Source organism: Thunnus albacares, chromosome 14 (genome assembly GCF_914725855.1).
Source record: "Thunnus albacares chromosome 14, fThuAlb1.1, whole genome shotgun sequence".
NCBI lineage: Eukaryota > Metazoa > Chordata > Actinopteri > Scombriformes > Scombridae > Thunnus > Thunnus albacares.
The window spans coordinates 30099596-30160543 of NC_058119.1; the positions used below are offsets into that span (position 1 = coordinate 30099596).

At 38.6% G+C, this 60948-nt stretch overlaps 2 protein-coding genes across 2 annotated transcripts; one reads left to right on the top strand and one right to left on the bottom strand.

Moving 5' to 3' along the window:
- Positions 1-10081: 10081 nt before the first annotated feature.
- LOC122997402 (C-type lectin domain family 12 member B-like) lies at positions 10082-12349 on the top strand. Its single transcript, XM_044373500.1, has 3 exons — positions 10082-10328; positions 10527-10675; positions 12182-12349. Exons 1-3 carry the CDS (start codon positions 10082-10084, stop codon positions 12347-12349), a joined length of 564 nt encoding a protein of 187 aa, XP_044229435.1.
- A 16819-nt stretch (positions 12350-29168) lies between these two features.
- Positions 29169-55618, bottom strand: LOC122996600 (NLR family CARD domain-containing protein 3-like). Its single transcript, XM_044372156.1, has 8 exons — positions 55605-55618; positions 51909-52144; positions 49942-51772; positions 48298-48471; positions 47323-47499; positions 44212-44385; positions 43269-43271; positions 29169-29355 (listed from the first exon to the last, which is right to left on the bottom strand). Exons 2-8 carry the CDS (start codon positions 52132-52134, stop codon positions 29169-29171), a joined length of 2772 nt encoding a protein of 923 aa, XP_044228091.1. The 5' UTR covers positions 52135-52144; positions 55605-55618.
- Positions 55619-60948: the final 5330 nt, after the last annotated feature.

A 60948-nucleotide genomic window follows, 5' to 3' on the forward strand; every position in this document is an offset into this window, starting at 1 on the left:
AGTATGTGTGGAAGTGTTTAAGTGTATGTCTGTACATGAATGTGTGTTAAAGCTGCTACACACCCACACAGGTGTTTTCACTTATTCTGCCTGATTGAACACTGTGTGGGGCGGGGACAGACTGTGATTGACAGTTCTGTGACTCCTGCATTAGTTGTGTTGCACTTGTCTGAATGAAACAACTATAAACCTTTATTATTTTTATCTGACGTGTCCACTGGTTGCACCATCGTGTCTCCATCATGGTTCAAATGTCCAGTGCAAGAGTTTCAGAAGAGGAACATGTTTAAGAAGTCTCTTTTTTCACATATTTCCAATATTGTTTAGATTTGTTTGTCTGCATTTTTGTGTGTTTTTACTATTGGATTTATTCTATTTTGAATATATGCCAAGCACACATAAAGATGATCAAAAAAAGAGAATTAAAAAAAAAAAGAAAAAACAAGCAAATAAATAAAATAAGACCCCCCAGGCCCCCACCCCCAAAGACACACACACACACAAAACAGGGTTTACACACACAGAGAGAGGTGTATAGTACACATTTATTAAGAAAAAAAAAGGAGAGGCTAAAGCAAATCAAATAGCTAAATGGAGAAGCAGCAGGGAAATAATGCAAATGGAAAAAGGAAGTTGCCATTTGAAATGACAATGATTAAAACACTATATTTTACAGGTTTCTTCATTTTATTCTAACTTTCTGAGTAATTTGCATGTATTTAACAGTTTTTAATTTTTAGGATATTTTACAGAGATGGTGGTGGAATTTGGTACAAATTATAAGAAAAAAGAAACAGATAAAAGGGTTAAGTTGGTTTAATTGGTAAATACTCCTCTTCATATTTGAGTTCATATGTAGTTGTTAATTTGCATATTAGTTTTATTCAATAAAATTAGTTTCTGTGTAACTGTTCATTCTCAGGATATTTCTTTAAAGCCACCGGCTATGGCTACAGAACCGGTGCAATAATTTACCAACTATTGACATGGAACAAGATCCCGAACCAGTAGACCACAGGCTATTGGTCCGGACTAGTTTTCTGTGCCAGTAGCAGTTTGTTCTATTGGTTCACGGTCATGTCAGGCATTTTAGTGACGTTAAATTGGGCATTTTTGTGCATTTAACTGTTTTAACCCAAACCATGGGAAGGATTGACATATCACCTGCAAACAAAGACATTCCTGAGACAATTGATTTTGAAACAATTTAAATTTGATCACATGATCTTGCGCAATCAATACCAATGCACATGCGTATTAATTCCGTACCAATGGAGTAACAGTAAACTGACTATTGACACGGAGGAATCCGTACTAATGACCACTTCTTTCTTTGAAAGGCTTATGTAATTTGGTAGTATACAGGAAATGTGCTCATTATGGAGTTTTTAACTAATAAGCTAATATGCTAATATGTACTTTGATACACAAAACTATACTATTTTCTGTAAGTTAAATAATTGTTAAGAGTTTAATTTATTAAATTTACAAATTTTTCTTGCAAATTAACAACTACATATGAACCCAAATATAATGAACTGGCACTGAACAACTAAACTAACTTTTTTTCAGGTTTTTTTTTTCATAATTTGTACTAAATTGCACCACCCTCTCTGTAAAATGTCCTAAAAATTAACCGTTCAATACCTGCAAATTACTCTGAAAATTTCCAGGAAATTGGTATAAAATGAACGGACTTGTAAAATTAAGCGTTACCAAAACCTCTATTCTTATTTGTAAGTTAATTTATTCCTGTTTTTATTGTACAATTAGATATTAATTAATGAAATTACTATTTCCATGACACCTGTGATCCTCCAGAGGCAACTACAGTGAAACAGTTGGTTATGCTTCAGGTTAAACTCTGTTACAAAAACAGCAAACATTCATTGTTGGTCTGTTATGTGTGACAAACTGTTATATTTAAAGGGTTCACTGTTTCCAGCTTCCTCCCTGTTCCTGGAACTGAAGAGGCGTTGGATATAAACTGACCACTGTGGAATAATCTAGTCAAAATCCAAACAACTTTATTGTCCACCTTTGTTGCACAAAAGTAGAAATTCGTCTTCAGCTTGCATGACAATCAACAGCAATATCACATCATTCACATCATATGCTACAAAAACAGTAAGTAAAAAACATTTTACATGATATTAGATGCAGCTTTGTAAAAAAGGAAGGAATACATCGCTGGAAATCATTTAAAATAATTTAAGACCAATATAAGAAGTGCCAGGTACATGGGATTCAAAACAATATTGACATGTCCATTAATTACCAGTTTAACTGATTGGGGCGGCTGTGGCATCATACGATCAGGGGTTCGATTCCTGGCTCCTCCACTCCACATGTCAAAGTGTCCTTGGGCAAGATACTGAACCCCAACTTGCTCCTGATGTGCAATCAGTGTGTGTGAGGATGTGTGTGTGAATGATTATCATCCCTCTGATGAGCAGGTTGGCACCTTGCATGGCAGCCATTAGTGTGTGAATGGGTGAATGTGGCTTATAGTGTAAAAGTGCTTTGAGTGTTCGTAAGACTAGAGAGGTGATATATAAATGAAGTCCATTTACCATGTGTGGGAAGAATGATTGTTTGTAGATGTTTTTCTTTGCACAGGCAGGAGCTGAAAGTGATGATTCAGGGGAAGACATGAATCCTCCAAGATTTTGTCTGTCATTTGTTCATCTGCTTTGTCATAGTGATAATGAATGTAATTTATAGGGCTGTCTAAGTCTATCTATTTAGTTTTCTATCTGTGTTCACTTAATTTCAGCCTCACTAACAGTTACACATGCTGTGAACTTCAGGAAGCCCCAGTAATTAGGGAAGTATCACGTGGTGTTTTTTTACAGAGGAAATTCATATTTATTTTGGTTTATATATCTTTATGAGAGATACAGTGATAAAATTCTGCACAGCATTTATGGGAAGCAGCATATGCAGCGTGATGATAAGAGTTTCCAATACTGACCAGGAGCACACAAGCCTTAGATTACAATGCACAAAGCCAAATGTTGGCTGGAGTGGCGTAAAGCATACTCAAGATAAATTTGCCTTGAGTGATGAATCCAGCTTCACATACAGGCATTCTGATTGATGATTTTGGTGGACGCCAAGAGTACCCGACCTGCCTGTACAGTATAGTTTGTTGCAGGAGGAAGAACGGTCTGGATTTGGTTTTTGTGGTTTGGGCTCATTAGTTCCAAAGAAGGGAAACTTCAAGGGGACATATCATGCTTTTTGTGTTTTTCTGTTATTTATATCCTGTTCTAATGTTGGATGTTAAACATCAATGTTCCAAAACCTGAGGTGAACGTATATAAAAAATGCTGCCTGCAAGTCAAAAGTAGTTTGACGCAAGTCAGTCAGGTCTACTCACATTGTCCGCTCTCATATTTCAGATGTGATTCAGCTCCAACATGTACGGATGGATTTGAGAAGTTGACATTTGGAGTAAAGAAGGAGAAAAAGAAATGAAATCCTGCTTCTATAGTTTGTTTACGTAGCCTCCGGAGCCGGAGGAAGCTTCCTGAAGCTGACCAATCAGAACAGAGTTGGGAGGGGGGCCTTATAGAGACAGGAGCTAAGACGGCCTGTTTCAGACAGAGGCTGAACTGCATAAAGGACCAGTAGAAGATAAATAAGGAGTTTTTAACTGTAAATCATGCAAAGATATTCCAGTAGAGCACCAGAACATAAATACACACCTAGAAATGTGCAGAATATGTGTTATTTAAAGCTTACAATGATACAATATTTTAGTTTAGACAAAAGTGTGCTTCCAACTTTGTGGCCACAGTTTGTGTTTGAACCCCTCCTGTTTCAGTATGACAATTTTTACGATTTTTTATCTCTTTTGTGCATTCTGTGTTTGTTGTTGTCTTTGAATATCGAATCTTGACCTCACTAATACTGCTGAATGTGAGCAAATCCCTGCAGCCAGATTCCAAAATGTCTTCACTATTTATTGATCTGTCCAGAGAGAACAGAAAAAAATGAAATATATATGATTATAACACAGCACAGGGTGGTTTGAAGACTTCCCCTTCACACTAATACGCATTATCTGATAAAAAATAAATAAAAAAGTGAGAAAAAAACTGCCACTATCTCAAAGCAGAACTAAAGTCCAATGCAGCCAATGAGCTATGAGCTGTATATAATGATAAACCACTGTTGATGGAAAGTGGCTGGCAGCAGTGTGATAACATGCTGAGAAACACAGTTTGAAGGTAACAACTTATGAGAAAACTTATCATCACATTAATACTGCATTACTGGAAATAGCCTCAAAAGCGTCAAAAGCAGAAGTACAATATAAAGACCAAACACAGAGCAGCACCTGTCTGAGGAATAAAACAGGAACACACAAGTAACAGCTCTAAATTAGGACTTCTGGTTAGTTTGTGCAAGATGAAGAAAGAATCACAGGAGACGACATTTACTTTTGAAAATCCTAACGTTAATCAGTCTGCAGGTAAGATTTTATTCCACCTGATCACATTTGCAAGGTTCTCATTCTTTTAACAAACCATGTCTAAGAAAAATCCAGTTTATAAATCATTCTCTTGTGTCATACTGAAGTTGTAGGGAGATGGTAGAAGTGGGTGATGAGTGAATAAAAGTGGCATCCTACAGTTTGTCTATGTGCATGGTTACGTTTAGGCGACCAAGACACTTTAAGATTGGGAAAGATAATTGCTAAATACTGAAAAACTCCATGTCATGTTTTATGCTTCCAGTCAAGTCTAGTTTCTATATTAAACCACAACTTTTCATATATATTTATATATAAATATATATATATGTATATATATATATATGATTATAACACAGCACAGAGTGATTTGAAGACTTTCCCTTCACACCAATATGCATTAGCTGATAAAAATAAATAATAAGGTGAGAAAAAACTGCCACAACCTCAAAGCGGAACTAAAGTCCAATGCAGCCAATGAGCAGTCGTCTTTAAAGAGAGCACTGTTACTCAAACCGAACGCATTCACATTTATTATATATTTAAATGATTGAAAGCTGAACACCATACATCCATCTATCCATCCACCTAATTTTGTTCATATGCAAATAACAATTTATCACTTTTGTTCATAATTCATTAATATGTTACAAAATCATGTTATTGATTGAGTTCTGATTTACTAATAAGTAATAATAGTAAACTGTGTATTGCAAAAAAAAAAATCTTAACTTGATGGGAAATATATACTCACTGAGCACTTAATTAGGAACACCTGTGCAATCGAATACAACAGTTCTGCCATAAATTCTTCTTTATGAAGCTTATACATTGAAAAGTGTTCTTAATATTTGGTCCCTATCATGTATGTAAATGAGGTGGACAAAATATTAGGAACACTTTTCATTACAGTGCACCCCAGTACACCACCACCATCCACTACGACCTCAATAATAAACATAAAGTAGAATTATCACCTTTCTGACAACAACAAAAACTGAGACTATAAGCTTCATAAAAGTAGAATTTATTGCAGAGCTGTTGTACTGGATTGCATTAGATTACACAGGTGTTCCTAATAAAGTGCTTGGTGAGTGTATAAGATACTGTATATAATGATAAACCACTGTTGATGGAAACTGGCCTGCAGCAGTGTGATAACATGCTAAGAAACATGGTTTGGAGTTAACAACTTGTGAGAAAACTTATCATCACATTAAGACTGCATTACTAGAAATAGCCTCAAATGCGTCAAAAGCAGAAGTACAATATATACCCCCAAACACAGAGCAGCACCTGTCTGAGGAATAAAACAGGAACACACAAGTAACAGCTCTCATTTAGGACTTCTGGTTAGTTTGTGCAAGATGAAGAAAGAATCACAGGAGACGACATTTACTTTTAAAAATCCTCGGTCTACAGGTAAGATTTAATTCCATCTGATCACATTTGCAAGGTTCTCATTCTTTTAACAAACCATGTCTAAGAAAAATCCAGTTTATAAATCATTCTCTTGTGTCATACTGAAGTTGTAGGGAGCTGGTAGAAGTGGGTAATGAGTGAATAAAAGTGGCATCCTACAGTTTGTCTATGTGCATGGTTACATTTAGGTAACCAAGACACTTTAAGATTGGGAAAGATAATTGCTAAATATTGAAAAACTATACATGTCATGTCTCATGCTTCAAGTCAAGTCTAGTTTCTATATTTAACCACAACCTTTCCCAGGCTTGATCAAGTAAACTCTGGAATAGGGTAAACTCTATTTACCTGAGATACACTTGAACACAAGAAAAATTTCCCCCTGGGGAAAATAAAGCTTATTAAGTGCTTTGAGTTGCCTAAACAGATCCATAAAAACCTTAAGTCATGCTTTAGTTGCTATGAGAGGATATTGTCGGGATAACAAACTAAACACACTGTCAGCAAATGTTTTGCAGATATGTTCAGCGTGAACTTTGTGCTACTTTACCAATGTGTTCATGATTATGATGACAGAAAAATGTAATCTGGGTGGCACTGTGTGTCTTGTAAAACATGTATTTGCTATTGCAAATTAGTAGCTCAAGTTCAACTTTATTCATCATTTGTGCCAAATAGCATGTCATCTGTCACAGTAACAATACGAAAATGATAAAGGTATAAGATAGACAAACAAATAAACAATAGATAAAGAAAACCGTGTATAAATAAATAAAGGGTAGGCTTTAGAGTCCAAATATTAGATGCTATAAGTATGGCGTATATACGGATGCAGTATAGCACAAACAGAGCAAAACTGATCTGACTGTTTAGTATTTTCCTGTTTTGTTGTGTTTTGGTTGAAATTTGGTCCTAGACGTTGCCCTGAAGACAGACTTTGTCTGTTTCTGGTGTAACATCAATCTGCTGGTGATTTTATCAACAAGAGCAAACTAGATATTTGCTGCAAACATGCTGCAACAATGGATTAATGTTTGAAATATAAATACTGTAAGTTATTTCAGTTGAACACTCTACAAACAAAATCAGCATAGAAAATAACATTTAATGTGGTTAAAGCAGGAAAGTCAGTAAATGCATTGATATATAAATGAACATGGCTGATTTTTACAGTATCTGTTGTCCACAACTGCTTTATACTGTATGAGAAGCTTCTCCTTCAGTTCATTAAATCCCTGCAGCATCTGAGGGCAGCAGGACTGATATGTTGATGAATCCGCAGTGCTGCTACAGAGCACAGTGCCGTTACGCACGACCGTTCACTGTGTTTACCTTCATTAAATCACCTGAAAACGACACCAGGCTGCTACAGAATAACCACACACATCTCTACACACATCAGACTGGTCGGTTATAACTCAATATCCTGCTTTTTTATGAAGGAGACGTCCACCTTTCTTTTTTAGCAAAAGTAGCATTTCATGTTTTATTCTTCTTCAATCTTTGTAATATACTTCGAGCTGCTGCACATGCATGAACCAAAATAGCAGGAGCGCCGTTAGAATAGGGCCCTCCATATTCTTCCTAAATTGCATGATGCTTCTGGCATCAAACAGTTTTCAAAAGTCTAGATTCAATCTACAACTTCATATTTTGCATTTTGATTTATTTGTTCTGCTCAGTAAATTTAAAGTGATTCTGCAAACTTAATTCAGTGTAGATATTTCAGTTCATTATTTGTATTTGATTTGTTCTGTTTCAGAGGAACTTGAGGAAGAGACCACCTATATTAATTTAGCAGATTACACTGTGGATAAAACACCAGCCACTTCAGGTACATTATGAACACAATATACTCATTTTATTGATTATGCATAACAGAACAGTTTGTGTTGCATGTAACTATCAGTCATAAAAAATATGTGACTGAATGTCTTTTAATCATGGAATCATAATCACAAAAAGCTGCGTTCATTTAGTTTTGCACTAAAAATCTACTGTTTATTAAATCACATTGTTGCAGTGATTAAAATTAATTCTTATTTTTTGACAGACAAAAAGTTTCTCTCCATCATTCGGCCTTTTTTACCAGTGGCAGTGTGTTGGGGGATACTGCTGGTAATCATGGCTCTCCGTATCCACTGTGAGTATAAACCCAACAGTCACTCTGTTTGATTAAAGCAAAGCATCAAAAGACATTTACTTGATATTTTTGACAACTGCTGTCACAGTTGAGTGTTGGGTGCTCATTTACAAGCTCTGAAATATTAAAAAACTGGAGATGGAAGTAACGTTATGAGCTCAAGGCTCATGATATTACTGTCCATACAATCATTTAAATTTATTGTGGGCTATTTTTTAAAATTGCCTGAGTTTTGTGCACTTTTCTGATACTGCAAAGTGCAGCATGCAGGAAAGAGCCTGGTGGTGTGTTGTGATCTTGTACTGCTTGTGCATTTGACATTAAATGTAAAAAAAAATGTAAAAATACTCCATTACAAGTAAAAGCCCTGCATGAAAAATCCTACTACAGTAAAAGTACATAAGTATTATGAGCTTGATGTAGTTAAAGTATTGCAGTAAAAGTACATCAGTATTATGAGCTTGACGTAGTTAAAGTATTGCAGTAAAAGTACATAAGTATTATGAGCTTGACGTAGTTAAAATATTGCAGTAAAAGTACATAAGTATTATGAGCTTGATGTAGTTAAAATATTGCAGTAAAAGTACATAAGTATTATGAGCTTGATGTAGTTAAAGTATTGCAGTAAAAGTACATAAGTATTATGAGCTTGATGTAGTTAAAATATTGCAGTAAAAGTACATAAGTATTATGAGCTTGATGTAGTTAAAGTATTGCAGTAAAAGTAGTGGTTTGGTCCCTCTGACTGATATATTATTATATATGACATCATTAGATTATTAATAGTGAAGCATCAGTGTTAGAGCAGCATGTTACTGTTGTAGCTGCTGGAGGTGGAGCTAGTTTACACTACTTTATATACAGTTAGCTAGTTTAGTCCAGTGGTTCCCAACCTAGGGGTCGGGCCCCTCCAAAGGGTCAGCAGATAAATCTGAGGGGTGGTGAGATGATTAATGGGAGAGGAAAGAAGAAAAAACAAAGTTCTGATACACAAATCTGTTTTCAGTTTTTGGACTTTTTCTCTAATCTTTGATTTTTGCTAAAATATTGGATCATTTGAACATTTATTGAAATGAAAGCATGTGAGAAGTTTAGAGGGAAAAATCACTATTTGGTGAAGCTGTTAACAACTCATAGACATGTGAAATGTGACCCCGACTACACACTGCTTTTCGTAAGACGTCAAAAGCCAAAAAGGTTGGAAACCACTGATTTCATCTTTAACAATGTGTTGTATTTTAAAAGCTTGTTATATTATCCATTGTGTCAAATCTTCATCTGAAAAGTAACTAAAGCTGTCAAATAAATGTAGTGGAGTAGAAAGTACAATATTTCCCTCTAAAATGTAGAAAGTAGCATCACATGGAAATACTCAAGTAAAGTACAAGAACCTCAAAACTGTACTTAAGTACAGTACTTGAATAAATGTACTTAGCTACTTTTCACCACCGCACTTAGGCTTTATTCAGACCACATCAGGTGGCATACAGCTGCAGGGTTGAGTGGAGGTGTGTGGGGTGTTTATGCTCTAGAATGTAACTGCTGTGAAACAATAAGAAAATAAAGTTTTATTGATCTGATTCACTGGCTTTCTCACAACTAGCACTCCCTCACTTCATTGACTCTGTAGCTCGCTTGACCACAGCTGCTCTCTATCTTTTTCTCTCATCTTTTTTAAAATGAGTCGGGAAACTTACAGAAAACTAACTAACTTTACTTTTAATGTTATCAAATGAAGAGAAATGTCCTCCCCTTCTCCTCTGATCAGTCTGATCTCCGGCTGTGATTGGCCAATGCAGCCTTCAGCCACAGTGACGTCAGCCAAAAGTTGACTCTGGCTCAACTTTCCGGCCACAGGATACTGTGTAAATTTAGTTAAATTTATTTTTTCTTGTTAGCTGTCTTTCATTAATTGTGTAAAGCATTTGGAATTGCTTGTCTTTCTAAAACGTGTTATTAAAACAAACTCACAGACCAACACTCATCCTGTTTTTATACTAGTTACCTCTGTCATCTCTACCAAGCTGAGTGATGAGATGGAAGGTTCAAACCACACCTATCAGTACCTTTTGGAGGTCATCATAGACAATGAAAACTTGAAGAGGCACAACAGCAGTCTGACAGTACAGATGAACAATCTGACTGAAGCCTACACTGTATTATCAAGCAACATCACAAATGTGAGCAGAGAAAACCAGCAGCTGAAGGCAGAAAACCAGTGGCTGAAGGCAGAAAACCAGCGGCTGAAGGCAGAAAACCAGCGGCTGAAGGCAGAAAACCAAAGTACTATTATTCCTACACCAATCTTGACTGTGACACCACAAAACTGGACAACACTTACAACAGGACAGTGGAATCAATTTCAGTGGACTTTAAATGGCTCCTACACCAGAAAAAGTTAGTCAACATCTCTTCATTCTGTCCCAAAAGTTACCAATAATCAATACAGTAATCCATTGTTTTTTCTCTTATTTCTCTCAGAGAGAAATTTTGAACCTTGTCAGACGGGCTGGTTTCACTTCCAGGCCAGCTGCTATGCGATTGGTAACCAGAGCACCTGGGAAGAAGCTCGAGATGACTGCAGAAGCAAGAAGGCAGATTTGGTTGTTATAGAAAGTCCAGATGAACAGGTAACATTGGGGGACTTTTGATGACCACTCATATGCAATTGGAAAGTATCTGAGCCAGTATTTTTGGCAGCAATGCATTTCAAAAATCAGGGAGTATCATTTTACAACAAAATGCATTTCGGGATGCATAAAATGTTGAAGAGAAAACTAAATCCTGTCCTAAATATGATATATACTACAAATATGTAAGAGCAGCTACTTTTTCCATGTACGTCTTTTACCAACATAATAAGAAAACTTCCATTTTAATCTCATGGAAACTAATGCAGTGGTTACCAACTAGCCTACTTAACACCCACTCAGTATATTTCCATCCATCCATCCCATCTGTTGGTTTCATTGGAACTGGTTTGAAGCCTCTTTCTTTCCAACTTTTCTGTTTGGAGCCAGGACCTTCCAAATAACGAGTGCAAGGTGTTGCCTTTCATGCTTTGGAAATATAGAGGTACTTTTGCATCTTTATTATGCAATCAAACAGAATAGGTTTGCAATCAAAAAATACATTTGAGAGCAAAACTATCAACACCGCAATCAAAAAATGTTTTATGGCAAAAAAAAAAAAAATTGTGATTAAATGTGGATTTTTAAATCTATTCTGTTTAATTGCATAATAAAGACACAAAAGCACCTCCATATGGAAACATGCCACATGCTACCTTGGACTGAAACATAATCAAGAAACATTAAACTTAGTGAAATATTGCGACAACAATCCAACTCAGTGTGAGTCCTGGAGCTGGAGAGAGTAGCAGGTGAGCCAGCTGTCAATCACAGCTGTCAATCAACGCCCACACGGCAGACATCAAAGCTACTATAAGTCTTCAAATCTTATTAACAAGCAATAATTTCCAAAATGACCACCAGCACACTTATTAGAGGGTGTGAATTTAGAGACTGAGGCCATAATGACTTGTTGAAAACATGACTGACTCAGTATTTCTAGAGAGAAGTTGAGGCTTTTTGAATGGGAGTCAGTTGGAGCATCTAGTGGCACTTTAAGGTACTTCAGCCTCAAGGCATGGAGGTTACTGATTGGCAAAAACCAAGCTGATATAGTCCCTTACTTTTGTTAAGGCTGTTGTGGAGCAAACTTCCTCTGAGAAGAGGCTACAGTCAACGGACGTGCATAACGAGGGTCCCATGACCCACAAAGCTACCATTGATAGGTTGCCTATCAAGCTGTATGTGGTAGTGCTGCTGCTACCTAGGAAGTGGGAAATGGTACTTAAAAATAACAGCGTTGTTCTGGAAACTCACCAGTTGGGATCCACTGAACTAAAGCATGAGGAACATTTTTATGGTTCTGTTTAAGAAATTCAAAGCACTGGGCTTCAAGATTAGTGAATGGTCTTTGTTACAGTTAATAATGAAAATACTATCTGAAGAACAGATTGCTTTAGACACGTCGCTTTTACATTTTTACATTTTAACTGCAACAGAGACGTGATGGAGGTGACCAGAACGCAGCACACTGGATTTGCATTTTTGAGAAAAGAAAACTAATATTTTATTTTCATGTCAGTGCTGTGTTCGAACATTTCTTTCTGTGATCATCAGGAATTCATCAGTAACATTACTCGGGCAGGTCTGGGGACCAGTGGCTACTGGATTGGCCTCAGAGCTGAAGCTGGCAGCTGGCAGTGGGTTAATGGAAGTGATCTGACTGAAGAGTAAGACACTCTCCGAAGCACCGTGAATCATAACATGTGTCAGTCATTATCTAACCATCATTTTCTTCCTTCAGTTTCTGGATGCAACAACCTGCTGATGGCCATCAATGTGTGATTTCTGTCCAAGAGAGCAATGGTTGGAAAGCTGTGAGCTGTGATGTCAAGAATGGATGGATCTGTGAGAAGAAAGCTTTGTCTAAGTTCTGAATTGTTACTGGGTAGTCTGTATTGATTTTTATTACATGTATGGTAGTGTCAGCTGGCTTTACAGATATCAAAGATTAGATACAAAGATATTGGGCATCTTGCAACAGCTCGTATGAACAGATTTGTCGCAAGTGATTTGAAAGAATTTGTGGCATTCACCAATTTTCTTGAACTTCACTCTGAGGTTTGAACTGAATTCACGAGTGGTCCACTTATGATTTAGGATAAGGATATGAAAATGTCCTAACATGAGGCCCATTGACTTTGGAATTTGCAGTTTTCTTTTCACCCAATTTACAATGCAACCAGATTATGTGCATTTCAGGGGGAAAGGGTGTTTAAAAAGAAAAGACAGAAAAAAATGAATCATGGTCTTTTCTCAATCTTTGATTTGAGCAAGCTCAAGCTCCTGTTTCACAGAGCAAAACTTTTTGACTTTTCTGTTAAGAAACTTCTTGTGTCATTAGATTATGCCAGTTCTGCTTGGTACAATGGCTTGACAGCTAAATTTAGGAACAAACTGCAGGTGATGCAAAATAGCATAATTATTAACATTTACACATTAACATTTGGTATTAAATGCATCCCCTAATACTCATGTTGGCAGTGATGAATTCAGAAGGGAAGGACTGCTGCCAACAAAGACTATAGAGGCTGCATCGCTTTCACCATTTTCTTGTTATTATTGCTGCCAAAAATGCTTGATTTGGCAGCGGCCAAAAAATGTGGTAGATTTTGCAATGTTTTATGCACTCTTTTTGCTGTTTTTTTTTAACATGAGAACCATGGGCTCAAAGTATTGTAAAAAAAAATGTACATGATTTCTATTTATAAGCCTTTATTAAGTAAACTTTTACCTCAACATTAGCACCAAATAACATCAGTCAATAGTAACATTAAAATAAATCCATAAACACAAAAATATCGTTTCATTTCTGTTTTATGTTTGAGGTAGATTGTGTCCATCTCTGCTGTCTGAACAACATCAACTTGTGTTTTTCTGACTAACTGAATCAAACCTCATTTAGGAATATTTGCTCGGTTAATGGCATCATTTTTGTCGGTAGTTAGCTAATATTAGCACAAGTCTGCACCTCTTGGTGTTCCCAGTAAGTTAGCGTTAGCTTCGGTCCAAGGTATTGGGGCATGTTTCCAGAGTGTGAAAGACAACACCCCGCACTCCTTATTTGGAACGTCCTGGCTCCAAACGGAAAAGATGGAGCTGACCGTAAACTGCAAGTGTGGGCTTCAAACTGGCTCCAATGTAAACCAATAGGTGACATCAACCTTTGCAAATATACAGGAAACTTAAGCAAGAGGCTGCTGCCACCGCTCAGCACTCCCTCCAGATGATGGAAGGCTGTAAAGACCGTTACACCCATAGTATAAAACTGTAGTAGTACAAATTTGTATTTTCTTGTACAAAACCATGTGCATATTCAAATTCATTCAAAAGATACACAAGTTATTAACAATCAATAACAAACTGTGATATGCACATCTAAAAAGGTAGATCACAACAAGTTTGGGTAAATAACCCAACAGTAAAACAAAAAGTGACACTAAAATTGGCCAAAACAACATTAACCCAGTATTGTATCTGTGCTATATTGACCCAAACTGGGTAAACTTTTAAGCCAGTGCTTTTAAGTGTGCAGTATAGAAACAATCATTAAATGTTCTGTACAAACATGATCATAAAACTCATATAAAACATGAAAAAAATGTCACAATCCACAAACTCAAAGACTGAAACTGTGTGTTTGCAGTTCTGTCAGTGTGTACTGGAGGTAGCTGACCTGTGTGTTGTATGTCAGAAACAGAAGCAGAGTAATAACGAGTGAACATTTACTCCCAAACACACACACACACACACACACACACACACACACCGGGTCATGATGGGGTCTGTGGCCGAGTCAAACGGGCCGCGGCTGCATTCCTGCGTGGAGGTTTGTGTTGATACGTGCGTCGCGGCTCTGTGCGGCTGTCTGGGCTCCCGGCCTGCGAATCCAAACACGGAGGGGTCGGGACCTCGCTGTATTTGTTTAATGCCGAGATAGGTGTCACCGCTGTGGGGTTACAGCGAAGCAACGCCAGGCATAACTGGCTCCGGAATGACAACAAACACAGGCGAAGTGTTGTTCCAGCTAATTTGCTGGTGTATTCCCAAAGCCGGGGCTCAACTGACAACACAGGACGTTTAACTCGATCAGTGTTCCGTTTTTTATCTGTTTTATTTTTCACGTAACGTGTTGTTGTTGCCTTCACTGTTCCTCCCGCTCAGAACTTAACCCAGTCCAGCCGAGTCCAGCCGGGCCCTCAGTTCTGTTTTAATAGCTTCCTTTCATCGGCTTTAAATTGTTATGATTGGCCAACATAATTCAGCAGCCGCTTCAGATAACAAAGGACCAGCATGAAAACAAAAAAGGACATGAACTGACAACCACCCAACCAATGAACTTCCCGACTTTTAATGGAAATTTTATTTATATACATATACACACATACATATATATACCTTGTTTTTTTGTCCTGTTTTCTGTTATGTTTCCTTATCTGACACAATATGTGTAAAAAAACAAATTTGTTATATGAAGTTATTTCACTTCCTCCAGAGCCGATACAGTTAGTTACTGTGGTCAGACAGATTTAGATCCTCAAGCACAGGCCAGCAAAAACATATCTGATGTGTTCAAATTAATTTTATATAATTAGACAGCTGATATTGAGCCTAGAGTGCAGAAAATGTTCAAGTCAAGATTTCTAAATCCTCCTTCTGACCTACAAGCCCTTAAATGGATTGACTCACCCCTACAGCTCCATTTTTATTACTCCATATATGCCATCACATCCTTTACACTCTCTTGATGATGGTTATTTAACTGTTCCTACTCTTAACAAAAGATATTTTGGGGGTACAACCGTTGCGCATTGAAATAAACTTCCCCTGCATATTCAGAGACGAATCCAGGCTGAGAACACATATTTTCTCTGATTTCAGCACAACTTGTGTTCTGACTAACTGAATCAAGAACTGATGTTCTTTGAAAAGTCGTCTCCCTTATTCTGTTCTGTTGCTGTATAAATTTCCTTTTTAAGTTCCAGTTCAGCCCTATTATTCTATGAACATTATTGCTTGAGTATGAATGTTTGTATTTTTATGTGTGAAGTCTTATTTCTTATGTCATTTATCTACTAAAGCAAAGAATCTCTGTCTGTATGTCTGTGTGTCCTTTGCAGATCTCTTGAACTGTTCACTGGATTGATTCCACACTTGGCGGGTGAATTGCTGGGGAAAAAAGGGAGTGCCGTGTCAAATTTGGTACAATTTGGACATGTGGCACGATAAATATTAATACATTTAAACTCTGTAGAAACAAGCCATCAGCTGCTCTGCAGCAGCAGGGCAGGACTTCTGGGCTCTGCTACTGCATGTCACGATCAGAGCTGTACAACCCTGCCATAAGAAAGATGAGGGAACGGCTATTCACTTCATTTAATACATTAAAAGTTAGGCTTTGTTGTGGGTTTCCTGACTCATTTTTAAAAAGACAAGCAAAAGAGAGCGAGGTAGAGCGTGCTGAGAGCATGAGCAAGCAACAGAGAGCCAGGCTGGAAGCCTGTGAATGATGGAAATACAACGTTATTTTCTGATTGTTTCACAGCGGTTTTGTTCTAAAGCACAAATAAACAATGTGAAGCACTCAACAAGTGATTTACTGAGGAGACAGACCTTCTTTGGGTGCTATTTGGACACGCAACATGTTTTATATTAATAAACTTTGAATAAACAAGCAAACAGTCAGCAGCTCAGCTCCGTGTCTGAGTGCAGCAGGGGCTGTTTGATACAAACACCATCACATCACAGCGGGGTGGGACTTCTGGTTTGCTGAGCGGGACAAAGGTATCCTTATCGTTTTAATTGATACATTTGTCAGTTGATACATATATATATATGGTTCATTTGCCCGTTCCGAACGGGCATGTTTTGAACGGGCACTACACTAATGTTTTTAACTTGTAAAGTATGCAGAGTGATGTGCTCTCTAAATAAACTGAAGTTAAAGTTGATCTCTCTAATAAGTCAATTATTTAGTGAAATGACTTAGTAGTTATTAGTCAATATTTTAAAAAGTAATTATTTAAAATCTTGGTCACCCTGATGGCTTAGGGGTTCAAGGGGCCGACCATGATTTGCAATATTCCTTATTTGAGTCCAGCCAGGGACCTTCATTTCTTGTCATCTCCCAACTAATGACTATACTATACTATACTATATCTTTGACAGCTGATGGAAATTACCTGCTGTGACATTACTGATTGGTTGAATGGGTGAGCATGCAACATGCTTAACCTACATCACCTGCTGCCTGTCTGAACAGAGCTCACGACTTGATCAGACTGACATTTTTTACAGTGCATGTGTCTGTCCCTGCTGTAAAAGCAGAACAGGCTGTCTGTGTGTCTTTGTGTCAGTGTTGTTGCTGAGTGCAGTGACCTGAGGATACACTCTCTCTCTGTTCCCGTTTGGGTAAATATCCCTCTATTAGCAACAAGTGGTCTGAAAGCTCTGATCCTCTCAGAGCTGCTGGAAGCTTTTAGACAGAGAGAGCAGCTCCATCTGTTTAACCCTTTCAGTCTTTCTGATATATTGCAGTTTGGTTGCCAAGTGCTCCAACTGTCAGTCATTTAAAGAGGACATATTCTGCACATTTCCAGGTGTATATTTATATTCTGGGGCTCTACTGGAATATCTTTGCATGAGTTACAGAACTCCTTATTTATCTTATTCTGGCCCTTTATGCAGCCCCTCAGTTCAGCCTCTGTCTGAAAAAGGCTGTTTTGGCTCCTGTCTCTTTAAGGCCCCCCTCCTGATGAGCCAACTCTGTTCTGATTGGTCAGCTTCAGGTAGCTGCATCACAGCTGAGTTCCAACAGCTACATCAACAAACCATAGTAGCAGGATTCAGCTACTTTTACTTGTTCTTTACTCAAAATGCCAACTTCTCAAATACATCCGTATATTTTCGATCCAAAATCCAACGGCCTTTTATGGGCATGCACAACAAGCTGACGTCAGCTCATCAGTGAGGTTGAAAAAACCGCCACAAACGAAGCATTCATCAGCAGGTTGAAGCCCTGGCTTTTAACTTGCAGGCAGCATTTTTACATACCTTCACCTCAAGTTTTGGAACTACAAACAGTAGAATACATCTCCTTTAACATCATCTGGAACCCTGGACACCCAAAATAAATCTTTCGAGTTTTCAACTCTATTCAATTTGTTTACACATATTTTATTAGTATTTATAAATTATTTTAATCTGTATACCCTTGAAAGATTTGCAACCACTACAGCAAATGCCAACTCAAATAAACTAAAATAAATGTTGAAAAAAACATAAATCACAGACGCACAGAACTTTAGATTTTTATTTTCATCTGTGTGATGACTGTATATTAAGTCAATGCGAAGACACAATTGGGCATGAAGAAGAAATCTTAAACTGAGGGCAAAAGACATGAGTGAAAAATTCTGGTTTATTGTGAGGTTTAAGACTTAAATGCATGAATGTGCAGAGACAAGAGGAGAAATGAAATAATAAGAATTGGACTTTTTAAAGGACAGGTTCACAATTTTTCAAGTGTGTCTTAAGACAGCAGTCAGGTGTCCATATGAACAGTGAAAGAGGTTTTCCTCGCTGTAATCATTCCTCCTGTTCATACTGGATATTGAAAGATCCTTCAAATGTGCTTTCTATGTAAGTGATGGAGCCCAAAATCCACAGTGTGTCCACACAGTCATTTAAAAGTAGGTGTAAGGCTTATATGAGGCTTCAGCAGTCTGAGTTAGTCATATCAAGTGGATATCCGACACATTTACAGTCTTTTTAGCATCAAATTCCCTCTTTGTGTTTCCTCGGATAGTGTTTCCCTGTTGAGCTGCAGGTGGAAGTATAGTAACAAAAAGAGGAACTTTGGCACTAAAAAGACTGTAACGTTGAAAGATATCTACTTGATTTGACTCATTTGGACGCTGAAGCTTCATATTATTACATTTTTGCACAGAAGGAGGACTGTGGATTTTGTCCCCCATCACCTCCATTGTAAGTGCATTATGAAGGGATCTTCTAATGGTGAGTATGAACAGGAGGAATGATTACAGCAAGAAAAACATGTTTAATGTTAATTTGGGCTCCTGACTGTTAAGACAGATTTGAAAAATTGTGAACCCATCCTAGTAAACTAGGTCTGCACAAACACTCCAGTCTATTCTTTGTAGGAATAAAGTGAAGTCAAAATTATGGATGATGCAGGGGGTCCAGATAAACTCGTTTAGAAAACAGAACTAAAAAAAAATGCAAATATAAATGGATTTGATGGACCTGTTGCTCACTTTCTGAGTGCACAGTCACTGGCTGACTGGGAACAGACTCAAATGTCACACACCGAATGACACCGCTGCTCTCTCTTTGACCCTCTACTCTTTCCTTTTTTAAATCTGTGTGACAAAAACACAAAGATCCAAAATGGCTCCTGTCTGTTCTTACTATAAATATTTATGATTGAGGTTTCCTCATCTTCCTGCTGCTCAGACGTTCCCTCAGCGTCACCGTCCAAACTAAAAGCTCTTCTCTCAGACTCCTGTCTGACACTTTACTCAGACAACTCATTTTATCTTTCTCTGTCCCAATCAATCTCTCTCAGGTTTCTGTCTCTCTCCATCTTCTCTTTGCTCAAACTTTCAGATTGGCAGAGCTGTATATGTTGTTTAGGATGTTTAATGACAGAAATCCAGATTTAAATGAAAATAAATATTGACTGTAACTGATCCTAACTGAGGAATTAAACGTCTGTTGTCGCTCATAAAGGACAAACAACAGGAGAGAATGGTAATACTGTTAATAAATAAAATAAATAGCCATCAGTGCTCACACAACATATTTTAAATCAATTGAATCATCAAATAAAATAATGCAGAAAATATAGAAAATCGTCAGCCAAATCTTTTAAGCTGAAACTTTCTGCTAATGAACTCTCTGCCTAAAGATGGCGAACACACACACACACACACACACACACACACACACACACACACACACAGTCTGTAGCCTCGGGCTGCTGAAAGAGAAAGCGGTGTGTGTGTTTTTCTTAGTGACCCTGCCGTGTGTTTGCTGTCAAACAGCAGGATTTATGACCTCTCTCTCTCTCTCTGGGACTCACACAGTTTCCAAATCAAAGTATACAAATACTTTACTTCAAGTTAAAGTGTTTTCAATCAAAAGTAAAAGTACTCACTGTAAAGAATGGCTCCTTATTTATATCATCTTTGTGTGGTATTGTTCATGTTTGCTGAAATCTCCACATTTGAGGATTTTCATGCTTGAGATGAAGAGAAATCTAAAGACTAGTTTATTGGATGATGATAAGATATGTGTATGCCTGGTTCAATCACTTCAGGTTTTGACATATGGATCAGCTTATTTGAAGAATAAATTGCCCTTTTCTGTTTCTCATTGTCTCCTCAAATGTTTACATGGTGAGCATCATGAGAAAGCAGCACAATAAAAAATTATAGAATCAGTTTTAGGAACTGTCTTCACCTTTACCACATGGATTTTCAATGTTTAACATCTATTCAACATCAAAATGTGAATACATTTGTCTGCTGAACTGAATACATTTATATTCTGGAGGGAAACTCCCCAAATAAAATCCCCCAGAATCTAAAAATATCCTGATGGTGAACGAGCCGGTGTGTTTTTAGAGCTGATAAAAACTATTAACGCCAAAACACATGAACCCTGAAAACTGGGATAAGATCTAAAACAAGCATGGCCGCCCCGATAACATGTTCAACACTCTCACACACTTGTTTTCCAGGGTCGCTTTTCTTCCCAGGTTCAGCAGCAGGTCAGTAGTGACTTTCTGCCCTCTTTGCACTTGCTTCTGCTCTCTGACTTCCTTTCTTCCACTAATGTAATACTTGTATAGATGAGTCCATGTGGAACAACTTTTTCTAAAATATAAATTTCACACAGATTTTTATTTCTCCTGTAACTAACTAAAAGCTAAAATAACTACAACTCAAAGATATCTAATCATCTTTTGTTGGCTGAGAAAGTAGAAACAGACATTCACACAGACTCCAAATACTAAAGGTCCTGATTCACAACTATGAAGCTGATCAGATTCACATGTTGATCTGATATGAATCAAAGTTAAACTGACTTGAGGAGATCAGCTGTTCATTTCTGTAACAAAGAGTCTCCACTCTGTCAAACTACAGAAACACACAGTCCACAAGTGGTCATACAGTGGTGTAAAATAGTGATGCGTCTTTACTCACAAACAATCTTTGTGTGAATGCAGACAGCAGCTGCAGAGAAAACACACTAGCATTTTATTTTAGCCATTACAGAATTAAAGGGGCCATATTATGCTTTTTGTGGTTTTCTGTCATTTATATTGTGTTATGATGTCGGATTTTAAACACAGTGAAAGTCCCAAAATTTGAGGTGAACATATGTAGAAATACTGCCTGCAAGTCAAAAGTCAGGGTTTCAACCTACGATGTCGCTTCATTTTGGTCGTTTTTTCTTGACGCTCATGCCAATAAACAGACATCTATTCAGTAGCCTACTAGCATGATTTGTGACATCACAACTAGTTTAGAGCCAACTGTTGTCCAGTGTGCAGCTTAAACAAGTGTGATGTGGAAACTTGAAGCCTCCAGTGCACAAACACTGAGAATGGACTTTACAGTGAAGAAGGAGACATCTGGTGTCCAGCAGGAGAACTACTGTGGAAACCGCTATAGTGATCACGGTTACAGTGATCAACCTCTTATATTGGATCAAAAAGCTCGAGACAGAATCATTCCTATACAAATACTGTTTAAATAATTTTCTTATAGTATTCAATTGATCTGCGTGCAGTGCTCATTTTGGGTCTTTTCATACATGAAAACATATGAAAAAACATTTTAACTACCCTGATTCTATTTTCTTTTCACCTTACTCCCATAGTACATGTATGATGTGTATTTAGCGGCTGTGGCACCATTATCAGGTGTTGCGGCACACCTCTGCAGGGTTGTGTGGAGGTGCAGGGTGTGGGTGTTTATTTGTAACCACCAGGAAACAATCAGAAGATAATGTTTTATTCCCCTCATTCACCGGCTTTCTCGCTATCACTGCTTGCTCTCCTCATCCACTCTCTTGCTTGCTCAACGACTGCCTCTCTCTCTCTCTCTCTCTCGTCTTTTTTAAAATGAGTCAGGAAGCAGTCAGCAAAGCCTAACTTTTCTTCAAACAAACAAAGAGAAATGTCTTCTCCTCTTCCTAGTAATGTTTTTGTTTTCCCTCATGGCAGGGTTGTACAGCGTTACAGGTTGCATTTCTCCAAAAGTTGATTCTGGTTCAACTTTCTCACTGTGGCACTCGTGCAGCCCCCACCCTCGCAGCCTAAACACACAACCCGTCAGCCTGCTGGCTGGTTACCTGAGGATGCTGCTGCGTGCAAATTGAAATCATGATGGGGAAAGGAAAAGGAAAAAGTCATTTTCTCTCAATGAAAAACAGAGTCTCCTTGAAGCTTATGACAAGCTGCCAAAAAATGGCCAACCAGATGTGGCAGCGAAACAACAAGCCTTTAAACAGCTGTTCTGTGTTTCGACAACAGTCAATAAAATTCAGTAAATAGCAAAGCTGCCTGTTTCATTACTTTATATTCATGTAATAAATATACAAATATCAAATAGATGGTAATCTGCATGAGAAATTAAGAAAAAGAAAAAAAAATCGGTTATAATAATTATCCACTGACAGTGATCAATTTGACCCAGACCGACGTGATCACTATAAGCGGTTTCCACTGTATTTACATATTCAGAGATTCTGGATTTTTTTAATGAGGGAGAAGGAGGAGATGTTATTTTAATTGTTTTTAACAAGACAAAGGAACTTTTTGGGGGACAAATTATTTGTCATATTAAACATGTCTGTACAAGCATGTCTGTCAGCAGCTGTACAAGAACTTTGACAACATAAAGTACACTATTTTGACAAAAAATATGTTTAAATCAAGAACTATCCAATAAAAGAATAAGTTAACTTTCAGTACTTAGCGATTGATACTCCGCTAGGGACATGTTTGGATGTTGAATACTCGGCTCTGTTCTCTTCACACTGTGATATATTACCCCCAAGCTCTGCATAGTGTACACAGACATTAAATCGAGTTTCTATTTTGCTTCTTTTTAATTATCAGGACGAGCTCGCAGGTGAGCCGCGCCCTGCTCAACACAAACGCTCTGTTTATGTTAGTGATATGCCTCCGACAGGCAGAAACGCTCACCTTTAGATGAAGCCGCACCAGCGAGTTCATTGCACGACTTGCGGGTTTATGCAAGTTCAACTTCACCACCTACACGCACACACACAGCACAGACATGCACACACACATACAGGCCTTTTATTTAACAGCAGGTACAAGCTGGTTTGTAGGAGGAACTAGGAACATTTTTACAGCTGATTTATTCAAATTAGCACAGTAAAGAGGAAAATTGGTTGTTTGTTCATTGATATCACTCATAGCTATGTATATGCATGCATACACACACTCAGAAGTGCACACATTTAGGTAGTAACTAACACAGACATGCAAATAGCAAAGACAAAAACTGCACAAAGACAAGCTTAACAAAGACAAGTGCACACACACACACACACACACACACACACACACACACACACACACACACACACTTACACAAACATCCCACACACACGTTTGTCCCGCCCCTCCACAGTGGAAGCAAAACAGCGATTAGAGTTTCAACTCTTCACCTCTGCATCGAACCGTCAGCCGCCGCCAGATCTGCCACCGAGCTTAATTACAGGCGAGGAGGAGACGGGCGGCGGTCCAGCCCGATCAGCCTGCCTGCGTCAGAGATGACTGTGCCTTCACCTCACGGCACAAGTGCACATCAACATACACACACACACACACAAACACACGCACAGGTAACATAAAAATGAGTGCATGTGAAAACAAAGTGTACAGTAGCAACCACAAAGAATTAGTGATATAAAAAAAGAGTAGCAGAGAGTTCAGGTAGGTGCAGGTACACAGCCTGACACACACTGTTCAGACACACACTCATACACACATAACCTCAAAAACAAACTCACAGAGGAGCACAATGACAAATGCAAACAAACAGTTAAACCTGCATTAACTGATGTTTGTCCACTTGTTTTCTGCAGAAACAAGTAGTGAACACAACAATGACATATAATCATCTTTTAAGGTGATATGTTGAACTTGTTAGCAAACAGTCGCTTATTTCCACATCCAGCAGTTACGGAGCAACATTATCATTCATTTGGAGTTTTTTTTCACACTCACCAGCTAGTCTACAGCTAACTGTGTCTGTTGAAAACAGCTGCCTGCTGTGGCCCAAAACGACACAAGAGCGCTGAGAGTGAACCAAACAAGACTAGATCAAACCTAGTATATGTCTGGACCGTGTATGGTCAATGTGTGAAACTGTAGCCAGTTTGTTACAGGGATAGTCAGTGTTCACTTCATTCTAATTATAACTATTCTAATCATCCATTAATTCTTCCTGCTCTTTCATCTGTTTCACTCTGCAGATGTCTCTCATTTTTCACTCTACATTGAGTGTTTTGTTGAGTGATGGTTATTTGGGCTGCTTTAACTGTGCACTCTCCTACATTCTCCCACAAATGTATTGCGAAAGCGCACGTGCCAATGCATAATTGCACAGGATATCTCAAAAAAAAAAAAAAAATAGTATTGATGCATGACTGACTCATTTTATCCCAATATTAGCTAAACAAGTTCATGTACTTGTAGATTCTGCACAATTCTATAACATTTTGCTTCAGAACACGAAAAAAACATGTTGACACACAGAAGTGCAACATCTAATTCCTGTAAGGTAAAGAAGCCTAACATCGCACATGCTGCATCTACTTAAACCCACTAGAGGGTGACATCACCCCACACACTAGCCACTCTCTTCAGTTTCAGGGTCAATTAACTGAACTGAGACCTGAGCAAAGAAAGAAGCTTACTTTGCTCATCTATCAGACCACCACTGACCTGGTCCAACCACATATTCCTTGGACTTCTGATATTTTAAGTGAATTTTGTTTCAGTTTTGATCCCATGTCCACAAAATACAAGCACCCCAACACCAAAAACAAACACATTTGTCTTCAGAGTATTCTTTAAATCATATTTTATTCATTCAATTAGCTATTCATTATATTTCCCAAAAATTAGAAACTGCATATTAAGTCAACACAACAAAGTAAAATCACTGTTTCAGAAGTTTTCAATTTTCTCTGCAATTTAGTTTTGCACAAAATTAGGCTGTGACTGATACATAAAAGAATAAGTACTTTTAATAGTTTTAGCTACATTTAAACCAACTTACTTTTACTGAAATAGGATTTTACATTGTAAGTGCATTATGAAGGGATTTTCTTTCTAATAGTCAATATAAACAAGAGGAATGATTAGAGCAAGAAAAGCATTTTTTAATGTTCATTTGAGCTCCTGACTGTTGTTTTAAGACACACTTAAAAATTGTGAACTCTTTTAACACAGCATGGGTTTTTGTGTCTTGTGTAAACTAAGCTAACGCAGTTAAAGATCATCTGACAAACACTTCTGGTGTTTTACAAAGAGACATTAACAAAGAGAAATGGAACAACATATTAAAGCTTCACATTGTGTGTCTGTGTGAATATTAAAATGTAAAAGGCTGATTTACTAAAACATAGTGAGACATACAGACTTAAAATAGAAAAGGTTATGAAGCAAAGTTAAACTCTTTTCTAAAGCATCATGTGAAGCAGTGAGTCATGATGTTGGATCTCTGCTATGTTCAAGATGTTACCAGCAGGTGGCGGCATGTTCACACATTCAGAACACATAACATGCCTATAACACACCTGTAAGCCAGTCCATTTTTGTTTTCTTATCAAAATATTGAGCCCACACATGCTTTTATACACTAAAACACTGTGAACATCAGTACTTGAAAAACCTCTACGATTTTCTATTGTTCAGTTTTCACTTTTTTGTATAACAGGTTCAAATTTAAGATGTATAGCATATAAAACAAAAATAATTGGTAAATCAGTGGATAAAAATGAGTTTGAAGAAGTGATTTAAAGGAAGATAATGCCTTATCAGACTGAGCTCCTCAAACAGGTTGATCCAGACCCCTGACAGCAAAGACCAGGATCCATATTTATCTGTGCTGATAATTCGCACTAATTCATTTCCCACCACTCAGTGTGAAGAAAAACAAAGCAAACAGGTAACCAGTGATGATAGAAATGGAGTAATATGATCTCTTTTCCTGGTTTTAGTTCAAAGTCTGACAGCAGCAGTGTTCTGTACTAGTTTTATATATATTATTTTAATATGTTTTAAAGGTGAAAACAGGACTGGACGTGCCACTGACATGATCATCAAAACTTAGACTGGAATCAAAAAAAAAGTTTTTCACCACAGGCTTGATGTTGTTAATAAGATATTATTTGACCTGCGTATGCAGGTTTTCTGGAAAAATGATAAATTCTTTCAGAATTTAACTGAAACTAAATAAATACAGAACGTCCTCACAATGTTACACTTTATCGTAACAGGGAAAATGCTTCTGTGCAACAGTGATGATTCTGTCAGAACTGACGATGATGGACGTCATGAGTCAAACTTTGATCTGGTTTAATGCATGTCGTAAAGATAACATGACGAAGGTCCTCAGTTACAACCCGCTAAAACTTTTGTTTGCACACAATCATGTCAGCTGCATAATGAAGGATATCTCAACTTCATTACAACAGGTCAAATATTTTATAGGCTTATTTTTCATTTAAGCTACTTCAAATAACAGCAGAGCTACAGCCTGATATTTGAGAGAGGAGGACACTATATGTTTCTATTGTTACGGTGTATTTACCTTCATGTAGAGAACACAAGTTAACTTGGGGTATAGTTGAAAGAGGAATTGGACAGTGGAAGAGAAGATGTTCTTCATGGAGAGGGTTTGCAACATGTGCCTGTGCAATATGTGCAAGATGCAGCACTATTACAGGCTGTGAAACCATGTGGCTGAACCAAGATCATTTCACACAGCTGAGTCAAATTACCTGTTATCTTAATTAACATATAGGCTACATTTATTTCTCAGGCTTTCTTTATAGTCTGTAAATATCATCTTACAATGAATTTTGGCATCATAGTTTTGTTACATAACTTTGGTAAATTACCTGCCTGGTTACCTGCCTATACACATAATTACCAAATTACCACTGTTTAATATTAGCTGAGACTGTGAGAAAACTACAACATGTCATCATTATTTCTACTTTGCTGCTCTGACTGTGGTAAAACAGCAATGTCTCACTCTCTCCCAGGAGTAATCCCTCTCCTGCTGACAGTCACAGTAAATTCTCTCCTGCTTCATAAATTAGTTTTAGTCCTTGTTAACTCTCAGTGTGATTCTGAGATGCTTGATAAATGTGGGCCCAGGGTCAGAGTCTGACTTATAACACCTGTTTTTAATCTTTTCTGCATCAAACAGCTCATGTATAACAAATCTGTAAAGTGCCGATTCAACAAAATCCAGAGATAACTGTTCAGTTTGTAGTCAGTTAAGAGACTTAAGTGAAGATGACAAAATCCAGATCCAGACTCCAGTCCAGATGGATCATCAGGATACAGCTGATCCTCTCTCAACACACACTCCTGGATGTTCACTCACGCTCTGACAGGCATCATCACCATCTGATGAGAGAAGAAGAAACAACAGAGGTCATAAATCAATGTTTAGTGAGACTCACTTCATCGACTGTTAGTCAGTGATGCAGTACATCCAGTATAAAGAGCAGCAGGGACTTCAGTCCTGTTCAGACCAGAAGTGGAACAGTTGTGCAGCGTAGCCAGCTACTATGAGCTCTCATGTTAACGTGTTGTACTGAACACACTGAGCTCTAAGCTCAGAAACCTGCAGGGACTTTTGTTGTCAAGTCTGTTTACTCTGCAGATTTAACTGAAGTACACAGAGGAAATAAACTGCTCAGAGTCATGAACACATCATTGGTGCAGAAACAGAAACATTCACTTATCAGTTTACTGATGGATTTACTGTTGATACATGTGAATTGTTAGAAAAGTTTAAAAGCAACACAGTCTCTGTGGGATTTGATGATCTTTCCTGCTGTTAAATCATCACATGAAAATCAGTCAGAACTCTCAGCTAAACACCTGCTGTGATTCCTGGACTTCAGCCGAGGTTCTGGTCTGTATAAAGACCACATGGTTACTTAACGTAATGATGGTTCTGAGAAATCATGGCCAGTGATTTGCAGGCTGCAGTCAGACTGATCTTAGAGCTCTGACAAAGATGAACTGATCAATTCTTTAGTGTTGAAATGAGAGAACAAACACTTTCAGATCAGATTTGATGGTATGACAATTTGATGATGAAGACCAATGTCTCTATACATTTTGTAAGGCTGTCAGCTGTAATCCAGCTTTATTTCTTGCAGACATGAATACAACAACAGTCGTCTTCACATCAACTAAAACACATGATCACAACAAGTTTCTGGCTGATCTGATTGGCTGACTGTACTCTCTCTGTGTCTGTCTTTCTGTCCAATCCTGAATCCTGTCACCATTCTCCTCTCACAGCTTCACAGAGGAAAGCAGCCACTGAGAAGGTTGAAGGTTCACCAGGAAATACTGGATCTTTGCTTTGATACTAACTGTGTTTAATACAAGACTGCTGGAACCAGCACAGACTGACTCCAACTCTCTACTGACCTCAGTTTCTTCAGTCTACAGTGTCGACTCTTCCTAAGATCAGACAGCAGATTCACATCTGAATCCTTCAGGTTGTTTCCTGTCAGATTCAGCTCTCTCAGATGGGAGGGGTTGGACTTCAGAGCTGAGGCCAGAGAAGCACAGCTGTTCTCTGACAAACTGCAGTAACTCAATCTGAATAAAGAATAAATGATGTAGATAAAAATCCATTTATAATTAAATCAGATTTGTTTTGGTTTTAAATGTGTAGTTCAACATTACTATGCCCTTGTGATATTGTGGATCACATCATGATGTCAGCCTTCTACAGACATCATCCAAATGTCACCACATGCATTCAGACACAAAAAAATACTTTAAACATCCGCATTGATCTCTCTCTCTCTCTCTCTCTCAGATCAATATCAATGATAAGAAATTATTAATTTAAACACATTAAAGAACATAAAGAAATATTCTCCTTCAACAAGTAAACTTGATCAGATATTAGTTGAGAGGATCTTCTGTATACAGGTGTGACTCTATCAAAAATTATAAACATTAATTTACTTTAACAACTGACAGTGGACATTTTCTACAGTTTCTTTAAGAAGCAGTCATCTTTTATAACTACAGATTAAACTTTGTACAGTAAAAATTAAAATACGGAAAAAAGAAAACTAACTTGATGGATGTAAGTTATGTATCTACATAAATTAGGTTCAGTTGTTAAAGATTAAGATCAACAATAGTAACAGACAGTCAGTGAACTGACCTCAGAGTCTCCAGTCCACAGTCTGGACTCTCCAGAAAATCACACAGCAGTTTCAAACCTGAATCCAGAAGCTTGTTTTCATCCAGAATCAGCTCTCTCAGATGAGAGGGGTTGGACTTCAGAGCTGAGGCCAGAGAAGCACAGCTGATCTCTGACAAACTGCAGGAACCCAATCTGAATAAAGAATAAATGATGTAGATAAAAATCCATTTATAATCCAATGAGATGTGTTCTGGTTTTAAATGTGTAGTTCAACATTACCATGTCCTCATCAATGAGCTTTTCTCTAAAATTAGTAGAGTGACTTTGTCATCGTGTTATTGTGGATCATCATGTCAGCCTTCTACAGACATCATCCAAATGTCACCACAACATTCAGACACATATTCATGTCAACACTGATTCATAAAAAATACCTTAAACACCTGCATTTATCTCTGTGTCCTTCTCTCTCTCTCTCTCTCTCTCTCTCTATCTGTGTGTGTGTGTGTGTTCATTCTAAGGGATCAATATTAATAATAAGAAATTATTCATTTAAACACATTAAAGAACATAATAAAGAAATATTTCTCCTTCAACAAGTAAACTTGATCAATTTAAAACAGATATTAGTTGAGAGGATCTTCTGTATACAGGTGTGACTATCAAAAATTATAAACATTAATTTACTTTAACAACTGACAGTGGACATTTTCTACAGTTTCTTTAAGAAGCAGTCATCTTTTATAACTACAGATTAAACTTTGTACAGTAAAAATTTAAATGTGGAAAAAAGAAAATTAACTTGATGGCTGTAAGTTATGTATGTACATAAATTAGGTTCAGTTGTTAAACATTAAGATCAACAATAGTAACAGACAGTCAGTGAGCTGACCTCAGTTTCTTCAGTCTACAGTGTGGACTCTCAAGAAAATCACACAGCAGCTTCAATCCTGAATCCTGAAACTTGTTTCCCACCAGATCCAGCACTGTCATATGGGAGGGGTTGGCCTTCAGGGCTGAGACCAGAGAAGCACAGCTGATCTCTGACAATCTGCAGTGACCCAACCTGAACAAAGAAAAATCCATTTATAATCCAGTCAGATGTGTTCAGGTTTTGAATGTGTAATTCAATATTACTATGTCCTCATCAAAGAGCGTTTTTCTAAAATGAGTGGAGTGACTTTGTCAGTGTGTTACTGTGGCTCATCATAATGTCAGCCTTTTACAGACATCATCCAAATGTCATCACAACATTCAGACACATATTCATGTCAACACTGAAAACACATTAAAGAATATAGTAAAGAAATATTTGTTCCTTCAGCAAGTAAACTTGATCAATTTAAAACAGATATAGTTGAGAGGATTCTGTATACAGATGTGACTCTTTACCAAAAATTATAAACAATGATTAAACACCTGCATTGATCTCTCTGTGTCCTTTTGTGTCTGTGTGTGTTCTGAGTGATCAATATCAATGATCATCAATTGGAGGAGTTTTCGCTGTGTTACTGTGTGTCTGTACTTTGTGTCCCCCGGCTTTTGACTGTTTCACATAAAACAACTCTTTTTTGGGATTTCAGATCTTGGATTACCTGATTGATATATCTTCGATTTGACCAACGCCTGGACTGAGACAACGATTTAAGACCATGGATTTGGAAGACCAAGGATGGTAAGCCAGTGAGTTAGCTTAGCATAGCTAGCTTAGCCTAGCCATACACTGGACCGAAGTGACCATACAAACACACTTCGCCCAACCTGCCTGTGTGTAACAGGACCTCTGACTGTCTGCATTGGGATATATTCCTTCCTCTCAGCTAGACTGATAGCTATACCTTGAACTTGGTCCTTTGACAGCAGAGGCTGGCGAGACCACTCACTAGCCTGGACTAGCTAGCCTTGCCTGGCTGTATACCGGCTCAACCATGTTGCTGCTGGTAACCTAGCAACTGTTGAAACCCTATTTTGGACTTGCTGCAGACACTCTCTGGTCTTCCACACGTCTTGCACTGGGCAAACAGGATGGGACCAAAGACGGTAAGCACAATTACAGAAGAGGAAGTTGAAGACATAAAGAAGTCTCTAAACTTTATGTCGGAAGAGATTGCAAATATCTCAAAACAACAGAAACTGATAATGGACTTGATGGGAGAAATAAAGGAACTGAAAAGACAAAATGTTGAAAAGAATAAAAAATAACCATGTTGGAGGGCCATGTGTCAGACCTGGAACAATACTCCAGGATGAATGACCTTTTTGTCAGCGGCTTGGAAGTTTGAAGAAACAAGATATATTGGCAATTTAGCAATTTATTCATTTAACAAACAGGAGACTCAGTAGCATGTGGAAGAACCATACACAGCCACAACATCCTGGCACCTCCTCCTCATGCTGGTCACCAGCCTGGTCACACACTGCTGTGGGATGGCATCCCATTCTTCAACCAGCATTTGTCGCAAGTCAGCCAATGTGGTTGTATTGCTCACTCTGGCATGAACAGCACGCCCAAGCTGATCCCACAAGTGTTCAATGGGGTTGAGGTCAGGACTGCTGGTAGGCCATTCCATTCTCTCCACTCTCAAATTCTGGAGGTAGTCTCTGATAAACCCCGCTCTGTGGGGGGTGAATGTTGTCATCTTGGAGGATAGAGTTCAGTCCCAGACTGTGGAGATATGGGATTGCCACTGGTTGCAGAATCTCATCTCGATATCACTGCATTGAGATTGCCTCCAATGATGACAAGCCTTGTTTTTTCAGTGAGGGAGATGCTGCCCCACACCATCACACTGCCTCCACCAATTGCTCTATCGGTGCAGCAATCAGCATAGCATTCTCCCTGTCTTCTCCACACTTTGACCCTATGATCCAACTGCCATAGGCAGAATCTGGACTCATTGCTGAACATAACATTCCTCCACATGTTCAGGTTCCAGTGCATGTGTTGCCTATACCAGCGCAAACGGGCCTGACGGTGAAGGGCAGTCATGACAGGCCTCCTGGCAGCCCTATGAGACCGGAGATTGGCTGCATGCAGTCTCAGAGAGCCGTGGCCATATCGTCCTGCAAATCTTGACTGCAAATCTGTAGAAGACAGCCTACGGTATCTAAGTGCTGACAGGGTGAGGAAACGGTCTTCTTGGGGTGTCGTCTTCTTGAGACACCCACTTTGCGGCCTGTCTCTGACATCCCCCGTTATATGGAACTTGGCCTTCACTCTGGAGATGGTACTAGGGCTCACTCCAAATAATGCTGCAACTTGGTTTTACGGAACACCAGCTTGAAGTTGCCCTATTGCACAGGCCCTATCCAGATCAGTGCCAATCAGGCACCTGACTGGTAGCACCTGGGGCAGTGTAGGAAATTTTAAAAAATTTGGGGGGGCAACTTTTGCCCCCACTGTCTAAAAAATTGGGGCATTTACTAAATTTTGGGGGCAAAAATAGTAATTAGTGCATAAAATTGCTGTTTTTAATGTGAAATGAGCGCAGATTAAAATAAATACAGTAATCATCACCTTGTGTAACCAAAACCTCCTCAGTAAACACCGTCTCATTTGTAATAATTGTCTGCATGTTCTAACTATAATAAGCACATGAAAAGCAAATTAATGCATCAATTTCCTTTCAACAACTAAGGTTTTATTTAGGAAGAACCTTCAGTATAAACCACTAGATGACAGTATAACATAATGATCTTGAGATCATGATGAAATTTAATTGGTTTGATCTAATTAAATTGACCAAAAGTTCTGGTTGGGGGGATAATGTCATATTCAGACCTCCTACAAGTCATAGCCAGTCTATCGTTGTCATTGTGGGTCTGATGCATTGTATGCCACGGTTTTACAATATTACAGACCAGTAGCTACAAGTACTGTCAAAAGAGCCAAAACGAGTAATATTCCTTCTTTATTGATGCAGTTCTGGAAATGCCTTCAGCTGAAGTTTTTTTTAGCATTCTTTATTTCATCTCCAAATTTATCCTTGCTGACGTTTTGACCAGGATGACATGATGAAAATAACATAATAGACTCGATTATCCAGCACTGCCTCATTGGTTAGTAAAAAAAATGTTCTAGATTTGGGAATAAAAGCTCATTTCACTCGATGCACTGAGCCATTAATGTTAGTTGCTGCCCTTTTTACACAGCCTGTTCAAGGTGGGAATGCTGCACCTTTATTCCACCTCGCTGTTCTGTATAAAAGGTATGGACACGCAGAGGGGGGCAGAGTTGCTCCTCCAATAAGTTGGCTACGGAGGTAGTCATAGCCGGATGGACGTCTGTGTGAAGCTTCGGGATAGCTGGCATGGCTGGACAGGGAGCTGACGCTATTGTGTTACACATCATGCTGGGATGCTATGTAAAAGCACACACGGTGGTATTATGCCGGTTTTGTTCAGTGAAAAAATAAATAAAAGCGAAGGTGGCTTAGTGACAGATCTCCATTACAGCTATAATGCCGTATATCTATATAAAAAAGTGAGAATATATGAGATGAGAGTATAAAACAGCCTCTGTAAAACTGCAATGATCACTCCACCGGTCGGCAAGACCCACGTATATGTATTAACATTAACGTTAGTTAGCTATATTGGCTAACGTGCCAGACAAAATACACTAGCGTTAGCGTTAATATTACTTATCATAAGCAAATCGATTATGTTTGCTGGCTTGGTGCCGATGAGCCGAACACTTTTTTGACCTGTTCGCGTCATTTGATAAAGTCGTGATTACTTTTTCGCGGTTCCAGGCTATTTTCAGGAGGGTGAGCCCTGCATGCCTTGCAGTAGAGGAGAGTCGTCTTATTCATTTATTCAACACCAAGCCAGTCTATTGTCCATTTTTCAATAGTTAAAGCCGCAACTTTCTTTGCCGTCTTATTCGTCTTTATTTTGCTTGCTGGTGGTGGTGTTGGTGACGGCCTGGGACTTAGGTTGCTTTCATCGGGTGGAGCAGTTAGAGTTTTTGTAGCGGTCCATCCTGGCAGCGAACTTCACTGCAGGTGCAGCAGGAGTGCAACACCTCTGTCAGGTATCATAGTGCATAGTGTGAACAACAGCACTGTTTGTGTTTGTGTGTTGAAATTGAAATTAAATTAATTGGATGAAAATAAAATGATGGCATCATGTAAAATTAGGATATTGACCTAAATTGGTAAAGATAAAATTATTTTTTTCAAATTTTTGGGGGCAATTTCTGCCCCTCAATCACGGTTTTTAGGGGCATTCTGATATTTCTTGGGGCATTTTTGCCCTTGCCCCCCGCTAATTTCCGATGCTGACCTGGGGGTACCAGAAGCTCAAAACAAGAGTCAATAGCAACAGCAAAATAAGCCGTTTGGCATTGGCAGAGAAGATTTGGCAATTTTTTCATGGGTGCAACCCACATACTCAGCTCTGCTGCTCATCCCACAAATGCATGTTCCTTACAAATGTGGCACCATTTAAAAGGGAAATAATTGTTAATTGTTGTTACAACAAAGAAATAATCTACCAAACACAAATTTACTTACTTTTTGTGCTAAGTTTATATAGCACTTTTTAAAACACACAGTTACAAAGCACTTCACAGACACACACAAAATCGGAATAGATAGATCAATAAAATAGACAAACATGACACAGAGAGCAATCAACCAAAATGAAATAAATTAGGGCATGGGTACAAGAAAGGAGGTTTATAGAAAGGCTTGCCAATATAAATGGGTTTTGAGGCGTCGTTTAAAACAATCCATGGATTCAGCCAATCTAACAGATTGTGGAAGATGATTCCACAGAGTTGGGGCTAAGAATGCAAATGTGCGGTCACCTTTTGATTTGCGGTTTGTGCGGGGGATAGATAGAAGGCCAAGATTTGAGGATCGGAGAGGTTGTGAAGAGGAGTGGGGAACAAGGAGCACAGAAATGTAGCTAGGGGCGAGGTCATGGAGTGCTTAATATGTAATCAGCAGGATCTTGTAGTTTATTCTGAATTTTACTTGAAGCCAATGGAGGGATGCAAGAACAGGGGTGATGTGGGACCTACGGCTAATTCTGTTTAGAAGTCTAGCTCCTGTATTTGACTGTAAATGTTTTAGAGAAGACTGACTGAGGCAGGTGCAGAGGGAGTTACAGTAGTCTAACCGGGAGAAAATGAATGTGTGGATTAATTGTTCAAGAACAGTAGGGGGCAATATATGGTATCAAATGCAGCAGTTAAGTAGAATGAGAATGGAGTATTCACCTTTGTCAGCATGCATGAGGATGTCATTTGTGTACTCTCAATAGTGCTGTCTCAGTGCTGTGTGACGAAAGCCGGATTGAAATTTATCAAAGATTCTATGATCCTCAACCAGGTTCAGGAGTTGGTCAGTGACAATTTTTTCAAGGATTTTGGGTAGAAAAGGATAGAAAAGTTTGGAGATCGGTCTATAATTCTCTAACTGGGCTGGGTTGAGAGAGGGTTTTTTAAGGAGAGGCTGGACACCGGTGGTTTTAAAATAATCAGGTACAGTGCCAGAAGAGAGAGAATAATTAATAATGGAGAGTAGGGAGGGACTTAATACAGGTAGGACGGATTTGAGAAATTTGGTGAGGATCAAGTCACATGAGCTGAAGGAGGGACGCATTTGGGCTACAGTGTTAGCAAGACGCTGGAGAGTAATCAGAGAAAATTCAGACAATAAAACAGGACAACTGGATGGAGCTGGGGCTAACACAGTAGAGGTAAAATGTGATCTGAGACCATCGATCTTGCCAACAAAGACAGATAGGAAGTTTTCACAATCAGTAGTAGGTGAAGCAGGAATGGCAGGAGGAGAGGGATTTACAAGATGATTGATAGTGCTAAAGAGAAATCTTGAATTATTTCTGTTACTATTAATTAAATCAGAAAAGTAAGCTGTTCGTGCATCTTTAATAGTTTGATTCCGTTTAACCAGTAAATTCTTCATATGGAGATGATGGGTTTCAAGATTGGTTTTATTCCATCTACATTCTGCTTTCCTATATTCCCTTCTTTGCTGTCTGATACTTTCATTGATCCAGGGAGTTGTGTTAGTAACTGGGACAGACCTGGAAATGAATGGAGCAGAAAAATCAAGAACTGATGTACATAAATCATTAAACCAATGAACAAAATCATTAATATTATTGAAGTGAGGAGGGCAATTGACCAAATTAGAGAGGTAGCTTGAAAGCAGGACAGGCGAATGTTCATTAAAGCTGCGGGAGCAGATTTTACATTTCTGGATTATTGGAGGAGGTAACAGGTGTACATCAAAGATAATACATTTATGGTCAGAGGCAAATTCAATCGTATTCAAGGAGTTATGAGGCATATCCAGAGTCAAAACTAAATCAAGAGTGTGTCAACAGTTATGAGTAGGTCCAGAGACGTGCTGCACAAGGTTAAAAGAATTGCAGATGTTTAAAAAGTCTAGGGCAAATGAGTTAGATGGGTTGTCAATATGGATGTTAAAATCACCATTTTAAATTAAAGAATTTTGAAACTGTTGAAGGAGCCAAAATTGAATGGAGTACAAGTGAAGTTATTCTTAAAAACAGTTGCAATGCCGCCACCACAGCCTGTTAGTCTTGGAGCATTCAAAGTACTGTAGCTGGGTGGGCAGAGCTCCACTAGCGCATCCCCCAGGTTTAAGCCAGGTCTCAGTGAGGAACAGGAAAACAAGATTGTGGGCTGTCATTAGGTCATTGAGAATGAAAGATTTGTTAGACACTGACTGAGTGTTTAAAAGAGCAAAGACAACATTGAGTGGCTGAACTGAATTGGAATTACTGTGGCAAACTGTAATTAAATTATCAAGCCTAGCAGTTGACAACATAGGATGCTTAAGATGGTTAGTATTTGATCTAGTTGTGATCCTAACAGGGATACTATGTGTCCAGGGAAGAACAGTCAGATGGCTTGACTGAGTCAGGCGGCAGAAGCCTTACAAGATAACAAAGTCAGTTCAATGTTGGTTGATAACAGGTGAGAGCCTTCCAGGGAGGGGTGGAGGCCATCATGTCATCATACTTATCATTGATTTGATATGTCATATTGTAAATTTGTAATGGTGCAAGAGGTTAGGGTTACTTGCGGGATGGGATTTTGTTACAATATATCAAACTGTATTTAAAATAATAAAAAAAACTAATGAAGAAATACTTTGAACAAGAAAAATAAAATAAAATCAATTAGTCTATTGGTATTTATCACAGATAATATTCAGTCTATAATATTAATTTCACTTTGATTTGGCCAAAACCTAAAGTGATTTCCACTTACACTTCATTATGGGACAGAGTCAGACCTAAATGCACTTCTTGAGTATAATGTTTAAATCTGCTGCATCAAGGTTAAAGTTTAAGAGCTTTGGATGTGGGAGGCACGGAGAGTGTATTGAGTGGTAAAATAAGTATATAAACTAATTACATAATTAATTAATTAATTAATTAGTGTTTTAATTAACAAATTTACACAATTAGCAATTTTCTGCCAGCATTCATCTCTCACCTTATTTGCAGCTACAATGTTGATTTTTGCTGTGATAATGTACTTATATTATTCACAGCTCTCCATTATTATGACCTGTTCCTCCTGACTGAGGTAGGCGGCACACAATCCTTCCATTTTGTGCAGAAAAAGAGTCAAATGACGCGCCAAATGTCCCCTTTCATGGGGCCATGCACAGAGCCTGAAGCAGAAAGCCTGGGTTAACAAAGAAAGTTCATATCCACCGTCATGATACTACTTATCTCTGATCGCAAGTTTAGGGTTTGTTGAGCCAGCTCACACAAAGAAAGCCTGGATATGTTGCTTCATAGTACATCCCTCTGGTGTGTCATCCTCTCCCCCCAAAAAACAAAAGCATGAAACCAGCCATAATAATTTCCTTTGTGAGCAGAAAAAACCCCAGCACTGCTCAAGCAGGGGAGAAAGCTGAAGGGAACCAATGTGTATATCAACGAGCACATGACGAGGAAAAATGCTGACATCACCAGACCAGCACGCATCTTGAGGAAACAAAACAGGATTCAATAAACATGGACATCTAACTGTAAAGTATTCATAAAACTAAATGGACCACCAGAGGACGCCAAAGTGCTGGCCATCAAAGACATTGTAGACCAGGGGTCCGTTTCACAAAGCAGGTTTAGTGAAAACTCAGAGTTTGTTAACCCTGAAATGAGGGAAACTCTGAGTTTTCCGTTTCAAAAAGGGAGGTAACTCAAACCAGAGAAAGAGGGATAACTCTAGCCTGTTTCACAGAGAGGGGTAACTTAAGCTCTCGGTCAGTTACCGTAGCAACAGACTCTATGAACCTAACCTGGTCGGGACCAGGTTTTTCTCAATGAACCTCGAGTTTCTCTCAGTCTCCGCCCTCTTTCAGAGCCACACACTCCATTTGATTTCCTCATTCATTCAGTCAGCAGGCGAGTTCTGCCGTCTATCATTTAAAAAAATCATTAAAAAGAAAAAAAAAAAAATCAGTCAGTACAGTAGAAGTCCATTAGGCACAGTAACATTTTTCACTAACATGGCATGTCCTTTTGATAACGATTTCGTGGATGAAGGTGCAGCATTACTGCGCAGAGAATTAAATATTCGTTGAGGTTATCAGACCACGCATAGATGTTCTAGCATTTCCAGACAATTATCTTTTTGAGCGGTACCGTTTCACGTCACAGTCCATCATCTACATACACAACCTAATCCGTCCTTACATTTGCAACATTACTAATCGTAGTCATGCTCTCACATCCCAGCAGATATTATGTGTTGCGCTGCGTTTCTTTGCAAACCGAAGTTTTTTGTACAGTGTCGGGGCCAGCCACTGGCCTTCCTATAGTCTGGCTTAGGGCCAGCTCCTCTGCCTCCGTTAGAGGTGGCGGTGCTGGACCACCACCCGTTTTACGGACATCTGCCTTCTTTCTGTTGGCTGAGTAGAAGTCTGTGTTAGTTTAAATAGGATTAATTATTTAACAGAACATGATGTAGATGAGAAGACATTTATGTGTGTGAAACCAGCATTATGTTGGGGATAAAACAACTGCTCAGTCAAACAGCCACTTAATATTTACTTTACAATGTAAAACATGATCAAAATGAGGTACCCCCATGAGATTATGCCGAGGTCTCACCTGTTTGAACAATGTTTTTATATTTCATCCTAAACTGCTGCCAAGTGCGCTTGGACCTAAATGAAATAAATTAATAGGCGACCAATCAAGCAGTTTTCCTCTGTAATATTATTGTGATTGCAAAGGACTACATTTAAATTTACGCATTGACCCGAGCAGCGATGTTCTCCCACGCCGTCTCCCTCTCTTTTGCAGCTGCAGCGGTGTTGCACTTCTTTTTGAAAACATGTTCAAACTCGCCGTATTATCGCATTAAGATTTCTAATTCTAGTGGGGTGAAAAACACCGCCCTCCTCTTCCCCGTTGCCATGGTGACTCGTTGAATCAGGGCTCCATTGATGCTGGCTTTTTATAGTTGTGGTGCACGCGCTTAACTCCAGGTGAAACTACTCCGAGTTGAATAAACTGACTCAAATCAGCTGTTCTGGAACCGGAAACTCAGAGTTTCTTATCTCAGAGTAGATCAACTCAGAGTTCAGGATTAGACTCAGAGTTTGTTGAACCTGCTTTGTGAAACGGACCCCTGAACAAGTATCAGAGATGATAACCCAGGAGAGATCAGTAAAGGTAATAAATCTGCAAACCATGACAATCACAACCCATGACAAGCTATGACAAATGTCATTTATCTCCAACTGGAGATACTGATCAACAACAAGAACTGATATCTGAATATGAAACACTTGGACTGAAAACCTTTGAATTCACTGAACATAAAGGAAATGACATGGAAAATGATATTGATCCTGAGAACCATTTCTACATCAACACATGGATCCATTGCGATTTCTACTGAAGAAGAGTTAAACAGAAATTTTAAAATGTATGGAGTAATATCTATTATACATTTCAATAGTAGGAGCCTGAATTCAAACCTTTCTAAGATCAAACATTGTCGAACACAACTGAACAGGCAATTCATTGCAATAGCAATCTCTGAAACTTGGCTCAATGAGGAACAAACTGCTATGATTGACAGAGGGATTTGAGATGTATTTTACAAATAGAAATCAAAAAAAGGGTGGAGGAGTTGCCTTATACTTCAACAAAAACTATAAAAGTAAATCTACTAAAAGCTTGTCACAAGTAGTAGACAATATCACGGAATGCACCACCATGGAAATAGAAATAGAGAAATCAAAAAACATACTAATAAGTTGTGTATACAAAACTCCAGGATCATGTATTGATACATTTAGGGATAAGCTGTCTGGAATGTATGAGAACATAAATAACAAGAAAATGCTTTTGTTTGTGGGGACTTCAATATTGATTTGTTCAACCTACTCAAACACAATACCACTACAGAATTCATCAATTCAATGCACAGTGTGAGCCTACACCCTTCAATTACATGCCCAACCAGAACAACAACACACAGTGCTACACTAATTGATAATATATTAACTAATGTAATTGATAGGAAAGTAATGAGTGGACTAATCATAAATGATACAAGTGACCATCTGCCGGTGTATGCGGTCATTCAGAGCTGTACAAGGACAAATAAAGATGTGACAACTTACAAAATAATTAGGCAAAAAACAGAAAGGGTGCTTAATTCTTTTAAAAAAGATCTGATGATACAAGAGTGGAACAAAATCTATGTGGAAGATGTAGACGAAGCATATAACACATTTTTGTCCATAACAACCGCTCTTTATGAAAAAAACTGTCCTCTAGTAAAGACAGTAGTAAAACAGAAAGCTGCTGAAAAGCCTTGGGTAACTAAGGGGATATTAAATGCATGTAAGAGGAAAAATGTATTATATAGAGACTTTTTAAAGAAGAGAACAAAAGAAGCAGAACACATATATAAGACATATAAAAACAAACTGACGAAAATTATTAGAAGCAGTAAAAGGGATTACTACAGTAATTTACTGGAGGACAACCAAAATAATACATGGAAAGTGCTGAAAAACATTGCTAGAAAGAACTGAGAAGACAGGATACCCAAACCACTTCTTAACCAAAACCAATACAACTATTAATGGTATGACCTTAGTTGTAAATAAATGTAATGAAGTTTTTGTTGGTGTTGTTCCTGGTTTGATAGGGGAGAGTGTAAAAATGTACATGTAAAAGAATCAACGTTTTAAAAGGAACAGATGAAAAGGAAATTATTGACATTAAAGGATTTCAGAGCAAGAAGTCTATAGACTGGAATGACACTGATATGTCATTGGTCAAAAGTATAACTGACTGTATGGTGAAACCCATTACATATTTGTACAATCAATCTTTGAAAACCAGTGTTTTTCCAAGTAAAATGAAAATGGCTACAGTCATACCCATATATAAGGCTGGAGATAGACACATATTCTCAAATTACAGATGTATTTCTTTGCTTTCACAATTCTCTAAAATTCTGGAAAAAATATTCCATTTGAGATTAGATGACTTTATCACAAAACATACTGTGTGATCAACAATATGGATTTTGAAACAATAGGACTACTTCATATACACTTATGGAATTTGTGGAGGAGATAACAACTGCTATAGAAAATAAAGAATATGCTGTAGGATTATTACTAGATCTGAAAAATTCATTTGATACGGTTGACCACAACTTATTATTAATGAAACTTCAAAAATATGGAATCAGAGGAGTAGCATTCTCTTGGCTAACCAGTTACCTAGAGAATAGGAATCAATGTGTGAAAATTAATCACGTTAAATCACAACTACTGAAGGTTAAGTGTAGGGTTCCCCAGGGCTCAGTGTAGGGACTATCTTATTGTTTATTAAATAATATATGTGAGGTTTCCAGAACACTAAAAACAATTTTATTTGCCGAGGACACAAATTTACTCTGCTTGGGGGATAATATGGAACAACTTTTGGATACAATAGGAAATGAATTGAAGAAACTAAAGAGTTGGTTTAATTAAAATAAACTAACACTAACTTTAAGCAAAACAAAATTTATAATATTTGGGAATCGCTCAACTAACTCAAAAAAGAGCCATAAGAACCGTAAATAAAACCACTTACAGAAAACCAACAAACCCACTCTTCATCAAACTAAATGCACTAAAATTTAAGGACTCGGACTGGAATAGTATCCAAAGGTTGTATCAAATGAGGGAAAGCAAGTATGATATCAGAGGAATATGTATGTTCAAAAAACAAGTAGTGGGGACAAATATAAAAACTTCATTAAATCATAACAAAGGGAGTTAATCTATGGAACAACCGTAGTGAAGAAATGAGTGGCCGATATGTCACCTTGTCCAACGCCACCTGACTGTGCTTCCCTCGACGGACTGTGTCACCCTGACAGTCCAGGTGCTTCGTCCGCAGGCTCCACTTCACTCAGCTGCCCATCAGACCAGCTGCTTCTTCCCACTTTAACCTGAATAACAAACTGGGGTGCGGTGCTCTGGTTGGATCCGAATGGAGAGTCGGGGCTAACGTTAGCTGGGAGGCTAGCTGGCTGTGCTTTCTTCTGGTCATGCTGCGGCTAACGCTCCGCTAGCCTCTCAGCTAACGTTAGCCCCGGCTCCCCATGTGGATCCAACCGGAGCACCAAGCCTAGGTTTGTTATTAAAGTTAAAGTGGGAAGAAGCAGTGGGTCTGTCAGGCAGCTTGACTGAAATGGAGCCCATGAAGGAAGCACTGGGACCATCGAGGTGAAACAGTCCGTCAAGGAGCTGCTATGCTCGGCTGTACAGATAGGAAACACTTTGGCTGACAGGATGTACCACTCTGTTTGGAAAAAACTTCTTCTTTTTGATTTAAAATGGCAGTTGGCAACCAGCGTATTAGGTGCATTACCGCCACCTTCTGCTCCAGAGTGTGGACCAGAGATTAAATCCTATACATTAATCCTGTCTGTCTAATAAACTCAAAGAAAACTCTACTGCTCCACCCACTTGGCATGTTCATTAAAGTTTTAACGTTGAGCTCCTGAACTCCAGTCTTCCTAAGTTCTTCCTTCATATATTGTCCTTCTTGATCATACTTAGTACAATCTATGCTGGCATGCATAAGAGTCTCCTCAGCCAGCTGTGGAAAAAAAGTGCATATATCGGTATCGGCATCAGCAATTGGCCACAATAAGTTGGAAATATCGGCATATTGGATATCAGCAAAAAATCCAACACTGTGCATCCCTAATGTAGAACATTAGGTTAAACAAATCTTTAAAAATAACATATTGAACAGATATAGAATGGATGAACAAAGAGATGGACTGGAATATTATGATTTGGTACAGAGTGTCTTTTTGACTTTTGTTGTTTATGTTCATTGTTATTGTTTCTATGCAAGTTATATTTATTCTCTTGTCTTGTTTTGACTGTTTTTTGGCTTTGATTTGATCAATAAAGTATAAAAAAGGGGTAAGACTAGAAAAGTTTTTTACTTCATCCTACACCCTCAAACATTGAAAGGTTGTTATTTGTGTTGCTTACTGAGAGTTTGCTATTATTTTTGTTTTTTTGTTTTGTTTCGCTGCCTATATATTTTATTTTGTTATTTTAACATGTTCAAAATAAAAAATAATCTAATCTAATGATCGGATATTATTCATTAAAACACATTAAAGAATATAATAAAGAAATATTTCTCCTTCAACAACTAAACTTGATCAATTTAAAACAGATATTAGTTGAGAGGATCTTCTGTATACAGATGTGACTCTTTACCAAAAATTATACTTTATACTTATATATATATATATATATATATATATATATATATATATTATACTTCGACAACTAAAAGGTGGACATTTTCTAGTTTCTTTAAGAATCGGTCATCTTTTATCACTACAAATTAAACTTTGTACAGTGAAAATTAAAATATGGAAAAAAGAATAATTTGATGGATGTAAGTTATGTATCTACATAAATTAGGTGCATTTGTTAAACATTTAGATCAACAATAGTAACAGACAGTCAGTGAACTGACCTCAGAACCTCCAGTCTACAGTGTGGAATCTCCAGAAAATCACATAGCAGCTTCAATCCTGAATCCAGAAGCATGTTTCCCTCCAGATCCAGCATTCTCAGATGGGAAGGATTGGACTTCAGAGCTGAGGCCAGAGAAGCACAGCTAATCTCTGACAAACTGCAGTGACTCAATCTGAATAAAGAATAAATGATATAGGTAAAAAAAAATCCATTTATAATCCAATCAGATGTGTTCAGGTTTTAAATGTGTAGTTCAACATTACTATGCCCTCATCAATCAGCTTTTCTCTAAAATGAGCAGTGACTTTGTCATTGTGTTATTGTGGATCATCATAATGTCAGCTTTCTACAGACATCATCCAAATGTCACAACAACATTCAGACACATATTCATGTCAACACTGACTCATGAAAAATGCTTTAAACACCCGCATTGACCTCTCTGTGTCTCTCAGTGTGTGTGTGTGTGTGTGTGTGTGTGTCAATATAGTGATCAGACATTATCCATTAAAACATATTAAAGAATATAAACATATCACAAAAAGTAAGGAAATTTGTGTTTGGTAGATTATTTCTTTGTTGTAACAATGCTTCTTGGCAATAAATCTTGCAAAGCCTGTTTATTTCCCTTTTAAATGGTTTGTAAGGAACATGCATTTGTGGGATTGAGCTTTTGACAGTTAAATGCCATCCCTTTTATCTAGGGAGTTCTCTGTCATAGTCATAACTGCTGTTTACATACCTCTGGATGCAGACACAAAGGCGGCCTTAAACATCCTCAACAGCTCCATAAATGATCAGCAAACCACTCACCCTGTGGGAGTATTCATTGTTGCTGGGGACTTTAACCAGGCAAACATGAAGAAAGTTCTCCCTCTCTTTTACCGACATGTGGACTTTGCGATAAGGGGAGCCAACTTACTGGATCATGCTTATACCAACATCAAAGGAGCATTCACAGCTGTACACTGTCCCCACCTTGGCTCATCTGACCACATCGATGAGATGCTTACACCAGCATATAGACCACTGCATGGTCTATATGCCATGTCAGCATTACAGGACTGTTTTGACTGTACTGACTGGTCTGTCTTCAGAGAGGCTGCCACCAAAGATCAGATCACAGATGTCGGTAAGTACACTGAGGCTGAGGATACATTCAAAAATGTATGGAGGATGTCAGTGTCACAAAAACCATCACAGCCCAGGCAAATCAGAAACCATGAATGACCACTGAGGTTCGAGCCCTGCTAAAAGCAAGAAATTCAGCTTTTAAATCTGGCGAGATCAGAGTCACTTTCAAGACCAAAGAGACACTAAGAGACTGTGGCAGGGTATCCAATCTGTTACAAATTACATGTCTGCCCCCCAGGACTGTGATGATAGCACTGACTTCCTAAACCGTCGAAATGATTATTTTGGCAGGTTTGAAGCACTTAATAACACCAGCAGTGAAAGCCACTCCACACCACGACAACCAGGTGCTACATGTGGATGCAGCTGATGTCCAATGGACCCTGAGAACGATCAACCCAAAGAAAGCTGCAGGTCCTGACATGATACCAGGGTGCGTGCTCAAGGGGTGCGCGGATCAGCTGATTCATGTCCTACCAGACATATTTAACATCTCTCTGAGTCAAACCACTGAACCATCATGCTTCAAAAGCTCAGCCATCATCCCAGTTCCAAAAAACCCACAGTCACTAGTCTAAATGACTAGCGACCGGTAGCACGTACTCTCATAATAATGAAGTGCTTTGAAAGGCTAGTCAAGGATCATATCACATCTGTCCTTCCCCCCTCACTCGACCCACCCCCAGATCGTTCCACTGAGGATGCTCTATCCACCGCACTTCATCTGAGCCTGGAACACCCGGAGAAAAAGAACACACATGTACGGATGTTGTTTGTCGATTTTAGCTCAGCATTCAATACCATAATCCCCCAGCATCTGGTGAACAAACTGGGGCACTTGGACTAAACACTCCACTGTGAAATTGGATCTTGGACTTTCTCTCAGACAGGCCTCGATTTGTACGAGTAGGCAATAACACTTCATCCATCATCTCACTGAGCACCGGATCTCCACAGGGATGTGCCCTGAGCCTCTTACTGTTCACCCTTATGATTCACGCACGACTGTTGCACAAAGTGGAGTATGAATCACATCATTAAGTACACGGTTGACACGACAGTGGTAGGCCTGATCCAGAACAACTAGGAGAACACTTACAGGGAAGAGGTGAAGCTCTTTCCAGACTGGTGCAGGAACAACAACCTTGTACTGAATGTCAAAAAAACCAAGGAGATGGTGATTGACTTCAGGAGGAAACAGCTCATGCATACCCCGATCCTCATCAATGGAACTGCTGTGGAGACTGTACAGAACACTCAGTTCCTGGGGGTTCATGTGGCCAATAAACTGACCTGGCCCCTGCACACCTCCTCTCTGGTGGAAAACGCTCACCAGCATCTACATTTCCTGCAGAGGCTGAAGAGGGCTCATCTCAACGGCAACCAGGGCACCATTGAGAGTGTTTTGACCAGCAGCATCTCTCTCTGGCATGAGAACTCTAACACCTCAGACAGAAAGGCACTGAAGAGAGTGGTGAGGACAGCAGGGAGGACTATTGGGGTCACACTGTCACCTATAGAGGATCTGGCCCAGAAACACCTACTGGCTAAAGCAACCAGCATCCTGAGAGACTCCACTCACCCCTGCTATAAACTGTTCTCCTTCAGGCAAGAGGTACAGCATCCTGTGTAGCAGCACTGTCAGGTTCAGTAAAAGCTTCTACCCGGCTGCTATCAGACTGTTTAACAAAATAACACACTGCTGACTGTGCTTTTGTGTTTTTTTGTCTGTGTTATGCAAATGTGCAATATTATCTATTTATCTATGTGCAATATAACACAATCATGTGTGCAAAAACTATTTATTTATTCTTTTTTTAATATATATTTACAGACCACTCTTATTTTTATATACTGTTTTTTTATCTGTGTTTTTAAATGGTACCATGCTCGTAATTTCATTCTGCTTTGCATCACTGATGTTTTTGCTGAATGACAATAAAAGGAATCTTGAATCATTGAATCTTGAACTGACCCCAGAGTCTCCAGTCTACATTGTGGACTTTCCAGAAAATCACACAGCCGCTTCAATCCTGAATCCCGAAGCTTGCTGTAGTTCACATGCAGCTGTCTCAGATGGGAGGGGTTGGACTTCAGAGCTGAGGCCAGTGAAGCACAGCTGATCTCTGACAAATCATTGCAGCTGAACAATCTGAATAAAGAATAAATGATGAAGATAAAAATCTATCATAATCCAATCTGATGTGTTCAGGTTTTAAATGTGTAGTTCAACATTACTATCTCCTCATCAATGAGCTTTTCTCCAAAATGAGTAGAGTGACTTTGTCACTGTGCTATTGTGGATCATCCAAATGTCACCACAACATTCAGACACATATTCATGTCAACACTGATTCATAAAATGCTGCTGAACTCAGTCAAGTCTGTAATTAGAGGATCAATTTGAAATCAGACATGTTGAACTAAACCTTCTTCCTGTATTTGGTAGTTTAATAGGTATGTGTCATTAAAACATGTTATTGGTGGCAGTAATCATTCCTCTTGTTCATACTGACTGAAGTGGTTTCTTCCTAACACATCTACACCGTAGGAAATGAGTTCATAAGTTCAGCTGAAGCTAATATGAGGCTTTGACAGTCTGGTAGACACCCAGTTGATTTGTCTGACTCAAAGTTAGACTATTTAGTACAAAATTCCCACTTTGAGTTACGATCCCTCCACTGCAGCTCAGCAAGGAAACACTGAAGAAACACAAAGACACTTACTTGATATGTGTAATTCAGACTGCTGAAGCCTCATATTAGTTTAAACTTTGGAAGTCATTTTTACCCAGAACAAGACTGTGGATTTTTTTTTAAATAAAGTAAATTCTACAGATTTGTGCAAAGGCAATTCCTGAAAATTTATTAGACAAACATTTGAAACTTCAGTGATGGATTTGAATTAAATATATAGAAAAGACTATCAAAGCTACAGCCAGTGAACTGACCCCAGAGTCTCCAGTTTACAGTTTGGACTCTCCAGTCCAGCACACAGAAGCTTCATTGCTGAATCCTCCAGGTCCTTGAGACTCAAGTTCAGCTCTCTCAGATGGGAGGGGTTGGACTTCAGAGCTGAGGCCACAACTTCATAGTGAGTCTCTGAGAGTCCAGAGCTAGAAAGTCTGTCATGACACATATATTACAACATATGTTATCATGAAAGAGGACACTTTATATTTACTTCATGCATTTAATAACAAAACAGATTGACATTCCCTATTTTGATTAACATTTGCTCTTCACATCAGTGATTCAGCTCATCTTTTTTTCATTTTTTCATTTTTTTTTTACTGGGGCATTTAATTCCTTTAATGTAAAGTGACAGTTGAGAGATAACAGGAAACAAGAGGAGAGAGAGACAGGGAATGCTGCTGGAATCAAACCACTGACATTGTGGTTATATGACATGCATCTTAACCAGTAGGCTACCAGAGCACCCCCAGTTCAGCTAATTGTATCTCACTGTGCTTGAATCAAAGAGTAATTCTCATCACTCTCTCTCATACCTGCAAACCTTTAATCTTTGTTTTGCTTTAATCTTGCAGATGAAGGGAGAGAAAATGGAGTTACATTGAGGCATCCATAATGTGCATAGTCTGTCTGTGTTATCTGATCCCATGTCTGTCTCCACAAAGTCAGCATGAGACCATAAAACAATTTTTTTACTGTCCGCTATTTTTAATTTGACTCCAGGATATTTTTATTTGGTTCAACTCAGTGAACAGTTACAGTTGAAAAAGATCATGTCTCTTTGCTACCTGCTGCTGTCAAGTTCACATCCATAAGCGGCAAAATTTAGTGACTGTTGACAAACAGACATGAATCAAATGGCTTGACAATATTAGACCAGTAAATAATTAAGTGTTAATGTAATTAAATGTTTAGATGTGCATGACCGATGACTCCATGACGTTTAGTTGTCAACTTTCTTATCTGAGAATCTGAAAAGCTGATTCAGCACACAAACACAATTAACAAACCAATAAGGTTGAATTATTTTCAACATGATGTCATCAGAAAGATGTTATCAGGGTATCAGCATTAAAATGTAACATTGACCTTTAATGTGTATAAGATCTCTTTAAACAGTCTGAATTCTACCATTCTGCTCTTATATATTCATCAGTCCTCTGTGCATTTCCTAATACTTCTTTTCCCTACACCAACAAAAGAGAAAACACCTGAGAGTTTCTTTCTGTGACCAACACAATAAAAGAAAGACTTAAAAACAAGACGATGTAACACAACTTCCCTCTTTAAAATAAAAAGTTGAATTTCTGAGAAATAAAAGGCACCACTGTTTGGTTCAACACACTCAAGGGTTTTGTCTAGGGTATGACCTTTAGTTTACGGAGACTAATGTTGGTTAATGTTAGCAAACTTTAGATATTGTTGTATAACTGACATTACTTAATCAGTCAGTTATATTTAGTCACAGAACATCTATGACTAAATATAACTGACATTTTATTTCAGTTATAAACAAGCACAGCACTATTTTAACAATAATAAGAATTTTATATTATTTATATTTGATGAACTAAACTACTAACCTACACTGATTTATAATGTTAAATCACATCTGGACTTACCGAGCCTTTCTGCAGTTCCTCACAGCTGGGATCAGTCTCAGTCGTCCCTCAGGTGATGTGTTGTACATCTCCAGGTTAAACTCATCTAGAACCTCCTCTGACATCTGCAGTATGTTGACCAGAGCAAAGCAGTGCATCACAGAGAGTTCCTTCTTTGATTTGTTCTCTGACTTCAGGAATTCTTGGATCTCCTGATGTACTGAGCGGTCGTTCATCTCCACCAGACAGTGGAAGATGTTGATGCTTCTGTTAGCATTGAAATCTACCAGGTATGAGTTCAACTCCTTCAGTTTATTGATGACTGTCTGGATGACTTCTGGACTGTTCTCTGTCTGACCCAGCAGGCCTCCTAAGAGACTCTGGTTGGACTCCAGAGAGAGGCCATGAAGGAAGCGAACAAACAGGTCCAGGTGGCCATTTCGACTGCCGAAAGATATGGACATGGCTCTCATCAGGAAGACATCAAGAGATCGGTAAAAGTGATTGTCTCTGTCATCATCATCATCATCATCATCGTCATCATCCAGATCTCCTAGGAAGTCCTCCAGTAAGTCTGTTTTTTTGTTGGTGTAACAGTAGTATATGTGGACTGCAGCCAGAAACTCCTGAATGCTCAGATGAACAAAGCAGTAGACTGTTTTCTGGAAGATCACGCTCTCTCTTTTAAAGATCTCTGTACAAACTCCTGATAACACCGAAGCCTCTGTGACATCAAGACCACACTGCTCCAGGTCTTCTTGGTAGAACATGATGTTTCCTTTCTGCAGTTGTTCAAACGCCAGCCTCCCCAGCTTCAGAAGAACTTCCTTGTCAGCCTCCGTCAGCTCCGTCATCTCATGTCCCTCATCATACTTGTGCTTCTTCCTCTTTGTCTGAACCAACAGGAAGTGCGAGTACATGTCAGTCAGGGTCTTGGGCAGCTCTCCTCTCTGGTCTGTAGTCAACATGTGCTCCAGCACTGTAGCAGTGATCCAGCAGAAGACTGGGATGAGACACATGATGTGGAGGCTCCTGGATGTCTTGATGTGCGAGATGATTCTGCTGGACAGCTCTTCGTCATTGAGTCTCCTTTTGAAGTACTCTTCCTTCTGGGCATCAGTGAATCCTCGTATTTCTGTTACCCTGTCAACACATGTAGTAGGGATCTGATTGGCTGCTGCAGGTCGGGAAGTTATCCAGACGAGAGCCGAGGGAAGCAGCTTCCCATCAATGAGGTTTGTCAACAGCACATTGACTGATGACTTCTGTGTGACATCAGATACGACCTTCATGTTGTTGAAATCCAGTGAAAGTCTGCTTTCATCCAGGCCATCAAAGATGAACAAAACTTTACAGACAGCGAGCTTGTCTGCTGTGACCTTCTGTAATGTTGGATAGAAAACATGGATCAGCATGAGGAGACTATACTGCTCATCTTTGATCAAGTTCAGCTCCCTGAACGAAAGCAGAATCACCAGACTGACATCTTGGTTTTCCGAGCCCTCTGCCCAGTCCAGAGTGAACTTCTGCACTGAGAAGGTTTTTCCAACGCCAGCGATGCCGTTCGTCATAACAACTCTGATGTGTTTCTGTTGGTTAGGTAATACTTTAAAGATGTCGTGACACTTGATTGGAGTGTCATGGAGGGTCTCCATCTGGGAAGCTCTTTCAAGCTGTCTCACCTCATGTTGGGTATTAACGTCTTCACTCTGTCCCTCTGTGATGTAGAGCTCAGTGTAGATTCTGTTGAAGAGGGTTTCACTTCCTGCTTCATCAATTCCCTCAGTCACGCATTCACATCTCCTCCTCAGACTTATCTTATGTTCATCTAAAACCTCCTTCAGACCACTTTCTGCTGAAAGACAAGAAAAAAGGTACAATTAAAAAGAAATATGTCTCATTACGTTAATTTTCAGTAGGATAGAGAAAGTAGATTCCTGCCCTGTTTTCAGAGATGATAACATCAGCAGACAGATCTTCAGTCTTACTTTGTACAGCGCTGGTCTGACTGTCTGTCTGCAGTCCAGGTCTTGTTCTGGATCTTTCTGCACACTGAGGACAGGAGGAATCTCCTGATGAAGCAGACTGGTCCCAGTATGAGGTGATGCACTGTCTGCAGAACCAGTGTCCACAGCTGGTAGAGACTGGATCCTTCAGGACATCCTGACACAAAGAACAGCAGGACAGCTGCTCCTCCACAGAAACACCCCTCATCTTCCTCTCTCTGTGGACATGAACACATTCTTTATGACACATGACATTACTGGTGGCCAACTGACAGCTCACAATTTGCATGCAGCTCCTTCTCTACATAAACAGTCCAGATTGTAAGTATTTGAATAGTTACACATGTTTCTGTTCATTCTCTGGGCTTCAGCACATTCAAGTTGAAATAAGATAATATATACTACAGTTACAAGGGTTCAAAAGTAATCAGACAAACACAACAAAGTGCCAGCAAAGGCAAAGAAGAAGAGTGCAAGCTAGTAAACATGGATATAAACAATGTAGGATTTAAAAGACTAGCTTCAAAAATTGTCTTTGCAAATGTTTCATGAGGAGGGAAATGGATTCAACACATTTGTTAGACCACAAGGGTTCACACAATGTGTTTTGGTAAGTAAGTCAATGTAAACATGACTTTGTTATGTCTTTGTTAACAAGAAAACTCTGCAGGTCTCCTTCAAGCTACTATGAGCCATTGAAAGCCAGGAAAAATAAGCAGGAGGCAACTGAGAAAAACAGAAAAGTCCACTTGTGAAGAATAACAGACTGCTGCTTAATTGACATTAAAAAACTGAATCATCTTCAGGTCAGTTTACAGTAGAAACCGTCTCTTACTTTGTGTTTGACGGTCCAGGTTCATTACTGAAGTATGGAGGTTCTTCTTTGGACCAGTCACTCTTCATAGACAGACAGCTGGATACTGGAGACTCTGCTCTCTGTCTGTGGAAACGACAATTGTTTTACACATATCGTTAGTTCTTGTAAAGAGCAGATGTAACATGAAACATGGCACAGGGTCATGACTGAATAATGACAAGAAATAGTTATGTTCATATCTCCTTCTGCATGTTCTAAACATTATCTACAGCTGCAAACTGGATATATTTCACTAAAGAGATTTTATTATCTACATGTTTGTCTGACATTTGGGGTCTGAAAATGACAAATGACAAAAAATTATTTTTATATAACAGTTTATTTAGTAACAGTTAAAATAAAGGCACTGCTGCCTGATGCTGGGCTGTCAGATTAACTTGTGCATGTCTAGAAAGCAAACATGTGGCGGTACTGATTCCCATTGAACACAGATGTTCTGTAAGACGTCGGACAACCAGCTCCCAGCCACATAAAGAAATAAAAAATAATAATAATATTCACTTAGAGAACCTCACAAGGTGTTGCACAATGGGAAACGTCCCCTTAATGAAATAATGCCTCTTCAATATTCATAATGAAATAATGCCTCTTCGATAATTATAAGGAAATAATGCCTCTAATGTGAAAAAATAAATAAAGCCTGCAGGTGTTTAGGCTATCGTGGGGCAAGCCCAACTTCTTGCACGATGGCGCTAGGAAACCAATTCAGGACACTTGGGTTATGTTATGATACTCCCTCCAAAAGTACCCTCACATCAGAAAGGAAAATACCAGAAAGAAGACATAAAAGGGCCTGAACAGGCCAGAGTTTCTGGTCTGACAAGCTTTTCAAATGAGGTCTGTAACCAGTGGAGGAAAGAACAGAATGACCACAGTGTGCAGTTTCTCTCCTCTCTTAAACCCCGGAAAAAGGGCATCGTCACATCCTGATCGTCCGAGAGGGGAATGCACCCAGCTGCTCTCAATCACCACCTGGGAGCCAGTCCCCACGCTCTGCACACAGGTGATCTGCATAACCCTCCAATCAACCCAGACATGCAACTATCCGAATTTGGAACGGGGAGACAGGGAAATGATAGCAAGTCCCACAAATGGGTGACTGCTACAAACAAAACAATCTGTCCTCTGCAATTTAACCTGGATTAAATATTGGTTGAAGAAACTAATAAACATGTCAGAGCAGCAATCAAGCACTCTTTCCACAAAATTAAAGCTATACATGAAGAAATAATGCAGTCAATGCTCAAACAACAGAAAGATCACTGATTGAATTAAAAACACAGAATTATAAAAGAATATTGCTGTAATGTAGGTTATCAACTGACATTAAAAAACTGAATCATCTTCAGGTCAGTTTACAGTAGAAACAGTCTCTTACTTTGTGTCTGAGGGTCCAGGTTCATTACTGAAGTATGGAGGTTCTTCTTTGGACCAGTCACTCTTCATAGACAGACAGCTGGATACTGGAGACTCTGCTCTCTGTCTGTGGAAACAACAATTGTTTTACACATATCGTTAGTTCTTGTAAAGAGCAGATGTAACATGAAACATGGCACAGGGTCATGACTGAATAATGACAAGAAATAGTTATGTTCATATCTCCTTCTGCATGTTCTAAACATTATCTACAGCTGCAAACTGGATGTATTTCACTAAAGAGATTTTATCATCCACATGTTTGTCTGACATTTGGGGTCTGAAAATGACAAATGTCAAAAAATGATTTTTATATTACAGTTTATTTAGTAACAGTTAAAATAAAGGCACTGCTGCCTGATGCTGGGCTGTCAGATTAAGTTGTGCATGTCTAGAAAGCAAACATGTGGCGGTACTGATTCCCATTGAACACAGATGTTCTGTAAGACGTCGGACAACCAGCCCCCAGCCACATAAAGAAATAAAAAATAATAATAATAATATTCACTTAAAGAACCTCACAAGGTGTTGCGCAATGGGAAACGTCCCATTAATGAAATAATGCCTCTTCAATATTCATAATGAAATAATGCCTCTTCGATAATTATAAGGAAATAATGCCTCTAATGTGAAAAAATAAATAAAGCCTGCAGGTGTTTAGGCTATCGTGGGGCAAGCCCAACTTCTTGCACGATGGCGCTAGGAAACCAATTCAGGACACTTGGGTTATGTTATGATACTCCCTCCAAAAGTACCCTCACATCAGAAAGGAAAATACCAGAAAGAAGACATAAAAGGGCCTGAACAGGCCAGAGTTTCTGGTCTGACAAGCTTTTCAAATGAGGTCTGTAACCAGTGGAGGAAAGAACAGAATGACCACAGTGTGCAGTTTCTCTCCTCTCTTAAACCCCGGAAAAAGGGCATCGTCACATCCTGATCGTCCGAGATGGGAATGCACCCAGCTGCTCTCAATCACCACCTGGGAGCCAGTCCCCACGCTCTGCACACAGGTGATCTGCATAACCCTCCAATCAACCCAGACATGCAACTATCCGAATTTGGAACGGGGAGACAGGGAAATGATAGCAAGTCCCACAAATGGGTGACTGCTACAAACAAAACAATCTGTCCTCTGCAATTTAACCTGGATTAAATATTGGTTGAAGAAACTAATAAACATGTCAGAGCAGCAATCAAGCACTCTTTCCACAAAATTAAAGCTATACATGAAGAAATAATGCAGTCAATGCTCAAACAACAGAAAGATCACTGATTGAATTAAAAACACAGAATTATAAAAGAATATTGCTGTAATGTAGGTTATCAACTGACATTAAAAAACTGAATCATCTTCAGGTCAGTTTACAGTAGAAACAGTCTCTTACTTTGTGTCTGAGGGTCCAGGTTCATTACTGAAGTATGGAGGTTCTTCTTTGGACCAGTCACTCTTCATAGACAGACAGCTGGATACTGGAGACTCTGCTCTCTGTCTGTGGAAACAACAATTGTTTTACACATATCGTTAGTTCTTGTAAAGAGCAGATGTAACATGAAACATGGCACAGGGTCATGATTTAATAATGATAACAAATAGTTATGTTCATATCTCCTTCTGCATGTTTATCTACAGCTGCAAACTGGATATATTTCACTGAAGAGATTTTATCATCTACATGTTTGTCTGACATTTGGGGTCTGAAAATGACAAATGACAAAAAAATATTTTTATATAACAGTTTATTTAGTAACAGTTAAACTAAAGGCACTCATTGTACTAAAAAGTTATTATCCAGTAAACATGTGTTCTGTATCAACAGATCAAGTCAAACACATAAATCCACACCTACAGTCCACAAGGAGACTAAACCAGACCCTCTGACAGTGAAATCATGATCATAATGCTGTAACACTCAGGCTGCGTCACCAATGTTCCTCTGACATGTTACATGTTACACATGTTACACACATTGTAAGGATGCAGAAACCAGGAAGAGAACAAAGGAAATAACGTTTGAAGACGACAACACTGTGATCTCGTGGTTTTTTGAGAGTTTAATCATCTAAACAATTAACCAGAAAAATAATCAGCAGATCGATCAATAATGACAGTAATCATTATTTACAGCTCTAATATTAACACTCACCCTGCCTCAGACTTGCTGTTTTCCTCCTTCTGCTCTGTTCACTTTAAAATGGAGTCTGTACGGACTTTCACCTTTACTCTTTATTGTAATGTGTGATTGCTCTCTGTGTTGCTTTCACTGTTTTTATTGTTTTATCTCACTTCTGTGTCTACCCTCTGTGTAGTTTTATGGTTTATTGTTTTTTTATTGATATTACGTGTTGTTAAACTTTTTATTTTACTTTATTATATTCTATTTTATTTTTCTCTCAATTGCATTGTACAACACCTTGTAACTCTGGTTTGACTGGCGCTTTCTAAATTAAGTTTACTTACTGTTTGCTCCTCCTGCCTTCTTCTTTTCTGGAAGTCGTGTGTGTGTGTGTGTGTGTGTCTGTGTGTCTGTGTGTCTGTGTGTCTGTGTGTGTCTGTCTGTGTATGTGTGTCTGTGTACCAGGTATTCCTCATGTTATGGGGACATATATCTGTTAAAACAGTCACATGTGGGGACTCGCCTCCCTTTTGGGGGCAGTTTTTGGACTTTTTCTCTAATCTTTGATTTTTGCTGAAATATTGGATCATTTGAACATTTATTGAAATGAAAGCATGTGAGAAGTTTAGAGGGAAAAATCACTATTTGGTGGAGCTGTTAACAACTCATAGACATCTGAAATGTGACCCTGACTACACACTGCTTTTTGTAAGACGTCAAAAGCCAAAAAGGTTATTTGTCTGACATTTGGGGTCTGAAAATGACAAATGACAAAAAATTATTTTTATGTAACAGTTTATTTAGTAACAGTTAAACTAAAGGCACTGCTGCCTGATGCTGTAAGATTAACTTGTGCATGTCTAGAAAGCAAACAAAACAATCTGTCCTCTGCAACTTAACCTGGATTAAATATTGGTTGAAGAAACTAATAAACATGTCAGAGCAGCAATCAAGCACTCTCTCCACAAAATTAAAGCTATACATGAAGAAATAATGCAGTCAATGCTCAAACAACAGAAAGATCTCTGATTGAATTAAAAAAACAGAATTATAAAAGAATATTGCTGTAATGTAGGTTATCAACTGACATTAAAAAACTGAATCATCTTCAGGTCAGTTTACAGTAGAAACAGTCTCTTACTTTGTGTTTGAGGGTCCAGGTTCATTACTGAAGTGTGGAGGATCACCTTTAGACTGGTCGCTCGTCATAGACAGACAGCTGGATATTCCGTCCTCCTCTTCCTCCAAATCATTCATCTTCGGGAGACTGAGAAGTAAACCAGTAACACTGGAGACACATACAAAATATAATAAACCCAGTCCTTCCTCTCAACTTAGTGTCTTCTTATTAGTTTACATTATTTTAACTACAACCATGTGTGTGACTTGCTGTTTTCCTCCTTCTACTCCGTTGACTTTAAAATGGAGTCTGTTCGGACTTTCACCTTTACTCCCTTCCTGTTTTCTCCTTCCTTCCTCTTTACAGGAAGTCATGTGTGTGTGTGTCTGTGTGTCTCACCATTTGAAGTCACTCTGAGTTTTCTGGAAACACTCACAGTTTAGAGTGCAGGCGGTGAATTTAATTTAAGAGCTTTGTGAAAAGTTTTCTGACTGTACGCTCGCTGTCTCACAAACAGACACAAAGACTTCCTCATTGTACTAAAAAGTTATTATCCAGTAAACATGTGTTCTGTATCAACAGATCAAGTCAAACACATAAATCCACACCTACAGTCCACAAGGAGACTGAACAAGACCCTCTGACAGTGAAATCATGATCATAATTCTGTAACACTCAGGCTGCGTCACCAATGTTCCTCTGACATGTTACATGTTACACATGTTACACACATTGTAAGGATGCAGAAACCAGGAAGAGAACAAAGGAAATAACGTTTGAAGACGACAACATTGTGATCTTGTGTTTTTTGAGAGTTTAATCATCTAAACAATTAACCAGAAAAATAATCAGCAGATCGATCAATAATGACAGTAATCATTATTTACAGCTCTAATATTAACACTCACCCTGCCTCAGACTTGCTGTTTTCCTCCTTCTGCTCTGTTCACTTTAAAATGGAGTCTGTACGGACTTTCACCTTTACTCTTTATTGTAATGTGTGATTGCTCTCTGTGTTGCTTTCACTGTTTTTATTGTTTTATCTCACTTCTGTGTCTACCCTCTGTGTAGTTTTATGGTTTATTGTTTTTTTATTGATATTACGTGTTGTTAAACTTTTTATTTTACTTTATTATATTCTATTTTATTTTTCTCTCAATTGCATTGTACAACACCTTGTAACTCTGGTTTGACTGGCGCTTTCTAAATTAAGTTTACTTACTGTTTGCTCCTCCTGCCTTCCTCTTTTCTGGAAGTCGTGTGTGTGTGTCTGTCTGTGTATGTGTGTCTGTGTACCAGGTATTCCTCATGTTATGGGGACATATATCTGTTAAAACAGTCACATGTGGGGACTCGCCTCCCTTTTGGGGGCAGTTTTTGGACTTTTTCTCTAATCTTTGATTTTTGCTGAAATATTGGATCATTTGAACATTTATTGAAATGAAAGCATGTGAGAAGTTTAGAGGGAAAAATCACTATTTGGTGGAGCTGTTAACAACTCATAGACATCTGAAATGTGACCCTGACTACACACTGCTTTTTGTAAGACGTCAAAAGCCAAAAAGGTTATTTGTCTGACATTTGGGGTCTGAAAATGACAAATGACAAAAAATTATTTTTATGTAACAGTTTATTTAGTAACAGTTAAACTAAAGGCACTGCTGCCTGATGCTGTAAGATTAACTTGTGCATGTCTAGAAAGCAAACAAAACAATCTGTCCTCTGCAACTTAACCTGGATTAAATATTGGAGTCTGTACGGACTTTCACTTTTACTCTTTATTGTAATGTGTGATTGCTCTCTGTGTTGCTTTCACTGTTTTTATTGTTTTATCTCACTTCTGTGTCTACCCTCTGTGTAGTTTTATGGTTTTATTGTTTTTTTATTGATATTACGTGTTGTTAAACTTTTTATTTTACTTTATTATATTCTGTGTATATGTGTGTATGTGTGTGTGTCTGTGTTTGTGTGTGTGTGTGTGTGTGTGTGTGTGTGTGTGTGTGTGTGTGTGTGTGTGTGTGTGTGTGTGTGTGTATCTGTGTACCAGGTATTCCTCATGTTATGGGGACATAAATCTGTTAAAACAGCAGCACAACATGCATAAAGGCTGAGCGAAGGTGAATATAGATCAGCTGGTATGGTGATTGTTAAATCTCTCTCAGCCAATTACATCACTGCTTTTATAGCTCTGAGACAGCTGAGCCAATCACAGTTAAACGTGATAACAACAGTTCAACAAAAGGAAAGCTTTTCCTCAGGAAATGTCTGGATGGTTCAGAGCATCATGATATGAACACACATCACCACAAATCTGCAGCCAAAGACAGATGGAGTAGTTTTTATATAGTTTAATTATTATTACTGTTTTTCATCAGTTAGTTACTATAATAATGATAGAAATTAAAAAATAAAGAAATTGATTTGGTGAAACTGTTCATATGATTATATTAGACCAACGCTTTTTCAGCAATAATTCTAATGTACCTCATGTCATACATGGTCACATAGTTTAGTAATTAATGTTACACAATGGTGTTTGCACTGAAATGTATTTCAAGGATAAGGCATGAGATGCTATTTTTGCTAAATAGAAAGTTATACAAGAGGCTGATGAGCTGCTAACCTGATGTCTCCTTCATAAAAAAGCAGAATACCGAGTTATAACTGACCAGTCAGTCAGAACTTGGTTGCTAAGGTGGTTGCTAAGGTGTTTCCATGTGTTGTTCACGTTGTCCACTTTCATGTTTCAGGTTAGATTTTGGTTCAAACATGTACGGATGGATTTGAGAAGTTGATATTTAGTAAAGAATAAGAAAAAGTAGTGAAATGCTGCCACTATAGTTTGTTTCATAGATTGTTTACGTTGCCTCCCTGATGCAGCTTCTGGGAGCTGACCTATCGGGGAGACTTAAGTTTGATTTATGGTCTCTCCTGGAAGTCAGTCAAAGTGCTACACTCAGTTGCTCACATGAAAAGTGACACGAAATAGTTGTGTCATGATGAAAAAGGAGAGTTAGAGAGAGAAGTTGAAATCCTGACTCCACTCTCACTTCCACACAGCTGACCAATCACTGCGTGAAGTGGGTCTGAATGTCGGCTTCACTGTTTCAGAAAGTTATAGAAATGGTCGTACGCAGCCCCACTTATCCGCCATCAGAAAGGTGCGTGGGGAGGGGGTTAATGGGCATTTCCACAGTTCAACAAGCATGTCTGAAGGAGTATACAGACATCTTTAAAGAGACAAGAGTTAAAACAGCCTGTTTCAGACAGAGGCTGAACTGAGGGGCTGCATAAAGGACCAGTATAAGATAAATAAGGAGTTTTTAACTGGAAATCATGCAAAGATATTCCAGTACAGAACCAGAATATAAATATTGACCTGGAAATGTGCAGAGTATGTCCTCTTTGAATCTATGTTGTCTGGAACAAGTCACAATTCATTGTTTGCTGTGTCATCAGATGCTGTGGTTCAAACTTTGTCTGTGGTTTAGTTGC

What these genes read in the sequence shown, in the direction of transcription:
- LOC122997402 (XM_044373500.1), top strand. Translation starts at nt 10,082, where the DNA reads ATGGAAGGTTCAAACCACACCTATCAGTACCTTTTGGAGGTCATCATA. An exon ending in GCTGAAGGCAGAAAACCAAA is followed by an intron (nt 10,329 to 10,526) that starts GTACTATTATTC and finishes TATTTCTCTCAG; the next exon opens with AGAGAAATTTTGAACCTTGT. An exon ending in TAGAAAGTCCAGATGAACAG is followed by an intron (nt 10,676 to 12,181) that starts GTAACATTGGGG and finishes GAAAACTAATAT; the next exon opens with TTTATTTTCATGTCAGTGCT.
- LOC122996600 (XM_044372156.1), bottom strand. Translation starts at nt 52,134, where the DNA reads ATGAGGGGTGTTTCTGTGGAGGAGCAGCTGTCCTGCTGTTCTTTGTGT. An exon ending in TCAGACCAGCGCTGTACAAA is followed by an intron (nt 51,773 to 51,908) that starts GTAAGACTGAAG and finishes GTCTTTCAGCAG; the next exon opens with AAAGTGGTCTGAAGGAGGTT. An exon ending in TGTAGACTGGAGACTCTGGG is followed by an intron (nt 44,386 to 47,322) that starts GTCAGTTCAAGA and finishes TTCTTTATTCAG; the next exon opens with ATTGAGTCACTGCAGTTTGT.